At 41.0% G+C, this 72,089-nt stretch overlaps 2 protein-coding genes across 3 annotated transcripts in view; one reads left to right on the top strand and one right to left on the bottom strand.

The window, feature by feature from the left end:
* Positions 1-24,370, bottom strand: part of git1 (G protein-coupled receptor kinase interacting ArfGAP 1) — a 44,228-nt gene extending 19,858 nt beyond the window's left edge. Inside the window, exons 1-11 of one of the 2 annotated variants that reach the window (XM_063017387.1) lie at positions 24,157-24,370; positions 16,399-16,532; positions 14,410-14,522; positions 12,945-13,050; positions 12,680-12,766; positions 12,038-12,168; positions 9,323-9,417; positions 9,161-9,203; positions 7,563-7,589; positions 7,086-7,134; positions 1,528-1,600 (exon numbers count right to left, since the gene is read on the bottom strand). In XM_063017387.1, the coding sequence (XP_062873457.1) occupies positions 1,528-1,600; positions 7,086-7,134; positions 7,563-7,589; positions 9,161-9,203; positions 9,323-9,417; positions 12,038-12,168; positions 12,680-12,766; positions 12,945-13,050; positions 14,410-14,522; positions 16,399-16,532; positions 24,157-24,208 (910 nt within the window). In that variant the 5' untranslated portion in view covers positions 24,209-24,370. The remainder of the gene's footprint in view (positions 1-1,527; positions 1,601-7,085; positions 7,135-7,562; positions 7,590-9,160; positions 9,204-9,322; positions 9,418-12,037; positions 12,169-12,679; positions 12,767-12,944; positions 13,051-14,409; positions 14,523-16,398; positions 16,533-24,156) is intronic. The other variant, XM_063017388.1, reaches the window with a different exon arrangement.
* Positions 24,371-27,543: 3,173 nt separating this feature from the next.
* ankrd13b (ankyrin repeat domain 13B) lies at positions 27,544-66,781 on the top strand. The gene is made up of 15 exons (XM_063016735.1): positions 27,544-27,868; positions 48,171-48,306; positions 50,334-50,458; positions 54,603-54,648; positions 57,275-57,418; positions 57,558-57,771; positions 57,945-58,011; positions 58,721-58,802; positions 59,305-59,369; positions 60,570-60,706; positions 60,832-60,989; positions 62,770-62,946; positions 63,180-63,343; positions 65,425-65,501; positions 66,586-66,781. The coding sequence occupies exons 1-15, from the start codon at positions 27,761-27,763 to the stop codon at positions 66,779-66,781; spliced, it is 1,896 nt and encodes a 631-aa protein (XP_062872805.1). The 5' UTR covers positions 27,544-27,760.
* Positions 66,782-72,089: the final 5,308 nt, after the last annotated feature.

The raw sequence follows: 72,089 nt of genomic DNA, 5'->3' as shown, positions 1-72,089 counted from the left end.
CTCTGCAGCTGGGCTGACCAGCCAGTGCCCTTCTATAGCATGTGTTTCTACAGCATGAAGTTGTCTGGGGAAAAACTGACTGTCTGACTGGGAAGAGACTCACTGCCTGGCATTAATGATGGATATTCATTTATTTTAAAATCTATTGTAAATATGTACTAACATTTTAAAAACATTTCTATTGTTAATATAAACATTTTTTGTCCAATTTTGTATAATTACTAATGTGCCTGAGCAGTTACAAAAGCATTTCACTGCCAGTTGTACTGTGTACCATGTGACATACTTTGATTTGATTTGAAATACCAACTAAGGATGAAATTACATTATATTTATTGTTTATTTAACGTCATGTTTTACACACATTGGTTACATTCATGACATGACAGGTCACTGGTTACACAATATTCCTCAGTTCCTCTCAGAGGAAACCCACATGGAAGAACATGCAAACTCCCCACAGAAAGGACCCGGACCGCCCCACCTGGGGATCAAACCCAGGACCATCAGTCTGTGAGGTGAGTGCTACCTACCAAGCCGCCCCAGGATGAAATGATATACATGAAAATAAAGAATTGATGTGATCATTCCACCAAGAAAAAAGTTATAAAAATATAATATACATATAAATATAATATACAAAATATAATATACATTTATTCCTGGCAGACCAGAGCCCACAAGACGAGACATGAAAGAAAGAGTCCAGAGATGTCTATAACCAGCCCATGACCAAACCAGATATTTAAAAAAAAAAACATAGACACATACTTGGCAACTTTTGTTCTGGTGTGTGATCTACATCTTAAAAAATTGGGCGCATTCACATGAGAAGCGGCAAAACCGCTTTTGTGCTGGCTGTGCCGTTGTTTCCTATGTAGTGTGGCGGTGCTGCTTAGCTTGCCGTTGGGCTTGTGATTTTTGTGCTTGCAGTTAGTCTGATTGAACTTTGACCCAGTTTGCCGCTGACCTGTTTAAAGCTCCTCTAATGAGATGAACTGTTTGATATGACATGGTAAAAGTGACTCAGTCAGTACGAACAATGCTTAACATGAACAATACTTAACATGACATTGTATTAAAACAACGACCAAAGAACTCAAATAGTGGAGAGAACTTATGAGCAGTAATAATTAAGAGAGGTTTAATATGTTAAACCACGTTAAGCTTTTTTTAGACATTATAGACTCCCTTGAAAAAGCTGATTCTCACAATTTCTCAGCACCCTGAGCTATAACAAGTTTAAAAGTGAAACAGTGAGGAAAATCCAGCTAAACACAGATACATGTGGATGCTTTCAGAGTAAATCTGATGGTTATGCCACACAAATACAGATTCATCTTATATTCATATTCGCACGTTGCTGACGTTTTACCGCACCACTCAAGTCAAGCGCTAAACAAAGCGGCAATTTGTGCCGAGGCTCGGGATGAGCAAAGTACAAAACACTTCTTATGTAAATGCCCCCCTTAGGGTTCTGTGTACATTTTCAATACAGAAAAAAGCAGCAAAAAAAAAAGCACATACCTGCATCATTCTCCCTTCTGTCTACTTCATCATACACATCCATGGCCAGCTCTTCGAACAAGCGGTTATTTAGCTGTGTGTGACAAAAACAATACATCAATACACGGCATTGAAATTCAAAAGACTGAGAGTAAAGTACTGAGACAAAGTTAAGTAAAAGCACAAAGGTTAGCAGAAACAGGAGACGGGTGTGCAGACAGGAGCACACACAGCAGGCATTTGGAAGAAGCACTGCAAACCAACAAACAGATACTAGACCTAAGAAACTAATTCATTGTGTTTACACTGAATCCCTGATCCTGTATGATCAAAATCAGTTCTAATTAAAGGTACACTCCAACACTTTCCAAATTTCTATATTTACCTAATATAATTTTATTTATTTATTTATTAGGATTTTAATGTCATGTTTTACACTTTGGTTACATTTATGACAGAACAGGTAGTTCCTCGTTACACAAGATTTATCAGTTCAAGTCTAATGTCAAACACAGTCATGGACAATTTTGTATCTCCAATTCACCTCACTTGCACGTCTTTGGAATGGAGCTTCCCACAAAGAAAACCAATAATTCTTTTTATGAATAAGAAGCTGCTGGATCATGAGTGACAGCGCTTACAGTCAAGCAATAAAAAATTGTCATAAATTGTCAGGCTGATAAATTGTCAGGCATTAAAAGAGTCATTGGCAGGCCGCTCAGGTGGAGCAGCAGTAAAAACACACGCTGACACCAGAGCTGGGATCTCAAATACATCGTATCGAGTCTCAGCTTGGCCTGCCGGCTGGGCTGAGCACCCACATGAACAACGATTGGCCTGTTGTTCATATAGGGGCGGGGCATTAGCCAGATAGGGACTCTCTCATAACTGATGCAACTACGACCTCTGCTGGCTGGTTGATGGCGCCTGCACAGAGGCAGGGAAAACAGTGTGGATCAGGGTGTGTCTCTCCGTACACAGAGCTGATCCGCAGCTGATCTCGTCTAGTGTAGGTGAAAAGATGCATACGGCTGCTGCCCACGTGTCGGTGGGGGGCGTGGGTTAGCTTCGTTCTCCTCAAATCAGAGCGGGGGCCGGCATTAGTGGAGATGAAGTATGACGCAATCGAGCAATTGGACGCACTAAGTCGGGAGAAAAAAGGAGAAAAAATGCATAAACAAAATATATATATATATATATATATATATATATATATATATATATATATATACAGTGTATCACAAAAGTGAGTACACCCCTCACATTTCTGCAGATATTTAAGTATATCTTTTCATGGGACAACACTGACAAAATGACACTTTGACACAATGAAAAGTAGTCTGTGTGCAGCTTATATAACAGTGTAAATTTATTCTTCCCTCAAAATAACTCAATATACAGCCATTAATGTCTAAACCACCGGCAACAAAAGTGAGTACACCCCTTAGTGAAAGTTCCTGAAGTGTCAATATTTTGTGTGGCCACCATTATTTCCCAGAACTGCCTTAACTCTCCTGGGCATGGAGTTTACCAGAGCTTCACAGGTTGCCACTGGAATGCTTTTCCACTCCTCCATGATGACATCACGGAGCTGGCAGATATTCAAGACTTTGCGCTCCTCCACCTTCCGCTTGAGGATGCCCCAAAGATGTTCTATTGGGTTTAGGTCTGGAGACATGCTTGGCCAGTCCATCACCTTTACCCTCAGCCTCTTCAATAAAGCAGTGGTCGTCTTAGAGGTGTGTTTGGGGTCATTATCATGCTGGAACACTGCCCTGCGACCCAGTTTCCGGAGGCAGGGGATCATGCTCTGCTTCAGTATTTTACAGTACATATTGGAGTTCATGTGTCCCTCAATGAAATGTAACTCCCCAACACCTGCTGCACTCATGCAGCCCCAGACCATGGCATTCCCACCACCATGTTTGACTGTAGGCATGACACACTTATCTTTGTACTCCTCACCTGATTGCCGCCACACATGCTTGAGACCATCTGAACCAAACAAATTAATCTTGGTCTCATCAGACCATAGGACATGGTTCCAGTAATCCATGTCCTTTGTTGACATGTCTTCAGCAAACTGTTTGCGGGCTTTCTTGTGTAGAGACTTCAGAAGAGGCTTCCTTCTGGGGTGACAGCCATGCAGACCAATTTGATGTAGTGTGCGGCGTATGGTCTGAGCACTGACAGGCTGACCCCCCACCTTTTCAATCTCTGCAGCAATGCTGACAGCACTCCTGCGCCTATCTTCCAAAGACAGCAGTTGGATGTGACGCTGAGCACGTGCACTCAGCTTCTTTGGACGACCAACGCGAGGTCTGTTCTGAGTGGACCCTGCTCTTTTAAAACGCTGGATGATCTTGGCCACTGTGCTGCAGCTCAGTTTCAGGGTGTTGGCAATCTTCTTGTAGCCTTGGCCATCTTCATGTAGCGCAACAATTCGTCTTTTAAGATCCTCAGAGAGTTCTTTGCCATGAGGTGCCATGTTGGAACTTTCAGTGACCAGTATGAGAGAGTGTGAGAGCTGTACTACTAAATTGAACACACCTGCTCCCTATGCACACCTGAGACCTAGTAACACTAACAAATCACATGACATTTTGGAGGAAAAATGACAAGCAGTGCTCAATTTGGACATTTAGGGGTGTAGTCTCTTAGGGGTGTACTCACTTTTGTTGCCGGTGGTTTAGACATTAATGGCTGTATATTGAGTTATTTTGAGGGAAGAATAAATTTACACTGTTATTTAAGCTGCACACAGACTACTTTTCACTGTGTCAAAGTGTCATTTTGTCAGTGTTGTCCCATGAAAAGATATACTTAAATATCTGCAGAAATGTGAGGGGTGTACTCACTTTTGTGATACACAGTGTATCACAAAAGTGAGTACACCCCTCACATTTCTGCAGATATTTAAGTATATCTTTTCATGGGACAACACTGACAAAATGACACTTTGACACAATGAAAAGTAGTCTGTGTGCAGCTTATATAACAGTGTAAATTTATTCTTCCCTCAAAATAACTCAATATACAGCCATTAATGTCTAAACCACCGGCAACAAAAGTGAGTACACCCCTTAGTGAAAGTTCCTGAAGTGTCAATATTTTGTGTGGCCACCATATTTCCCAGAACTGCCTTAACTCTCCTGGGCATGGAGTTTACCAGAGCTTCACAGGTTGCCACTGGAATGCTTTTCCACTCCTCCATGACGACATCACGGAGCTGGCGGACATTCGAGACTTTGCACTCCTCCACCTTCCGCTTGAGGATGCCCCAAAGATGTTCTATTGGGTTTAGGTCTGGAGACATGCTTGGCCAGTCCATCACCTTTACCCTTCAGCCTCTTCAATAAAGCAGTGGTCGTCTTAGAGGTGTGTTTGGGGTCATTATCATGCTGGAACACTGCCCTGCGACCCAGTTTCCGGAGGGAGGGGATCATGCTCTGCTCAGTATTTCACAGTACATATTGGAGTTCATGTGTCCCTCAATGAAATGTAACTCCCCAACACCTGCTGCACTCATGCAGCCCCAGACCATGGCATTCCCACCACCATGCTTGACTGTAGGCATGACACACTTATCTTTGTACTCCTCACCTGATTGCCGCCACACATGCTTGAGACCATCTGAACCAAACAAATTAATCTTGGTCTCATCAGACCATAGGACATGGTTCCAGTAATCCATGTCCTTTGTTGACATGTCTTCAGCAAACTGTTTGCGGGCTTTCTTGTGTAGAGACTTCAGAAGAGGCTTCCTTCTGGGGTGACAGCCATGCAGACCAATTTGATGTAGTGTGCGGCGTATGGTCTGAGCACTGACAGGCTGACCCCCCACCTTTTCAATCTCTGCAGCAATGCTGACAGCACTCCTGCGCCTATCTTTCAAAGACAGCAGTTGGATGTGACGCTGAGCACGTGCACTCAGCTTCTTTGGACGACCAACGCGAGGTCTGTTCTGAGTGGACCCTGCTCTTTTAAAACACTGGATGATCTTGGCCACTGTGCTGCAGCTCAGTTTCAGGGTGTTGGCAATCTTCTTGTAGCCTTGGCCATCTTCATGTAGCGCAACAATTCGTCTTTTAAGATCCTCAGAGAGTTCTTTGCCATGAGGTGCCATGTTGGAACTTTCAGTGACCAGTATGAGAGAGTGTGAGAGCTGTACTACTAAATTGAACACACCTGCTCCCTATGCACACCTGAGACCTAGTAACACTAACAAATCACATGACATTTTGGAGGGAAAATGAGAAGCAGTGCTCAATTTGGACATTTAGGGGTGTAGTCTCTTAGGGGTGTACTCACTTTTGTTGCCGGTGGTTTAGACATTAATGGCTGTATATTGAGTTATTTTGAGGGAAGAATAAATTTACACTGTTATATAAGCTGCACACAGACTACTTTTCATTGTGTCAAAGTGTCATTTTGTCAGTGTTGTCCCATGAAAAGATATACTTAAATATCTGCAGAAATGTGAGGGGTGTACTCACTTTTGTGATACACTGTATATAAAAAAGAGACCCTGGCCAAAAATGGCAGCTTAAAGGTCACTTATTATTACATAGACCAGGAGAAAGCTGAATCTGAAGAGCTCATTTCTTGCACACTAGTCACTAAGTCTATGCCAATGTAGAGCTTGCCTGACCATGTACAGTGTCACCCATGTTTCAGCAGCTTCTAATTCATGGCATACCTGTTTTCTTGGTGGTTAATGGGTTCAATCTGACAATCTAAATACAGATGCTGTCAAACTGGCCTTATTTACACGAGCACAAAAAATACAAACTATAGTATTAATTACCAACCACAATATGATGAAGTTGTTTCACAATTTATACATTTATTCTTTTTCATGTTGTTTTTTGAATTCTGGTCAGGTTTCCCTGTAATCACTGGGTGCTCACACCCCCCAGAACATAGCCACTCATGTCTGTAAGAAAACACCGAACCTTCCAATAACACAGTTAAACCCTGTATCCCAGCAGTAGTGGGATGCTTATGCAATGTACTACTGTACCATCGGAGTGAACGCTGTTCAACAATTAATAATCAGATTTACTGTATGTCCAGCAATAAAACAAGCTAGCACACCAGTGCTGACTTCTCAGTTCTGCTACCGACAGACTGGGCACCCACACGAACAATGACTGGCTCATTCGTAGGGAGGGTGCCGGAGGGGATTCCTCATAACTGATGCAATCACGACCTCTGCTGGCTGATTGATGGCACATGCACAGAGATGTGAGATAATGTAATCAGGGTGTGTGTCTCCATACACAAAACTCATCCACATATGAACTGGCCTTGTGCAGGTAAAAAGTGCAGTCGGCTACTGCACACGTCGGAGGGGGCGTATGTTAGTCATGACTCTCCACAGTCAGGAGTGGAGGTCAACATAAGTAGGGAGGAAGCGAAATGCAATCAGGTAATTGTAAGTTTTTAAGACAAATTTGTAAAAGCACAGGTTACAAACTTATTAATAATAAGCTGCACTATTGCCTTTAATAGACACCCATTTATTAGATGCTAGAGACACGTGACACGACTCTCTGAGCAGCACTCTAAACACTCACCGCTTGGAGCTTCTTCTTGGCAGCCTTCGCTAGTTCAGACAGGTCCAGGCTACACAGAGACAAAGACACAGACACAGGAGTAAAAGGACACCAGAAGCATACAGACAGGGAAAGATGAGGAGAGAGTGGGTAGGAAAAAAACATAAGGGTGAATGGATGGAGCATGGCATCAGTCAAGGGAGGTGTGAGGGTCAGGAGGAAAATGAAACAGACGAAACATCAGCACCAGTCCTGGGGTTGGCTCAGGTTTCTCTCAAACACAGCAAAGCATGACTGCTGACGGAACCGGATGAATTCATATCAGGTTGTCTGAAGGAAAACTGAAGGTTCAAGGGTATTCAGATTCAGTTTTTCCAGACTTGGTGCTCCGTTGGTCTGCCTCATTTTTTCCAGACCCAGGGATGAAGGAAAGATAAAAAAAAGAAGGAAAGCAAAAAAAACTAGTTATGGAGAGGGAATGAGAATAAGGAGAGGTACCTCTGCGTCGGGCACTTAGGGCGAGCTCTGCCTCCAGAAAGCGCAGCAGGATGGAGAGAACAGAGAACGAGTAAGACAGGCAGTTAAAAAAGGGTCAGGGCACATAGACAAACAGAGGGAGAGCAGGAGAGCCAAGTGAGAAAGAAGGAGAGAAAGAGGGAGAGAGAGAGAGAGAGAGCAGGAGAGAGAAGGGTTGACCCCATATCAACACTCCTGCAGTACAGGTCAGTTGTCTGTCAGATGGCTTTCATTTGGCAATAGAGTCTATTTATTGTAAACTGAATGATGGCATGGCGCGACCTACTGGCCAGCGGACTTAAAAACATTCGCTGGCACAGAAGCTCGGTGTCATGCGAATGCTGGGAGATACAGTGGTAACCTTGTTACTCAACGTCCCCTAAACTCGAAATCTTTGAAACGTACACACGAAAACTAACACAAATATAATATAAAAACACTGAAATACAATTAAAAACAGTTAAAATAATGGGGTCGGATGGGGTCTCTCTCTCATGACTGGTGCAATTACGACCTCTGCTGGCTGATTGATGGCGCCTGCACAGAGATGAGAAAAGAGTGCCCTCAGGGTGTGTCTCTCCGTACACAACGCTGAGCTGCACTGCACTCGTCAAAAGTGTAGGTGATAAGATGCATACGGCATGCTGCCCACGTGTCGGAGGGGGCGAGGGTTAGCTTCGTTCTCCGCAATCAGAGCAGGGATCGGCATTGGTGGAGAGGAAGCATGACGCAATCGGGCAATTGGACGTGCTAAAAAGGGAGAAAAAGGGGAGAAAATGCATAAATAAAATATAATAAAAAAATAAAATAATAAAAAAGATCGGCCGACTGGGCACCATCTAGCGGGCACAATTGGCAGTGCCTGCAGCAGACAAAACTTGGCCACTGTGTCTGCTGAGTGGGAAAATGACTGGACTTGCTGGGTGGGGTCTTCAAATGCTGTGCAAGGACCCTGGTTAGCAGACCGAGGCGCTTGTGCAAAAAGTGGATGAGCCTCATGTGCGAATCCATTAAAGTACGGGTGTAAAAGTAGGGGTCTGCAAGGACTGCAAATGCGTCAGAGGGGGCATGAGCAGGCAGATATAACCTCCTTTAACGGCACAGCAGCGCAAAAGCGGTTTTGCCGCTTCTCATGTGAATGCGCCCTTACTGAACTCGCTAAGGAATATAGTATTCCAAGATCTCCACGATTAAGAAACATAAGGAGACAATAGATTTTCAATTGTATTTCAGTGTTTATATTATACTTGTGTTATTTTCAGTGTATAAGTGTCAAAAACAACCCCATTATTTTACATTAGCCTAAAATATATGCAGTTCCACGAGACCTTAGAACGCATTAACAGGTTTCCCATACTTCTCTATGGGAAAAAATACCTTAAAACTCAACGTCTTTTAAACTCGACACACTCCCAGAACCAATTGACGTTGAGTTTCCACGTCAAGGTACCACTGTAATTGAAATAAAAGACTCCATGCAAAGACAGATCAGCATCATACTATCAATGAAACCACTACATTCAAATAGAAACAAGTCTACTTCATTATCTGTCCTGCACATAGACACAGACTATGCGCACCTGTCTGCCATCTGAGGAATGATATAATGTCCGTTCTTGTGATCTGCAACACAAAGTAAGATAAAACATGAGAAGTACTTAGGATATGTGTTTATTAGGTAGTGGAAAAAAAGTGTGGTGTGAGGTCATCTTCCGGTCAGCTCTGGAGGACAGGGAGTTTACCTGGACGCCGGCCGCACAGGTAGAAGGCCAGTCGGTCTGTGAGCTCGTATTGACATTCCACCAGTCGCTCAGCTAGCTCTACCTGACCCGCTTGCCTGTATGTCAAACACATAATAAGGCAGATTAGACAAAAATATAAAATCAATATTTCAATTTTGCATCGCAAGATTTTGTTTTGCTGTTTGCTTTAAAAAATAAAATAGATAAGTCAATAAAAATTTGGACATATTAGTATATTTTCTTTTTCTCTAGGATCTAGTTGGATCCAATTACTCAGACAAAACTCCTCTACTGCAGCAGACCCCAATCCTGACCGAAAAGGGCCATACCTAACACACGTACCCTCCAAAACATTCTGTAGCCAATTGCTTCTTTCACACAGGGATCAGTAAGGGTGCATTCAAATAAGAAGCAGCAAAACCACAAACCTCTGCACAAATCACCACTTTGTTCAGAGCTCGGCTTAAGTGGTGCGGTAAAACGTCAAGTGCACCACGACATGAATCTGCCTTTGTGAAAAATAACCATCAAATCCACTCTAAAAGCATACATGTGTATCTATGTTTAGCTGTATTTTTCTCCTGTTTCACTTTTAAACTTGTTATAGCTCTGGGTGCTGAGAAATTGTAAGAACTGGCTTTCTTAGAGAGTCTAAAACGCTTATCGTGGTTTAATGTACTAAAACAACGACATATGAACACTAAACCTCTCTTAATTATTAATGGTCACAAGTTCTCTCCACTAATGGAATTCCTTGGTCGTTGTTTTAATACAGTAAGTCACGTTAAGTGTTGTTCATACTGCTCGAGTCGCTTTTACTACAGAATGTCAAACAGTTCATCTGATTGAAGGCACTTTGAAAAGATCAGCGGCAAAGTGGGTCAAAGTTCAATCAGGTGAACTTTGTGCGGCACACAAAAAAAACGCTAAGGGAAGCACAGCGGCAAACCAAACGGCACTGCCACACTCCATAGAAAACAATGGAACAGACGGTTGTGGTTTTGACGCTTCTCATGTGAATGCGCCCTAACATGCATTTCACCCACTAACTTCCATTATTCATCATCTCTGTGCAGGCGAGAAGGTCCTGGGTTTGATCCCCAGGTGGGGGAGGTCCGGGTCCTTTCTGTGTGGAGTTTGCATGTTCTCCCCCATGTGTGCGTGGGTTTACTCCGGATGCTCCGGTTACTTACACCTGTGACTGACACAATGCAGGCAACTGAGAGTTAGGGGCCTTGTTTAAGGGTCCAACAGTGGAATCTTAGTGGTGGTGTGTATTGAACCAACAACCTTCCAATGACTAGTCCAGTATTTTAAGCACTAAGCCACCACTGCTGCTTGAATCACTCTTCTCACTTGACTGTACAGGTATGAATTTTCACTAACATGTCTGGACAAGTTTTTACAGCTTAAATCCACTCCAGTGATGAAACAAATCAGGAACACATTTTTATTTGCAAGGTGAGTGATTTAATACTCACAAACAGTTTGTTTATGACCCAAACCACATGGGTATTTAGCTTTCTTTTTTTTTTTTTTTTTTTACCCCTTTTTCTCCCCTTTTAGCGCATCCAATTGTTCAATTAGCATCGTGCTTCCTCTCTGTCTATGCCGAACCCTGCCCTGACGGATGTGATTGAAGCTAACCCGTATCCCCTCCGAAACACGAGCAGCAGCCAGATGCATCTTTGCCACCCACACATTGACGAGTTTGGCGCCACCTAGCGTTGCATGCGGAGAGACACACCCTAAGGGCACCCTCTCCCATCTCTGTGTAAGCGCCTCCAATCAGCCGGCAGAGAACGCAATCGCATTCTGACAGAGAGAGACCCACATCCGGTTCTTTGTCCCACCCCCCACATGAGCAACCGGCCAATCGTTGCTCATATAGCCACTCAGCTTCGAACCGGTAAAGCAAGGCTGGATTCGATACCACGCTTCTCAGAATCCAGCCCTGGTTGCAGCGCGTTTCTTTTTACCGCTGCGCCACCTGAGCAGCGGGTATTTAGCTTTTAATTGCAACATACCCGGTAGGCATGAGCTAATTAGATACACGTAATATTTATGTTCATGTTTGATTGCAGCGCTATTGCCGTTCAGGTTGCTTTTCAAACTGAAAATTAGAACTCCTTGTAATGGTGAACCAATGGTGATATATGCAGTCAATGTAAAACCTTCTGTTCATGTTACTTAAAAATGCTTTTTTTTGGCTGAAAAGCTAATTCACCACATTTAAAATATACCACCAGAAGTTGGCATAGCCCAAAAAGTTTGATGCAAAACTTCAACTGTTTTCATTTTTTTGTTGGTGAACCAATGCTTGATTTTTTTTAAAGTGTATGATTATGACTAGGGCCCTACTAACCCTCCCGTATTCACAGAATTGGTTGGGAGTTTTTCAAAACTCAGTTACCTGAGTAGTGTTTTAGCTGCTTGAGACTTTGACATCTTAGACATTTTGACTAAGCGATTGCGAGCATAAATACCTACAAGACTGATTTTAATTCAAGGAATGAATAACATAGGAGCGAGAAATGAGAGAGCTATATTTTATTTCTCATTATGCGCCATAATTTTCTTACCACCGCTAACTATAGCATTCTTATTTACAGTCTGGAGCTGGATTACTTTCAAGCTACTTTGCAACAATGTCTTGGTTAAAATAATGCACAAAAAAATCAGCTAAGCCGTGAGACACCAATGGTGTATGCATACCTGGCGTAGTCCATGGGCGTTCGGCCGTTAATGTCCGGTGCTCCGGGGTCGGCTCCGTACACTACTAGAAGCTCGGCTTGAAGGACCTGGCCTGCTTTGGCAGCCACATGTAAAGGGGTGGTGCCTTTCTCCTACAGGCAAAGAGAGGAACACAGTGTGGATGTGAGATCAGAGCTTCAGCTACATGAGTCCTTATGAAGCACCACAGGCTAGTCACACTAACACTGCTACTAAGCTGACATTCATATATCTGTTTTTTAAGCATAAAAAATAATATTGCTGGACAATGTAGAATAGCAAAGTTCAACACTTAGCAGTCTTAAGGATATTGAGCTGCCTTGCTGCCTACTGCCTAACTGGGCAACTGCCTGAGTAGAAAGGATTCTAATCAAACTCATAAGGCAGATTATTTAGACGCACTACTTAGACAATAGTTTTTGCTTACTAAGTGGATCTGGTCCACATACCAGACTTGGCACAGTTTTTCATTGGATGTCCTTTCTGAAGCAATCTTTTCCGAGTAGGTGCACGGCCAATCAATAGTACAGCAGACGTTTAACCTCAAGCCCTTCATTCATTAACCTATATGCCAACAGTTTTCCAATATGTAAGAAATAATAAAGTCAGGATCTAAAAACTCACAGGGTGAAAGAAATTGGCCTGAGCTCCAAGAGACAGCAGTCGCAGACACGTCTCCAGACTTCCTGTTCGAACACTTGAATGCAGTTGCTTGGGGCGAGAGAGAGAGAGACAGAGAGAAATGAGTGAGCTTTCTCATCAGGGAGACATCATTTAATGCATCAGAGTCCCTCCTGCAGAGCCAGCGTGGTTCATCTCTCACTGTGCAGTAGAAAAGGATGACAGCCTCTCTTTCCTGGGGCTATGCTGACCTTTCAGTGTTGCTCACCTTGCTGAGATCCTTGCTGGTGACCCCATCATCATCACGGCACGGCAACTTGTGGACGAATGCGAGCATCTGATATTTGGCGCGAATGAACTCGGACTTGGTGGGACTGTGGGTAGAGACCAAAAACATTGATACCATGAAACAATGATATCATGTTTTACACACTTTGGTTACATTCATGACAGAACAAGTAATTACTGGTTACACATGATTAATCAGTCATGGACAATTTAGTATCTCCAATTCAGCTCACTTGCATGTCTTTGGACTGTGAGAGGAAACCGGAGCTCCCAAAGAAAACCCACACAGACACAGAAGAACATGCAAACTCCACACAAAAAGGACCTGGACCGCTCCGCCTGAAAATCAGACCCAGGACCTTTTTGCTGTGAGGCGACAGTGCTACCCACTGAGCCAGGGTGCCGCCTTATTGTGCTACACATCTATAGCATTGGCATTAGATGGCTAATGATCTTTGAATAATTCATTGACCTGAAAAGCTTACACAGATCATTAGATAAATGTCACACAGAAAGTATTCTGTCTGAAAATCATTGTAATAGTGAGCTATGCTAGTATGGAGGAGTTTGCATTGTTCAGCTTGTTAATATGACCTACTATCAAATCATATCACAAAAGGCAGGATTTGCCCGAACACATGGAGGAAAAAAACGACTGTGAAAGCATAGTTATTTTCCATGAGTTGAATATTAAAGTGAATATGGTGACAGCTTGAGGCTCTCATTTGATCATTGCTTTAATCTATCATTTATTATAATGCGTCATTTATTCTGCTTGCATTTAAACTGATTAAACAGACCGATTTTGTTCCACTGGTGCCAGCGTAAGCAGTACGGCCTGTTCTTTTTTAAGCCATCGCTGCTGATGTCTCAGACACATTTTCATGTCAGTGAGCTTTTATCACAGTATGTAATGAAATATAAATAACACAGTGAAATGTTAATGCAATAGGGAAATCTAGAATAAGTTAAAAAGGAAAGATAAATCAAAGGAAGGATCCAAAGGAAACTTAAGGGTTTGTATGGGAATGAAATTATTACAGGAACAGCAATAAAAGAACAAGGTTTTCAGGTGGATATAATATTGTCAGTCTCCATCATTCAACCAAGGTGAATGGCAAAATCTCCTGGCTGTTGTGGGTGATTTACTAAGATTAACTGACTAGTCCTGGAGATCACATATCGCAGCGGCAGCAGGACGAGATCCCGTCCGACCTTCCCTCCCTTAAACACGACCAGTCGTGTTTGTGTAGACACCCTGCTTGGTCGGTGGCTCTGCTAAGATTTTAAGTTTAAACACTCCGTGTAAATGCTTGAATGTGTGCGTTTCTGATTAATGTCCTGCTGCGTAATACAATTAGGGAGCATTCACATGAGAGGAGGCAAAACCGTGAGCCTCGGGGCAAATCGGCGCTTTGCATGGATGTTTGCTTTTCTAGACTTACTGGACTTTATCTTGTGGGTTAGGTTTTCTGCGACCACTTTGAACCTGTGCAGGGTCTAGTAACGAGTGCTCCCAAATGGAGTTGGCACCGTTGCTGGCCAGGGTTTGCACCATCTGAAACACAAACAAAAACACACGTGATAAATAATGCAGGGTTTATAGTATTTTGCTCGGAGTGATTTAGTTTTATAGGTACGCTTCAGGGTGAAGTAAAAAGTAAATTCAGGTTCTTCATTCTCTCTTTAAATATTTTTTTTTATAAATGCCTGAAAACAAGCTAGAACGTGGACTCATCTGACCACACCACACAATTCTACTTTTGGTCCATCTAGGATAACTGTGAGCCCAGAGAACTCTGTGGTGTTTCTGCAAAGAATTGATGTATGGCATTCTTTTTAAGTAAGAGAATTTCAGATTGCATTTCTTAAGTGACATGGGTTTTCTGAAGTACTCCCAAGTGCATGTGGCCATATGTATCGCAGTGGCATGAGGGATGCATATTTAACAGTTGTTTCCAGCCTTGCCCTAAATGGACTGAGATTACTCTGGATTCTATGAATCTTTTTACAATATTATGTACGGTTGATGGTGAAAGACTTGAATTGAATCTTGCACTGAGAAATGTGAACCGATGGACAATTATCTCATGAAGTTTAGCACAAAGTAGTGAGCCACGACCCATCTTCGCTTGCAAAGACTGAGCCTTTGATGGAGATTCCTTTTGTACGCAATTATGACACCCTGACCTGTTAACAACTCACTTGTTATTGAATATTCTAAAAATTATTTGCTCCTGTCCCAACATTTTAGAGTTTGTTTCATGCCTCAAATTCTAAACTTGTTTATATTTACAAAATACAAAAAGTTGATCAGCCAAAGCATCGTCCTTTGTCATTTTTTAATGCATTTTACCCCCTTTTTCTGCCTGCAGTCCACCAATCTATTCTTATTCTCCCATACTTCGGTGGATTTGAGCATTAGGTCGGCTTCATGTACAGAGAGCCACGCCCAGATCTCTGTGCTCTTCCACTTTCTGTACAGGCACCCTGGGCAACCAAGGTCCTTACACAGCATTGATAACCCCACCCCTTAGTCCGGTCTTTCCCACCCAGCAGACTGGAGGTCAATTTTGTCTGCTGCAGGCATCAGCCAATTATGCCTGCTAAGGGGTGCCCAGCCGACCGGTAGCAGAGCCGAGATTCGAACTCAGGAGCTCACAATCTCAACACTGGAGTGCTAGCTGCACCACCTGGATGCCTGTTTCTTTGTATTTTTGTCAGATAAAGAAGGTTTAGCGACAATTTTCAAATTTAAGTTTTTATTGCACTGACTGCAAAATGTCTTAACTTATAGGAAATTGGGTTGGTAAATGAATAGCTATAGAAACTTATTACAATTATTTTATTACAAAAGTTATTGTTATTTGCTTTGAATTTGTAAAATCGATCCTATCTGCATCTTAGGCCACCCCATAAGGCATTTCAACCCCAAGGTTTGGAACCACTGGTATACCATAGGAACAGAAAACTGCTTCCATTAGCATAGTTTTTTTGTACAAAAGGGTTTGTACAAAAATAAAAAATAAAATGACTAGATCTTTAACGTTAACCAGTTAGCTGTTAGCTTAACTAAGTTCAGTGTGTGAACACCTGGCTCTTAACACTCACCGCTTCTGATTTTCAGCCTCAGCCTTCAGCTTGATTTGCAGGCTCAAAATACAATTCTTAAGAAAATATTGTTGTTGTATTGCTCTTATGTATTCACTCTGATTTAGCCTTTAAGGAAGCATCTCAATATTAAATGGTCTAAGGACTAAAACTAACAGATTGTTTTAGGCTACAGCTTTTTGCTATACATTTAACAAAGATAAATGATTATTTACATGAAACTCTATTAAACTAATTAATATATTTTTGAACTGTAGAACCCTGAATTGTTATTGCATGGAATGGTGAGCTGTCTGCAGCTTCCCACCCTGATATTTTTATACCTGCAGTAGGGACGGGGGCCAGCCACTGTGCCGCAGATGTTTGACGATGGAGATGTGGCGCCCAAGGCTACGATGCACAGAGCAGCACTCATCACAGATCAGCACCCCTCGGTTTATACTGCTCCATCCAGGATCTGCCGACACATAGAGAAGCACATTGACGATACTCTGAAAGAACACTCCATCACTAAAAAAACAGCTCATACAGCAACAGTTCTTTTTACTGGCCAAAGAAAAGCAAAGTAAGACAGTACAGAATGACAAATTCAATTTTAACAGCTGATGCTTAATTCCAATTCAGCGCAGGTACAGTCAGTACATAGAAAAAGTGACGATTTGAAACACATCACGGCCCAACTTTAGTTGGGACACCTTACTTAGGGACAGTGGTAGCCTAGTGGGTAGAGCTTTGGGCTATTAATCAGAAGATTGATGGTTCAAATCCAGGCTCTGCTATGCAGCCACGGTTGGGCCCTTGAGCATTACGCAAGCCTTGGGCTAGCGTGTTTTACTGCGGTGCCACCCGAGCGCCCAGGCCACAAATGTATTGACAGGCCATAAAATATGTTTTACTATTTCATTTTCCCATTTTCTGGCCCTCCTTCCAGATATTTTTCAGATCTTGACTTCGTACTCAAACACTGAACAGAGTGTATAGTGCTGTGTAGTCACAATCTAGTCCCCATACTAACTCCTGTCCACCACCAAAAGCACCAACAACGAGCACACGTACAGGAACTGGACACTAACACAATGGAATAAAGTTGACTGCTCAGATACATCCTGTTTCCTTCAAAATCATGTGGAAATCCAGGCACATGAGCATCAGTTACCCACAGAAGAGATGGAACCAGGATGTGCAAATGATGAAGTACCCACTGGTAATGTGGTAAAGTAATAAACTAGATACCACACAACTCATTCAGATGTCTTGTGGAGGCCGTGCCTCTGTGGGTCGGTGCAATTTTGACAGCCTATTATTATTGTTGTTGTAGTTGGACTGTGGAGAGTTCTATTAAAAGAAATAAGGAAATACTTGAATGAAAATAGAAAGAAACAACAAAATACAGTGGTACCTTGTAACTCAACATCCCCTAAACTCAAAACCTTTGAAACAACACCCTTCGTCGCGAAATTTGTACCCTTAAACTCAACGTTTCCCTAAACTCAACGTGTTCAATTTGTTTTTGTTTTTTTTGTTTTAATTTCAAATTAACAATGAACAGTCGCTTTGTTCAGCGTTCGGCTTGAGCGGTGCGGTAATACGTCATCAAAGTGTGAATATGAGACGAATCTGCATTTGCGTGGAATAACTGTCTTATTCACTCTGAAAGCTCCACATGTATCTGTGTTTATCTGGATTTTCCTTCTGTTTCACTTTTAAACTTGTGTTACAGCTCTGGGTTCTAAGAAATTGTAAGAATCAGCTTTTTATTTTAGTGTTTTTATATTTGTGTTATTTTCAGTGTATAAGTGTCAAAACAACCCCATTATTTCATATAAGCCTAAAATATATGCAAGTCCACGGGACCATGGAACACAATAACAGGTTTTCCAAACATCCTTACAGGAAAAAATACCTTAAAACTCAACGCCTTTTAAACTCACCGCCACTCCCAGAACCAAGTGACGTTGAGTTTGAAGTTAAGTTTTTTTTTTTATTTTGGTTCTGTCCAAATGTACAAATCCTACCATCGTGGCAGGGTTTCCGCAACTTTCAAAAATGTTTTTGTTCTAAAGAGTATAATAATAAAACACATCTATATTGTAGGTGTATCTAGTCAAATGGTCAATGAGAAAAACTATAAGTACAACCGACAATCAGAAGACTATAGGTACAACTGACAAGCGGAAGATTATAGAAAGAACAGACAATCAGAAGGTTATAGGTACAACTGACAATCGGAAGACAATAAGTACAACCGACAATCGATAGACTATAGGTACAACTAGGGCTCAGAAGTGTCTTTTTGTTATTACCTTATGGGATGAAAAAATATCGAGATATATATCGTATATCGCCATTCAGCTAAAATATATCGAGATATTACTTTTGATCCATATCGCCCAGCCCTAGGTACAACCGACAATCAGAAGATTACAGGTACATCCAACAATCGGTAGATTATAGGCACAACCGACAATCAGAAGATTACAGGTACATCCAACAATCGGTAGATTATAGGCACAACCGACAATCAGAAGATTATAGGTACAACTGACAATTAGGAAGATTAAAGGTACATCCAACAATCGGTAGATTATAGGCACAACCGACAATCAGAAGATTATAGGTACAACTGACAATTAGGAAGATTACAGGTACAACCAGCAATCTAAAGATTATAGGTACAACTGACAATCGGAGAATTACAGGGACAACCGACAATCGGACATGTACAACCTTCTGTATGACGCTATACAAAGCTTTAATACACATAGTTTAATTATTCTCCCATCTTAACCACTCATCACCGGTACCCCTACTACCTAACAATGTTTTATATTCATGCTTACACCTTCCTACACAGGCACAGTGCAGATAAAGTGATTGAAACCATAATGCTGGACATCGTCCTCGCTCATTAAACACTGACAGTGCATTACAGCCTGCTCTCCGTCCATCCTTTAGTGTCCACACCACAGTACAATCACCCACTCAACACTGTTGCACTCAGCACCACTTTACAACACACTATTATCTGCATTCCTCTGGTATGTCATACATGAAGATTATACACAGCTCCACAAGAAGAGCTGCAGAATTGCAGGCGGTATTACAGTCGAACAAAAGCCCACCCACCACCATCTAAATTAGATCTACAGTAGGCAAACTAAGACAAAGCAAACAGTGTTGAAACCTGAATGCAGATAACTGCACCTTGCTGGGACTGTAGGGGCCAAAAGTAATAAATCACCGGCCAATATCACGCTGGCAAGCGCTGGGAGAACAGAAAAAGAGCATGAAAACCAACACACTGAAACATAAATACATTCCAGAAAGGATAGCAGCTGTTTAGAAAAAAAACAACTGTTAAAAGAGTGCCCCCTTACCCATGAAACAGGTGGGAGGTACAGAAACAAGGCCAAGGCTAACCCCCTAATAACAATCTTAACATAGCTGGCCAACTGACTAACCTCGAGTAAGATGTTCCATTAGAGATGATGATAGTTTAATGGGATACCAGTCATGTTCTGCAACTCTGCTTTACTAATCTAATAATTCTGTGCAGTATTGACATCCGTTAGCCCTATTAGGATTTAATTAGTTAATTTTGGGACGTCTACAATTTCCTTCTTAGTGAACTCATACGTTTACAAAATGATAAAATAACAACGGGAAAGGGAGTTTCTGTGGGTTGTTTTTTCTACTAACCTAGACGTTTACACACAGCCTTATGACCATGTTCCATATGCAACACGCCACCCAAGAGGTTAAAGAACACTGTAACTTCCTGTCCTGTCATGACTGTAAACAAAGTGTAAAACATGACATTAAAATGGCCATTGTCCATTCCATTAGAGACACACAGCCAATCGCGTGTCTGTGTAGACACCTGGCCGACTGCTAGCAGAGCTAAAATGCGAATTATTTTCTAATGAAATCTGTAATTTTATACTTTTAAAATACAGGTCTACAAAATGTGCAGTCCCATTTATTTGCAATGTTTACATGCAATATCAGCATCAACATTACGAGCATTCATGGCATAAAATACACCAGGGTGTGTCTTAGAAAATACAAACCCATTTCCGGAACAGAAGAACTAAACATTTACAAAACTGACAAAAGTTAAAATTACAAATGTAAAAATCTGATGCCAGCAACAAAAAGTTAGGACTTGTTAACCACTTTGTTACATCATCCTTCTATTAATTACACTTTTAATCATTATGGAACTGGGAATACTAATTGTTGATATAAGACCTTAGCTGATCAACAGTCCATGGTCATAGTTGTCTAAATGCACTATAGATTTTCAATAGGAGGCAGATCTGGACTGCAGGCAGATTGATTGATTGATTAGTTTCAGCGTCGTACCGACACACTGGGGTCATTTATATGGCGGTACTCAAGTTGCTTCTTCACTTTGTGTCATTTAAAACGAATTACAGAAGATGTTTTATAGATGAATTATAGAAGATGTTAAAAAAAGATTTAAGCACATTTCGTGTCTCGTTTTCATTGAAAAACCTCAGTCTTTCTGAGTTTAGTGTTTTGCAGTCTATCAGTATGTGTTTAATTGTTAGTCTCTCTTTACATCGATGGCAGGTTGGAGCATCTTCCCTAGTGAGGAGATGGACTGCAGGCAGACTAGTCATTCACATGTCTACGAAGTCATGCTGTTGTAGTGTGAGCATAATGAGGCCTAACATTGTCTTGTTAAAATAACCATTAATTTAAAACCACAGTATATGCCTTAGAGTTAATGGTACCTTCACAAATAAGCAAATCACCCATTTCGTGGGCACTGGTGCACCCCTATATAAAGACAGGTGTTGGCTTTTGCACCTTTCACTGATAACAGTCTGGATGGTCCTTTTTCTTTTGGTATAGAAAATTCAACACCTCTTTTTGTCTTCATGTCCATCTGAGATGAACAATATAATGTACAATATATAGTGAAAGACCTAAATTATTTGAAATTTATTCTCTCAATGTCCGCTCAAATCAAATTTTTCCGTATTGGATCAGTGCATCCCAAATCGTGAGAGGTAATCGTGTATCAAATAATAAAATTCACAACAGTAACCTAACTATGTAAAACCTATTACGAAAATACCCAGACATTGTACAACATTGTAAAACGTTCTATATGAAGTCCAGCATTTATAAATGTCAGACAACAAACATATTTGCAAAAAGCTTTTTAGTTAAAAATTATACAACAGTTAGTTCCGACCTTACAATCTGATTGGTCTTGAACCGTGCTGATATTTGTGATAACAGCACGGCCTTTTCACACCACAACTGTATTACTCCGCTGACGCGTTGCCAGTAACGACAAGCTTCATGCACACAAACGCGCACGCAGGCGACACAGACTTTATTCCCGATCGCATTTTAAATCCGTTATCTGATATACAATCTAGCGCACTGTGTAGGGAACATAAAGCAATTGTCTAATTCACTATCTAGTGCACTATGTAGGGAACATAAATCTGTGATCTGATACACAATCTAGTGCACCATATAGGGAACATTAATGTGTTTGTAACGCGAACAGTTAGCTTACCCATATCCTTTGGTGTGTGCGAGAGGTTTTTTATTTCTTTTTTTTTCCCTTCGGAGGTTCTGGCCTTCTTCTTCTTGTTCTTATCTCCCTGAAATGAGTTTTTGCAACTTGGGATGTCTGCTTTGTAGTGTTAAACTATAAGCCTTTTTTAGCCTACTGTGTTAAGGCAGGGTAGGGAATTTTTACCGTTGCATAGCAGCAACTCATTCGTTGTGGAACTACTTTTTGGCGGAAGGTATTGTCAATATTAAAGCATATTTAATATGAAATTCAGGGCTTCTTTGATTTATTTTCTTTCTTTATTTTGTAAAAACTGTTGTATAAAAGCAATAGAACACTCGAGGTCGTGTGTTATCGTGAATAACATCACGGCTGTGATGATCTACGGCGACCAAAATGTTATTCGCGATAACACACTCCCTCTCGTGTTCTATTGCTTAAGTATGTGCTGACAATAATGATGCAAGTAAGACATTAAATTGATTATATTTATACAGTCATTGATAGTAAACAGGATGTTTGTTCATAAATTGAAATGTTAGATTGTGGAAGCTGATGATTAATTGCAGTCCCCTCATGTCATTACAATTAGCTCAAAATAACTAGTATTGGGCCACTATGTAAAATATGATCTACACCCTATCAGTGATACAAATTTGTTTGTTTATTACGATTCTAACATCCTTTTTTCACTCTTTAGAATAGAATAGAATAGAATATTTATTGTCACTATATACAGGTACGATGAAATTTCGAATGGCATCTCTCCGATAGAGTAGCAGCAGCAGAGAAAAGACAGTAGTAGTAATCTTTGGTTCCATTCATGACAGAAATGGTAGTTACTCATTACACAAGATTCATTAGTTCACGAGGTTATATCAAACACAGTCATGGACAATTTTGTATCTCCAATTCACCTCACTTGCATGTCTTTGGACTGTGGGTGGAAACCGGAGCTCCCAGAGGAAACCCACGCAGACACGGGAGAACATGCAAACTCCACCTGGGGATCGAACCCAGGACCTTCTTGCTGTGAGGCAACAGTGCAACCCACTTAGCCACTGTGCCACCCCCACATTTAAAGTATAAAATGTCAGTGAATAAACCACAAAACACATAAATAGAATCCACTACCAATTTCAGTTTTAAACCCAATATTTATACTCAGCATTAGATCAGTACATGCTCTTACAGATTAGGGCAGTGAAAACTAATAACTGGAAAGTCAGTGGTTCAAGTCCTACCACTGTTTTTCCCCTAAACAAGGCCCTTACACCTACATTGCTTAAATTACAGTCGGTTGCAATAGTAAGTTGTTTCTGCTAAATTCCAAAAGTGGCAATATAAGTTAAATTAAGGGGTGGGTTTTACTACTTATAAACTCTTTAGGACACTCAAGAATGTTATTGCGACTAGGGCAAAATGTTGAGTACAGCAAGACAAAACTACAGTCAACTAAAGCATTTCATAATGTTACATTTGCTGCACTGTGATGATACAATGATTAAAAAATTGAGTTGCAGATCAAAGTAGTAGTATTAAAGACAGTTATACTTAACATTTAATTAGTCCTGTCCTAAAATATGCAGTAATAATAACAACACTACTGTTTGTTTTCAGTGTTGATAAAATGATTAGCATGCTGTTTGGGACGCGGTGTCAGTTTAGTTGGGACAAACGTTAGCCAGGCACTACTAGTTAACACTACAGCTAGCATTACCCAATATTAACTAGCTGTTTACACGGTTTATTAATAAATACAATATTGGCATATTTTATTGGCATACAGCAAGAGTTTGTCTAGTAACTCATAATAACACATAAAAAAACAAACCAACTATAACTATATAAAAACTAACATACAGTAGTCAGTCAATTCATGGGCAAATACGCAACAGTAGTAAGTAACTAATGTGTACAATTTACTACTACGTTGTTATTTTTTAGTAGTTACCCATTATTATTTTAAATAATTAAGATAGGTGTTATAGAGCCCTGATTAACAGTTCGTTATGACAGGTTTTCAGTCAAACAGATGAATGGCTAACGCTCAAGGCAAGGCTACCTAGATTTAATTGCTAACAACAAGCAAAAGCTAAATACGGGCTGCGTCCCAAACCACATGTTATTTACTAAACAGTGTTTAAAATAACTACACCATTACTACTACTTTACAATACTGTGTAGTAATTAAACTGCGGTTTGGGACGCACCCAATAGTTCGATAGATAACTAGTACCAATACCATAGCGTAGCTAACAGGGTTCGGTTTGCTAACCTGTCTAACGTTATGGGTTTTTTTTTTTTGGGGGTTTTTTTTCGTAATAAAGGTGATAATTTACAAAAGAAGGTAGTTCATATCAAATTATTGGTCTGTCTGCATTATGTTAACCAGTCGTAGCCACCTTGCTGCATTTACGCCGTTTTTCCAGTTTTATTAGCCCGTTAGCTTTGAAGGCCCTGCAGCTCTACAGCACTAGCCTAGCTACACAAATCTCAACAAGCATAAATCGGAACGTACCTGGCGCACTGCAGTCGGCACACACCTCGCTCCTTTGGACCTTCCTAGACATTGTACTAAACAGGAACACCGATTCCAGCTACGAATTACAATCCAAAATCGTCGAGGTTTATCGTTCCAGTTAGAGACTGCAGCTGCGATGCCGCTCCGAATGTCCGGAAGCCGGCGGACAGCTTCCCGATGCTCCAGCTCCTCTTCCCTCTTTTCCTTCTCCAGCCCGGTTTTACCCCCCGTCCTTTGCTGCTCCAGCAGCTTGTCAAAACAACACCAACACCCCCTCTTACCCCTCTCACCGAGCCTCACCTACACTGCTAGGCTTCCTTTTATTTTCTCCTGTTTAACTGTGTTATCCGAGCCCCATATCTCGATCATTCTCCAGCAAGGCGTTTTATTACCATGCAGCAGTAGCAGCAGTAGCAGCAGGCTGAGTGGATGGAGGTTATGGTTCAACCAGGCTGCACACTGTCTCAGTTTGTCTGTGACTGACTGAAGCCCACTCACACACACTATCTCTCATCCCACGGGTCACAGTGTATGTGGGAGGCAGCACACCCAGCTACTGCATAAATGTGTCACCATGAATATTTAAACCCAGCAGCTACACAATAAACGTTTGCCAACATCAAATGAAAGTCATATTTAGCTTTATCTGGCAAGTGCACAGAAAATATATGTTCAGAGTCAGAAATGTATGTTGGTTTTGGTCCTTGTTGATTTAACTGTTAACAAAGTTGCTGCAATTTTGTCATCTGCACATTAATTGCATTTACAGCATTTAGCAGACGCTTTTATCCAAAGCGACTTACAGTCTAAGCAACTGAGGGTTAAGGGCCTTGCTCAAGGGCCCAACAGTTGCAACCTGACAGTGGTGAGGTTTGAACCAGCGACCTTCTGCTTACTAAGCAGGTTGGACTTCTGCTAATCTCACGGCTGGACTACTGCAACTCCCTCCTGGCAGGTGCTCCGATGTCCACTATTAAACCCTTGAAGCTCATTCAAAATGCAGCTGCCCATCTGGTTTTTAACCAACCTAAACACTGCCACATCACCCCACTGCTGCGTTCTCTTCACTGGCTGCACACATTCAGTTTAAAACACTGATGCTCGCCTACAAAGCCAAAAATGGACCAGCTCCAAGCTACCTTCGAGGTCTAATCAAACCCCGCTCTGTACCACGCAACCTCCGAGCCACTAGACTTGATCCTCCACCCAGGACTAGAGGAAGACAAGCATCAAGGCTCTTCTCTGTACTGGCACCCAAATGGTGGAACGAACTTCCTCTGTCTGTCCGAACATCTGAGTCTCTTGCTATCTTTAAAAAAACAGGTTTGAGCAGATTTGTGTTCTTGGACTGTTGTTTACTTAATCTAGAGTAATTAAATGTTTACTATGGAAGCACTTCTTTAAGTCGCTCTGGATAAGAGCGTCTGCTAAATGTCTAAAATGTAAATGTACTAGTCCAGCACCTTAACCACTAGGCTACAACTGCCCAAATTTGTACAAATTTCCTGTATTCTTCTCTTTTTATCTCCAGAGGATTTAGTTTGATTAAGATCTGGTGACTGGCAAGGTTCATGTTCATCATGCTGGAAATAGCGATTGTAAGATAATGACAAAATTGCAGATATAAATAGATGCACATGGCCAGCAACAACATACATATAGGAGCATTCGAAGATTGATAAAAAGGATCTAATATGTGCCAAAAAAATCTTTCCCACACCATTCCACCACCACCACTAGCCTAAACAGTTGACACCATCAATGTGGGTTTATAAATTAATGCTCCATATGAATATTTTTGACCCTAACAGCTATGTCATATAGCAGAAATCAGGGTTCATTAGCCCTGTCTTCTTGTTTTAAATCTTCAACTGTCCAACTGTTTAGGCCACTGTTTATAATCTAAATCATAAAATATCCTCAAGCAACCATCTTTATATAACTGAAAACATGCAGAACGTGGACTTGCTTCTAACTTGCTATAAGTGTTTGAGAAGGTTAATAAGTGAATAGCTCAGTGCATTTCTGTGATGGATTGGTACACTGTTTGGGTTGTGTTTCAGCCTTTGTGGACTATGATTGGCATAAACTGACTGTTCATAACACTCTCAATTTTTTTTGCACTAGTGTTGCTCTGAATAATAATACTGCTATTGACAATATATAAATACCACACTTTGTATGGTGTTCTGATAACTACTGTATTTTCTACAGCAAAGAAAGCAGCACATATTGACATTTACTTTAAATTTAACTGGTAAAATGAATAACAAATGTTAAGGTTTTGTGCAATGTGTTTAAAAATCAGACTGAAACGATGCAACACAATTACTGGATAATTCTTAAAAAACAATGCAGAACAGCATAAAGTGTACTTTCAAATGACATTTATAATAAAATAGCAGTTATAACAACGTCATGACCACAAAGTTTGTTTGCTGGGATGCTCCTACAACCCAAAATCAGAAAAAGCTGGGACAGCATGGAAAATGCAAATGCATTTACTTTTATTTAATTGCAGACAGAATGAACCTGAGATATTTCATGTTTTGTCTGGTCAACTTCATTTATTTTATTAATAAACATCCATTCCTGCATTTTAGGCCTGCAACACATTCCAAAAAAAAATTGGGACAGTAAAGCATTTACCACTTTGTAATGTTGCTATTCCTTTTCACCACACTTAAAAGACGTTTTGGTACCGAGGATACCAAGCGATTTAGTGTTTCAGGTTTTTTGTCCCATTCTTCCTTCAAACACGTCTTAAGATGTGCAACAGTACGGGGTCGTCGTTGTCGCATTTTTCATTAAAAAAAATCTCTACACATTGTCTATTGGGGACAGGTCAGGACTGCAGGCAGGCCAGTCCAGTACCTGTACCTGTACCCTATTATTCCACAGCCATGTATTTGTGATGTGCGCTGTGCGCAGCATGTGGTTTTGCATGAAAAATTGTCTTGTTGAAGGCAGCACATGTTGCTCTAAGATTTCAATGTACTTTTCTGCATTAATGCTGCCATCACAGAAGTGTAAATGACCTTTTCCGAGGGCACTGACACAGCATCATGTGCATTTTTATTTTATTTGCATTTTCCATACTGTCCCAACTTTTTCTGATTTGGTTGTAGATCTTTTCAGTACCTTAAAACATTTGTATCTAGTTATTATACTTTTTAAAGACTTTTTTTATTATTATTTTAAAGAAGGGGTGGGACGGTTGTGGATGTGCACTGTGCTGTGGGTGCGCAGTGATCAGCAGCATCAGCATCAGCATCAGCAGCACCAGTCTATAACGCGTGATCACCGAAAGGGGAGCAGCTGAGTGCTTTCCTCCTAGGCGGTGATTTTTACACCAAAGTGACAGACTGAGAGAGAGAAACGAGAGATCGGCAGCAACCGAGACGGAGATCGCGAAGATCTGGAAACACCTAGATCGTTTTAGCTTTTGGACTTTTACTATGAGGAGGGAATACTGGCTGTACCAGGGGAAAGAGATTCCCTCATCAGGAACTGATGCGGTCAGTCAGTACGCAGCCTTTACAGAATTGACTAAATAGATTTTGGGCGTTTAAAGAAAGGAGAAGCGGAGTGTAAACTGAGGATGATTTCGACTAGGAAAACTCAAGAGAAGAGCCGTTACCGCCTTCATTATCTGGTTTGGCACAATAAACCCCGGCAGTTGGAGAAAGAGCTGTCGGCAAGCGAGCAGGTGAGTTATACACTGAAACGGTAATAAGATATTCCAGTACAACAGCAACACAGTGTTAAAAATGATTAAATATGATTCTTTTACTCGACTTCATTAATGTAATTTCATGTTAAAAAGTGTTAATGCGTGCAATGGTAACATATATGTAAAGAAAAAGCACCACTATGAAGCATCCCACCTATTTATTCAGTTCATCCAGTTCATCCAGTTCAAGGTGTTGGTATGGTATGATCTACTCATCTGGGTAATTATCAGCTTTTAATACATAAAACTCTCTTTAACAAACATCCATTGCTTTTAACTGCTGTAACCATGTAGAATAACACGTATCATATACATTAGGGCTACAATAGTGGCTTCATGTAGCCATCTGGTGTAAATGAGAGGGTGTGTTTAACATTTACAGAGTCACAATGGCTGCTTGAGTGATGCTCCTACATTTAAACTGGTTTCATCTTCTTCCAGAGCCTTTCCCAGTCAGTGGGAACATAATTATTGGCCGAAAGTATGGGGACTCCCCACCTAGTTGCATTGCTAACAGATGTGTGAAATGAATGTTATAAAATAACGATATGCTTTCTTCATGGCAAGAGTAATAGGACATGGTTTTTAAACTGGGTGTCCAACAAGCTCATGTCCAGGAACCAAACACTCACTCAATAACCTATTTATTGAAACTGATTGAGTAAATCTTATACAGTTGCTATTGGAATTACACCACCATATAAGGACTTATGATGCTTAACTTTCTACAATTTTCTGTAAAGCCTTTACTTAAGTTTTAAAATTAAGTCTTTAACAGTTGAATGATTTCAGAAGTAGTATTTTGGAGTAGCAGAAGATTCAGTTAATGCTGCCATGTCACAGTAATTCAACCCTCACATAGGCCTAATACTGCTGATCTCACAACTTACTGCTAGTCTGTATGAACTAATGCTGCATTACTAAGTTATTGTGTCCCTTAATTTGCTTCAGCTTTAATGTGTTATATAAGCACGACCTAGAGATGTGTGGGTGAAGATTCCACAAGAAAGGTGTCAGAAGCTTGTTAGCACTGCTTTTTAGAGGTTATCAAGGCAAAACATTTACAGAGTCACAATGGCTGCTTGAGTAATGCTCCTACATTTAAACTGGTTTCATCTTCTTCCAGAGCCTTCTTCCATAATTAGTGACCAAATATATGGGGACTCCCCACATAGTTGTTTCGGCCGAACACATTGCTAACATATGTATAAAATAAACTGTATGCTTCATTTGTGGCAAACGTTTCACATATTAGGACATGGATTTTAAACTGGGTGTCCAACAAGCTCCTGCCCAGTAACCATACACTTACTCAATAACTTATTCATTGAAACTGATTGAGTAAATCATATACAGTTGCTTTTGGAAATATAAGGATTTATAAAACTAAACCTTTTTACAAATTTCTGCAAAGCTTTAACTTGAAATTAAGTCTTTATTGGTTGAATGATACAACAAATGTATGAAATCAATGATTCCAGAAGTAGCATTTTAGAGTAGCAGAAGATTCATTTAATGATGCCATGTCACAGATGCCATAACACTGCTGATATTAAAACCTACTGCTAGTCTGTATGAACTAATGCTGCATTACTAAGTTATTGTGCCCCTTAATTTGCTTCAGCTATAATCTGTTATATAAACGTGACCTAGAGATGTGTTCAATGAGCTGGAAGTATTCACACAAGCAGAATGGGTGAAGATTCCACAAGAAAGGTGTCAGAGCTTGTTAGCACTGCTTTTTGGAGGTTATCAAGGCAAAATGATTTAAATAGTAGTGCAAGAGAACTATAGTGCAGTGAAAAAGTATTTGCCCCTTCCCAGCTTATTCTATTTTTGCATAATTGTCACCCTTATACACCAACCAGGCATAACACCTTGACCACTTTCCTGATATTGTGTAGGTCCCCCTTTGCTGCCAAAACAGCCCTGCATCTGCGATGCACTGTATATTCGGACACTTTTCTATCAGAACCAGCATTAACTTCTTTAGCAATCTGAGCTACAGTAGCTCATCTGTTGGAGCGGAACACATGGGCCAGCCTTCGCTCCCCACATGCATCAATGAGCCTTGGTTGCCCATGACGCTGGCGCTGGTTTAACACTGTTCCTTCCTTGGACCACTTTTGATAGATACTGACCACTAAAGACCGGGAACACTCCACAAGAGCTGCAGTTTTGGAGATGCTCTGACCCAGTCGTATAGCCGTCACAATTTGGCCCTTGTCAAACTCGCTTAAATCCTCACGCTTGTCCATTATTCCTGCTTATAACACATCAACTTTGAGGATAAAATGTTCACTTGATGCCTAATATATCCCAGCCACTAACAGGTGCCGTGATGAAGAGATAATCAGTGTTATTCACTTCACCTGTCAGTGGTCACAATGTTATGCCTGGTCGGTGTATGTTTCAGATCATCAAGCTACTTTTAATAGTAGGCAAAAATAACACAAGTAAACACAAAATGCTTTTTTTTTTTTTTTATGATGATTTCATTTATTTAAAAAAAAGGCTGTTTAGCCCTACCTGGCCCTATGTAAATAACAATATAATAATAATAATAATAATAATCATAATCATAATCATAATCATAATCATAATTGCCCCCATACATTCTAAATCAACCAGTTAACTAAATTCAATCGACAACTGGGTTTAATTTCACTATCCACAGCCAGGTGTGATTACTGCCAGACCTATTAAACCTAAACATCACTTATTCTGGCAATGCAGGCTAGAAGGTCTCAAAAAGCAGCACTTGATGACACCTTCTAAAGACATTCAAATGCAGATGTGAAACAAATTCCTTCATTTTTATCAGTCTGGAAAGGGTTCCAAAGCAATTGCCAAGCCTCCAGGACTCCAGTGAGCCACAATGTGAACCATTATCCACAACTGGAGAAAACCTGGCACCTTCTCAAGAGTGACAGCCTATCAAAATTTCACAAAGAATACATTGAGTCATCCAGGAGGTCACAGACCCAGCTCAGTAGTCCTCTGCTGGCAGATTGATGGTGCCTGCACAGAGACGAGGGACAATGGGATCAGGGTGTGACTCTCTGTACATAAAGCTGGTCCACATTTACACTCACCTTATGCAGGTGAAAAAATGCAGTCAGCTACTTCACACATGTCGGAGGGGGTGCGTGTTAGTTACAGCACTCCTCAGTAAGGAGTGGAGGTTAGCATCAGTAGAGGGGAAGTGTAGTGTAATTGGGTAATTGGACATGACTATATTAGGAGGAAAATTGGAGAAAAATGAAAAAAAAAATTGCATGCATGCAATTTGAATTCTATACACATGACCACATTACGGGGTTTAAGGTGAAGGGGTTCAATATTTCCAATTGCAGCTGTATATGTAGTGATATAGCAGTTTTTTTATTAAAAAAAGTGCTAAGAATAGTTGTTTTGTTTGTTTCTGCTGTTTGTTAAATCCTTGAAAACCCAGTCTCACAGGACCAGCCATTATCTCTAATGAGATTACTGTCTGGGAAAAGTTTCATCCATAACAAATGCACATTTTTCTAAATTTAGTAAGGAACCTTAATATTTTGGTTTGTTTCTGCACTGATGTTTTAGTGGGTAATGGCACAGTGTTCATATTTGTACCATGACTGTAGCTGCCAGTTCCTTTTGCATATATACACTGACCGGGCATAACTTTATGACCACTGACAGGTGAAGTGAATAACACTGATTATCTCTTCATCACGGCACCTGTTAGTGGGTGGGATATATTAGGCAGCAAGTGAACATTTTATCCTCAAAGTTGATGTGTTAGAAGCAGGAAAAATGGGCAAGTGTAAGGATTTGAGCGAGTTTGACAAGACTGGGTCAGAGCATCTCCAAAACTGCAGCTCTTGTGGGGTGTTCCCAGTGTGCAGTGGTCCATATCTATCAAAAGTGGTCCAAGGAAGGAACAGTGGTAAACTGGTGACAGGGTCATGGGCGGCCAAGGCTTATTGATGCACATGGGGAGCGAAGGCTGGCCTGCGTGGTTCGATCCAACAGACGAGCTACTGTAGCTCAAACTGCTGAAGAAGTTAATGCTGGTTGTGATAGAAAAGTGTCAGAATACACAGTGCATCACAGTTGCAGGGTTGTTTTGGCAGCAAAAGGGGGACCAGCACAATATTAGGAAGGTGGTCATAATGTTATGCCTGATCTGTGTATTTATTTCAGACTGTGTTGTCTCAACAGAAACACACATCACTGATATTCACTTCTATGTTATCTGATGATTTTCAGTCACAAATGATGATCATATTCAGGTGGTAGACTGTGTTAAGTGAAAACGGTTTTCTGAAGTACTTCCAAGCCCATGTGGCTATGTTATCACAGTAGAATGACAGTTTCTCATGCAATATCATCTGATGGTTTGAAGGTCATTCACATTGACAGTGGTTTCTGTCCTTGCCCTACACAGAGAGTACTGGAGCAGGGCAATAGCTTGACTCTCTGTGTTAAAATCCACTGCTGACTGGTGGAAATAAGCGACCATTAACTGCACAAGTGTTAGAGGAGGCAAGTGGAGGTGCCCAAGTGGTGCAGCAGGATATTCCTCTAGCACACCACCGCCGAGATTCTGAACTCGTCAGTTCAAAACTCGGCTTTGCCACCGGTCGGCTGGGCGCCATCTAGCGGGCATAATTGGCAGTGCCTGCAGCAGACAAAAAATGGCCACCATGGGATGACCAGACTATGTGGGTGGGGTCTTCAAACGCTGTGCAAGAACTGATTAGCAGATAGAGGCGCCTGTATAGAGGCGCTAAGGACCGTGCACGAGTCGGAGGAGGCGTGGGCAGCAATATACCCTCCTCAAACGCAATCAGGGATCCCCAGCAGCAGAAGACAGATTTACTACGCTAAATCGGGAGAAAAAATGGGAGAAATCACATAAATAAAATAGAAAAAAGAGGAGGCAATGTCTATGCTGTCTAGCCACTGCTAATTTCACACTACAATTCCTCTGCCACACGGATGATTTCCCAAGCTGGCTGAGGAACTGTAGCTGGGAATTAGTAGTGACTAGACTGGCAGAAAAAGGAGAGAAATGCAGAAAGAAAGAAAACAAGTGTGCTGCAGAACCACGACCAACCATTCTTTTTATACTTCTGAGCAAAGTACAGTTTTAAAACAGTTCCCCTTTGTGACTGTTGTATAGTAATTCATCACAAAATCTGTCTCTTTTGCTGCAGTGTACCTAAATTTGCTAACTTGGCATCTGAATTTTAACAAAACTGTGAATGGAAAATGATATATACAATAAAATGGCTCAGAATTTAATGGATAGGCTCCAGACCCACTGTGACCCTAATCAGAATAATGAGACTGGCTTCAATTTTTTCCTCATGCCTTTGGAGGTAGAAGCAATTTCCTTTAATGCCAGTTTGTGGACTTGCAGCAGGTATGAATTACCAGTTTTATAAATGATGGATGGATTGGCACCTTGTCCAGGGTCTATTACTGCCTTGCACCCAATGTTTTCAGGACAGACTTTAGACCCAGGTCAGCATTGATCAAGATGAAGCATTTACTGAAGATATTCACAATAAATGAATTTCAAAATCTAATTACTCTTTATCCAATCAATATGGTGCTTTACTGAGGAAGGTGCATTTCTATTTCGAGCATTTCAGTATGTGAATTTGATCCAATACCGAATGAAGCTATCGGATCAATACATGTTTTTTGTGGTGTGAATCCCAACCCAACCATAATGCCTCACTGTATATATTAAGCTTTATCATCCTGGTCCCCCAGTAAATCAACAGCTAACCGTGCAGATTAACACCACTCCTGCTTTATCTGATTTACCAGCTGCTGACGGACATAATCGGATGCAGAGCACAGGATCTTGGATCAGAGTGGCGATGAGCCTGGATCAGCATGTATCTGTATGCTAAAGTGCTGAGAAGGACGCCAATGCTATCATGATCAAGTGGGGAAAGTCGAGGCACGAGGCCATGCAGTCAGACAGAGACAAAGTGCTGCACCAGCATGTTGGATGAAACGATCTGTATTGGGTATCAGAACAGACGGAGCAGAAAAATTCCAGACAGCATGAAAGAGGCAGGAGGTCATTAATAGAAGGGCGAGGAAATTCAAAGTAGAAGAAGTAAAAGAAGAACTGAGGAACTCAACTAGTAGCTCTCTTTGATTGGTCATAAAAGCTGTGAATATAACTGGAGAAGACAGTGGAGACGAAAAAAACAACACTGAGTGGAAACAGAAAAGAGCTAATCTGCAGGGAGAATTATGTAATGTAGCATCTATGACTAAGCTACCTCTGTTAACAACCAGCTCTTTAATACAATGTGTCAAAAATAAAGAACTGGCTATACCACATTATATACCACATGCTGGGAATGTGAAGTCATCAGCCGTTTGAATATAAGCACTGCTTATCATCCATTTTAACATGTTTTTACCAGCATGGCTGCTTTTCTTCATATCTGTCCATTTGCACTTAATTCAATTTTCCATTTTTCTTCCAGCCTCCATCCCTTTAGGCCATTTCCTTCATTCCATCACCATGAAACCTAACACTAATTGCAAAATGTTGTTACTAGGGATGAGGATGATACTTGTGCGGGAGTAGCTTGAGATGTAGTTACCTTTTGTGAAGGCTTTTAACAGATGGGTTGAAGAAAGGGGGGGGGGGGGGGGGTCAAGAGAGCTTAAAGATTGAACAGATGTACAACTGACATCAAAAGTTTGCTTACTTTTTTAGGGGACATATACACTGATCAGCCATAACATTAAAACCACCTCCTTGTTTCTACACTCACTGTCCATTTTATCAGCTCCACTTACCATATAGGAGCACTTTGTAGATCTACAATTACTGACTGTAGTCCATCTGTTTCTCTACATACTTTTAGCCAGCTTTCACCCTGTTCTTCAATGGTCAGGACCCCCACAAGACCACCACAGAGCAGGTATTATTTAGGTGGTGGATCATTCTCAGCACTGCAGTGACAATGACATGGTGGTGGTGTGTTAGTGTGTGTTGTGCTGGTATGAGTGGATCAGACACAGCAGCGCTGATGGAGTTTTTAATTACCGTGTTCACTCACTGTCCACTTTATTAGACACTCCTACGTAGTTGGTCCACCTTGTAGATGTAAAGTCAGAGACAATCACTCATTTATTGCTGCTGTTTGAGTTGTTCATCTTCTAGACCTTCATCAGTGGTCACAGGACGCTGCCTACTGGGCGCTCTTGGCTGGATATTTTTGGTTGGTGGACTAGTCCAGCAGTGACAGTGAGGTGTTTAAAAACTCCATCAGCATTTCTGTGTCTGATCCACTCATACCAGCAGAACACACACTAACACACCACCACCATGTCAGTGTCACTGCAGTAATGAGTGACCATTAAAGAACAGCATGAAAGGGGGCTAACAAAGCATGCAGAGAAACATATGGACTACAGTCAGTAATTGTAGAACTACAAAGTGCTTTTATATGGTGAGTGAAGCCGATAAAATGGACGTGTGTAGAAACAAGGAGGTGGTTTTAATGTTATGGCTGATCAGTGTATGTAAATATGACTACAAAATGTAGATCTTTGTCCTACTTACTGAGGTCAGGTGTTTCAACCACATCCATTGCTTAGACGAGCTTTAAAAAAACTCCTTTAGATACCTGAACTCAACCCCACTGAATACTTTAGGGGTGATTTGAAACAATTATGAGCCAGGCCTTCTCATCCAATAGTTAGACACACAAAATGATCAGGGATTCACATACTTCTGGCCATACGTGGTTTGTTATGGCACAGCTCTTCACAACTCTTCTAATTTTTTGTAAATAAATTATTGAAACTAATACCTCTTTTACAAATACACTTAAGGCTACATATACAGCAACATCTGAGCTCTGGGAAACGAGTATTAATGATGTCATCTGAATGCTGGGAAAATGAGAATGGCTGGACGCACAGGATGTAGTTTACAAGCTGCCCATAATGACTAATAAACAATGCTGCTTGTCCTCCTTGCTAATTGTAGATTTCTGTACAGGGTGTAATTGCATGTACAAACCAAATATCAAAATGTTGAATCAAGCTGGGATATGTGAAGAAAGAATTTCATTGTACTGTACACCTGTATATGTATATATGACAAATTAAGGCATTCGATTCGATTCTATTCTATTAACAAAGTTTTGTCATTGGAACTAAGGACACCAATTGGCGTAGTTCAAATTCTTTTAATTTTTGCTTGATAGAACACTTAAGCTGTTCAACAGCAATATATTGTGCTTCATAATTTGCCATTATTTTGTAATGGGAGTCAGGTTAGGACTACAGGCAGGCTAGTCTAGAACCTGCATTCCCGTACTACACTACCATGCTGTTTTAATAGTGCAGAATGTGGCTTGACATTGTCTTGCTGAAACAACAAGTGACGTCGCCATTGACTAGATCACATTGTATGTCTCTCAGCGTTAATGAAGTATTCCCAGAGTAACTAACACACTCCCATATCAAGACAGACATTGGCTTTTAAACTTAGTTGGTAACAATCAGGATGGTCCTTTACCTCTCTGGCCCGGAAAACACTAAATACACTATTTCCAAAAACAATTTAAAAGGCGGACTCATCAGACCACAACACACATTTTAACTTTGCAATGGTCCATCCCAGTTGAGCTGAAGTCTATAGAACTCAGCAGCATTTTGGATGTTGTTTATATATTACACTTCTGCTTTGCATTGTAGAGTGTTAATTGCATTTGTATATTTGTTATCTGTGTTTACTGTCAGGGGTTTTCCAAAGATTGTTGAGTATTTGGTTATACAGTATTCATTACAAAAGCATGTTGGTTTTAAATATGGAGCCATCCAAGGTGTATGACCATACAGTATCCCTTTACTCACAGAGATTTCTCTGAATCTTTTAATAATGTATTAAAGAGAGACGGTAAAACTCTGAAATATTTTGCAATCATGCAGTGAGAACCAGTTCTTAACCTGGTGACCTCGACATATCCTTGCTTACAAATGACTAAGCTTTTTGTTAATGTTACTTTTATACATAATCATAACAGCATTATCTGTGGGAAATTTCAAAAATAGGTGTTTTTGGGGCACTCAGGTGGGGCAGCGGTAAAACACGCTAGCACACCAGAGCTGAGATTTGAACATGTTGGTTCGAAACTAAGCTCTGCCATCCGGCTGGGCTGGGCAGCTATATGCATACAGGGTGGGAAGCCGGATAGGGACCTCATAACTGATGCAATTACGACCTCTGCTGGCTGGTTGATGGCGTCTGCACAGAGTCGAGAAATAATGCGTTGATCAGGGTGTGGCTCTCCGTACACAAAGCTGATCTGCATATGAACTCGCCTTGTGCAGGTGAAAAGATGCAGTTGGCTACTGCACACGTGGGGGCGTGTGACAGTCTCGCCCTCCTCAATCAGAAGTGGAGATCAGCATCAGCAGAGGGGAAGCGTAATGCAATCAGGGTAATTGGATACGACTAGATTGGAAGGAAAATTTGGAAAAAGATGAAGGCTGTTCTTTATACTCCAATAACATTCCACCAAGGAAGGCTGACTACGCAAAATATTTTAGTTGAATCCCTCCGCCAAAAATTCTAGTTTAAAACCTAGACTCGAGGTCTCCTTGCAGTTCCAGTTCTAATCACACACTGATGAAAGCACCTCGTGAGTTCTCAAAGTTTTTCAATTTTCTGGTTTGGAACACTAAACTACATAAAAGCTGTGTCACACGGGTCAAGTGATTAAAATTTGTTGCATTTAATCAATCCAGGTTCTGCACTGTTTGTCGCTCCACCATATGGGCCTCTTTTTATGCTTGGTCCCTTGGGCCAAGAAGGGTTACCAAATTTAGCACAGTTACTTAGGTACAGAACAGGTCACTTGGAAAGAACTGCAGTCTTACATGTAGGATGATAGATTACAAATGTACTGCACCACAGGGTCCTGTGCAATGGAAAAGAGACACACATTCTTTACCTTATTTATGTATTTATTATATTAGGATTTCAACGTCATGTTTTACACACTTTGATTACATTCATGACAGGACAGGTAGTTACTGGTTACTCAAGATTCATCAGTTCAAGTTTTAATGTAAAACACAGTCATGGACAATTTTGGATCTCCAATTCACCTCACTCCCATGTCTTCCCTCACTGTGGGAGGACACCGGAGCTCCCGGAGGAAACCCACGCAGACCTGCAAACTCCACACAGAACGGACCCGGACTGCTCCACCTGTGAATCGAACCCAGGACTTTCTTGCTGTGAGGTGACAGTGCTACCCACCGAGCCACCGTGCCGCCCTCCTTTATAATTTAGAGCATCTAAAATCCCTGGACTTTTAGCATCATGGACCATGTTTGCATGAACTTTAGTTATCATTTATTTATTCATTGTCTGTTTTATCACCGCTTTATCCTACTCAGGGTCACAGTGGGTTCAATTCACTGGGCGACAGGTAGGAAACATCCCAGACAGGTCGCCAGTCCATCACAGGGCAAACACACACACACACACACACACACACACACTTTGGATTGTGGGAGGAAACCAAAGCACCCAGAGGAAACCCACACAGACATAGGGAGAACATGTTAACCCACACAGTAAGAACCAAGACCACTCCACCTTCTCCAGGTCAAACATGGGGAACTTCGGAACTGTTTTTTGTGTGACCAAATGCCTAAAACACATCTTAAAATGAATTTATGTTTATTCATAGGTCAAAAATATACATAAAGCATACCTAATGTTTAGTTACAATATATGGCCAAAAGTTTCCTACCTTTTTATAGCTTTACTTTTCTAAAAGGGCTTTCTGGGATAGTCTGTTTACAAGCATTTTTTAGGTCAGACATTAATGTTGCACAAAAAATTCCTAGCTCGAAATCAAGGGTCCAGTATATATCAATGTTCTATGTGTTCAATGGGGTTGAATATTGTGAGCTGCCTTGCTGCCTACTGGCTACCTAGGCAGCTGCCTAAGTAGAGAAGATTCTAATAAGACATAGACTTAAAAGGCAGATTATTTAGACGCACTACTAGAGATTATGTCCCCGCAGTTACCACAGTTGGCCTACCAAGCTAACAAAGTTATACTCAGGCCATTCAAACCAAAGGCGACACAACCCACCGTCTACCGAAAATGGTTATACAGTCACTGACAAGCCAGAATTTGCTTTACATAAAAAAAAAAAAGGTATATTTCCGAAAGGTATAGTTTCGAAATAAGGCACCTTAGTAGGCAGCACTTTAAGGTATCTAAGAATTCGAACAGCCTTTTCGGGAGTGTGCATATGATGACGTAAAATGCGTCTATGTAGAGAGCTCACTTGGATTTATATGTGGCTACAACACCTAAATCTTATAATTAGAGGGGGTGTTTACTTACTTTTGCCATATTGTGTACCATCAATAAATTAATCAACTAATTGAAACTAATTAAATTTAAAAAATTCAGTTTTTAAAGCTGAGTAGATGAACTGGCAGCATCTATCCTCTTTTCTCAAATTCATATGCTTGCCTATTATATAACTAAATTTTTCACCACACATTGCATCTTGTTTTACCCACTACACACACACACACACACACACACTAAGTGTACATCTGTCTGCATCCCACATGCCTGGTTTGGGCTCACAATAAAAGATTGATGCTAGTTTGAGTAGCTGCCAGAAAACATTAGTCAAGCCAGAGAGAACCCAGGAGCAGATGCTCCACCAGAGACGACTGTCAATAATGCAGCCCCTAGCTGGCTGAGCAGGAAAGAAGGGGGAGGAAAGTGATGGATGGAGGGCTGTAAATGTGAGGGAAGACCCTGGATGATATAATATCTAGAACCTGGGGGAGCAAGAACCAATTTACATATTAGCGATCATGTGTGATACTGTGTTTATAGAGCTGTGGGCACTGATTAATGTGATCTAAATCAGCTGATAAAACGTTTATTTTATGTCCATAATTACATTTTTAGAACAACAGGGTAAGCTAATCATGGAATGAGCTAAGAGACATGGATCTGGAGGATTTGGCTTTGATTCTTGCCTTTTTGTGAGATGTTTTCACTTTGTCATTGTAATCTAATTTATTTGACCTAAACGTGAAAAGCTTATTATAAATTGTTTCTAAGTGCTAGTGTCAGACTGCTGCCTCATTGGCTGTTTTTCTAACTTGCACCCAATATTTCTGGATAGATCAAACTCATAGCAGCCCTGCTCAGGATGACCCAGAAGATCCCTGTAGTGCCAAGCATCTATTACAGGGCATCACTCATAAATTTACTTGATTATTTTTACATTATTTTAGTACACCTCTCAAAACCATGCAGCAGATTTTCTTTTAAATAAATCTGCTGCATGGTTTCGAGAGGTGTACTAAAATACATCATTTTTCCACACATTTCTGCACCTGGTACTTGTCTACAAAATGCAACCTGCTTGAATATGTAGCACCTGAATATACAGTGCAAGTTTATTTGAAAGGTTGGGGGAGGAGATAATGGTGTGGGGCAGTTTATGATGGTTTGACCTGAACTTCCAGTGAACTGAGTGCTTCAATTTTTGTGTCAGCAGTTTGTAAAATGTAATTTCCTGTTTCAATAAGACAATTCCCTACGCACAGAGCGATAGTTTGGCTTGTTTGGTATTAGCAGTGGAACAACTTGACTGGTTTGCTCTGAGACATAACTGAGTCCATTCAACACATTTGAAATAAATTGGAACACTGTGAGCTCGTTTATTCTTCAATATTGGCACCAAACAACAGTATTGAATGGATGTGAAATCCTTGCAGTCATGCACCAAATGCTAGTTAAAGCTGTAGATGAATTAAAGCTATTTTATTAACAAAAGGGAACCAGGTTGTTCTGTTCTGTTGTTGGGATTTCACAAACCTTTTGCTTTATAGTGTACCTGAATGGGAAAAAATGAAAATTGAGATACATTTTTGTATTACTAACATACAGCTGGGCATCTGAACAGACATGATTGGGTATGTCCGAGGTGGAGGGGATGGCTTATGCCCTGAGATGGATCAGTGCACTGTCTAGGGTATTCCTGCCTTGCGCCCAAAATTAATAACATAATTGTTGAATGTTCCATCCTTTACATTTCTCAAAAGTGTTTTAGGTGTTTAAATGCATAGATGTATTTATATTATTATTTTTAATACATTTGCTTTACTATTTTATTAGCAAATATTTAACAGAACATACACACAGAGTGATACACAATATATAGAGTAAAAAGTGTCATGATGTGATGTTTTTCCTAGAACGCCCACAGTATCGCCCACTCCTGTTGTCTATTGAGCAGCATAAAAGGGATTTTTATGTGGAATATGAAACAGTAGTTCATGTGTGTGTATAGAAGGTGGGAGAGAAGAAATGTGTGTTGGCTTGCCTGGGTGGAAAAATGCAGGGTCACTCAGAGAGCAGTAAAAAGACTTTTATACTGCTCATTCCTTCTCATATCTTTCACTCCATACCCTTCATTATGTAGTTTTTTATGTATATATGTAATACATTAAGAAAAAAACAACAAGTTGTCTTAGTAAGATGGTTTAAATGATTCTGGATTATTTTACTGTACTGAAAATATAATTTTTTAGCGATCTTTAGTGTGTCCAATTTTTACCCAGTTGCACTGCGCTTTCTCTCTACTCGTGCTGACCCCCGTCCCAATTGAGGAGGGCGAACTGACACACGCCCCCTCCGAAACGTGTGCAGTAGCCGACTGCATCTTTTTTTTACCTGCACGAGGCGAGTTCATATGTGGATCAACCTTGTGTATGGAGAGACACACCCTGATCATTTATGCCTCGTCTCTGTGCAGACGCCATCAATCAGCCAGCAGAGGTCATAATTGCATCAGTTATGAGGTCCCTGTCCGACTATTCCCTCTGTGTATGAACAAGCCAGTCGTTGTTCAGAAAACTGCACAGCCCAGCCGAATGATTATAAAAATTATAAATTGGAATTTAATGAATCGCCGAATACATTCCCGTTTACGTTAAATAATATGTTTAATTTTTCTAATCAGCAAAATATTTCGTCATTCTTTAAGCTCTATGGATAAAAGTATTGTCATCCTAGTTAGTACCTAAAAAGTTTAGTAAAGTCTAGTTTAACTGGTAAATATACACGAGGGCTCTTCAAATAATTTCTGCACCTTTAGTCACTTTCTAATGCATTTGTTCCAGCGTTGTACCAACTTTTTAATGCCATCAGCAAAAAATGTTTTTGGTTGAGTGTGTAGCCACTGATGCACCGCTGCTTTCACATCATCATTACATAAAAATCTTCTTCCCCTGAAAGCTTCTTTGAGCATCCAAAAAGGTGGAAATCAAATTGCACTAAATCCAGACTATAAGCTCTCTCTCAGTCTCTTAGACACGACTCCTCCCATCCTCACCGTTTCCAATGAAAATATAAAAGTGCGGAAACTTTTTAAAGATCCCTCATATATAATAAAATCTTTTCACAATATTTTATGGTAGATGGTAAAAGACCTATTTTTTTGCAATCTTGCATTAAACAGTGTAACTTTGAAGGTTATGCCCTGTCCTAACTGCATGTGCAATAACATATACAGTATATACTGTATATATATACACTACAATATACACCGATCAGCCATAACATTAAAACCACCTTCTTGTTTCTACACTCACTGTTCATTTTATCAGCTCCACTTACCACATAGAAGCACTTTGTAGTTCTACAATTACTGACTGTAGTCCATCTGTTTCTCTACATACCTTTTTAATCTGCTTTCACTCTGTTCTTAAATGGTCAGGACCCCCACAGAGCAGATATTATTTAGGTGGTGAATCATTCTCAGCACTGCAGTGACAATAACATGGTGGTGGTGTGTTAGTGTGTGTTGTGCTGGTATCAGACACAGCAGATTGAGTGGATCAGACACAGCAGCGCTGCTGGAGTTTTTAAATACTGTGTCCACTCACTGTCCATTCTATTAGACACTCCTACCTAGTTGGTCCACCTTGTATATGTAAAGTCGGAGACGATTGCTCATCTATTGCTGCTGTTTGAGTTGGTCATCTTCTAGACCTTCATCAGTGGTCACAGGATGCTGCCCACGGGGCGCTGTTGGCTGGATATTTTTGGTTGGTAGACTATTCTCAGTCCAGCAGTGACAGGGAGGTGTTTAAAAACTCATACCAGCACAACACACACTAACACACCACCACCATGTCAGTGTCACTGCAGTGCTGAGAATGATCCACCACCCAAATAATACCTACTCTGTGGTGGTCCTGGGAGAGTCCTGACCATTGAAGAACAGCATGAAAGGGGGCTAACAAAGGATGCAGAGAAACATGTAAAACATGTAAAACATGTAAAACTACAAAGTGCTTCTATATGGTAAGTGGAGCCGATAAAAATGGACAGTGAGTGTAGAAACTAGGAGGTGGTTTTAATGTAATAACACAATATGAAGGGCCTTGCTTTGGGGTCTAGCAGTGGCAACTTGGCACTGGTGAGGCTTAAACCGGCAACCTTCTGGTCAATAATCCACTACCTTAAATGCTAAGCTATTACAGCTGCCCAGTTGCCAAACTTTTACATGAACTGTAATGGAAATAAACCACAAAACCCAGATGCAACTTGTTTGTGTTAATGCCGGCAGGAAACATCCTAAATTACTTAATATAGACCTAATTACTGTTGTACTTATTACAGTGCACAGAAGTAGAGGGTAAAAAACATTTGGGACTTGGTTTACTCCACTCGACGGTGACATTAAAACAAACAATGATGTAATGGTACATCATGACACAAGTACATGTCCGGCATACAATTAAAAATATATATAATCTTTACTTTTGGAAAGTGGATTAAAAACATTAGAATGGCCGAAATACAAAACCAGAATTTAAAAATGGATCCATATTTGTGTGGTCTTTCCTTTACTTAGTCCTTACATCCTATCATCCAGTTGTTTGACACCCCTGCCTCAGCTCTTTGTGTTACCATAGCAATGCACCTCGTCTCCCTTTCCGTTCTCCCTCCTCCATTGTGATGGAGCTGCTGTTTTTCTTGCTCCTCTGGAAGCGTCTCACGCTCCAGTTATGAATGCGCTGCCGGTGTTAACGAGGGAGCTGGCTAATTGCATAGCAGGGAGTCGGGCTTAGGGAGCACGGGTGCGCCACATGGGAGCCGGTTTCCTATGCAAAACAACCTTCCATCTGAGCGCACACATAAACCAACTGTATATTCTGTTAAATATACCCCCCCCCCCCCCCCCCCGCCCCCCACACACACACAAAAACCAAGTGCATAGTGCAACACATGTCATTGTGCGTACAGAAAGAAAGATCTGAGACAGAACCCACACTGTATTAAGTGTAAATACAGTACGTGGGCTGCCGGCGCTACTTTCCTAGCAGACAGCGAGCCCTCAGGCACTAATATGTTTCCATTATAATGTGCCGTCTGAGGCGTGTGAGCAAACCATCATTATGTCACACAGTTACAGAAGGCTGCTGGAAACAAACCATTCTAAAGGCGCCGCACTCATCTAGACGTCCTTATTGTCACACCAGCCCTACCGATCAGCCATAACATTAAAACCACCTCCTTGTTTCCACAAGCACTGTCCATTTTATCAGCTCCACTTACCATATAGAAGCACTTTGTAGTTCTACAATTACTGACTGCAGTCCATCTGTTTCTCTGCATGCTTTGTTAGCCCCCTTTCATGCTGTTCTTCAATGGTCAGGACCCCCACAGGACCACTACAGAGTAGGTATTATTTGGGTGGTGGATCATTCTCAGCACTGCAGTGACACTGACTTGGTGGTGGTGTGTTAGTGTGTGTTGTGCTGGTATGGCGCTGATGGAGTTTTGAAACACCTCACTGTCACTGCTGGACTGAGAATAGTCCACCAACCAAAAATATCCAGCCAACAGTGCCCTGTGGGCAGCGTCCTGTGACCACTGATAAGGGTCTGGAAGATGACCAACTCAAACAGCAGCAATAGATGAGCGATCATCTCTGACTTCACATCTACAAGGTGGACCAACCAGATAGGAGTGTCTAACAGAGTGGACAGTGAGTGGACACGGTATTTAAAAACTCCAGCAGCGCTGCTGTGTCTTATCCACTCATACCAGCACAACACACACTAACACACCACCACCATGTCAGTGTCACTACAGTGCTGAGAATGATCCACCACCCAAATAATACCTGCTCTGTGGTGGTCCAGTGGGGGTCCTGACCATTGAAGAACAGGGTGAAAGCAGGCTGAAAAGGTATGTAGAGAAACAGATGGACTACAGTCAGTAATTGTAGAACTACAAAGTGCTCCTATATGATAAGTGAAGCTGATAAAATGCACAGTGAGTGTAGAAACAAGGAGATGGTTGGATAAAACCATGCACTACACCAGCGCATCAAATGCGCATCAAGAAGAATAAATACACCGCATGAACAAGTAGCAGCATTAGTGCCGATAGGGTCTGATTTATATTCTCTACATGATGTATAGCAGATACTCATTCCCACCTCTGCTAACAGTCAAATGTGGTAATGCAGCCCAATGCAAATGTCAAGCACAGGGGACACCAATTTTTGTTTTTCAGTTATTTGTTTATTTTACTCAGCCTATTTCTAGTTTAGCATCATGATGCCGCAAGCAGGTAGTGTGGGCGCCACACAGCTCCAGAGTTCTGGAGATCTTGGTTCAAACTCCACCTACAATCAAAGTCTTGTGGGTTTCCCACTACCTGCACACTTAACCATAACAGCAAATATGCCAGCTAGTGTAAGAGTTTTTTCTTATGCATAAGTTATTGTCATTTTTTTCACAATTAAACTATCCTAAGTCCCTAATTTTCCTTCAAATCTAGTCATATCCAATTACCCTAATTACATTATGCTTTCTCTGTACCGATACTACTAACACACGCCCCCTCCAACACGTATGCAGTACCGACTGCATCTTTTCATCTGCACGAGGCGAGTTCATAAGCCCTGGTCAGCGCATTATCCCTTGTAACTGTGCAGGCGCCATCAATCAGCCAGCAGAGGACGTAGCTGCATCAGTTATGAGGAACTTTGGTTCAGCTCATCCCACCCTGTGTGAACAACAGTCGATTGTTGTTCATGTAGCTGCCCAGCCCAAACGATGTGGTTGAAATCTCAGCTCTGGTGTGCTAGCGAGTTTTACCACTTTAACGTCTTTACTGCAAAGTACAGATGACCAAATCTGATTCGTCTGCTCGACCTGTAGTCACTTTTCTTTCTGTAGCACGCTTGTTAACTATTGTAACAATGCGCAGTCACCCAAGCGAGGTAGTGCAGAGATGGCAGATATATTGGACATCCCATTCTAAACCATGAATGGGCAACTTTACACAGTCTCCACTCCCCTGGAAGGCTTTCCATTTAGGCTTTACCATTTGTAAGATCTGATGCTAATGCTGAATGAGAAGGCCTGACCTGAAATTGTTCAATGGGGTTAAGGTCAGAAGTCTGGCCACTGGAGTTCCTCCAAACTAGATTTGTCAAGCCTTCTGTTTCCTGACCTCACTTTGTACAAAGGGGTGCAGTCATGCTAAAAACAGGAAAGAGCCTTCCTTAAACTGTTGCTACGAAGTTACAAGCATACAATTTATTTTACAGAATTGATTTAATAGACCTGTTAGCAATGGGCGTAGATGCTACACCTGAACTTAATTATTAGAAGAGTTGTCCACATATTTTTATGCCCATATAGCAGTCATGTTAATTCAAAGCGACTTTTAATAGAGACCAAAGGCAATCCAGATAATTAAAGGTTAAGGGCAAACTGTGACAATCTGAAAGAGATGGAGCTTAAACCAAAGACCTTCCAATAACTACTCCCATACCTTGGTTTAGATTTTTGCTTAAAGGTCATTTCAGAAGGTGAGCAAACTGTATTATTGACTCAAACAGTGGGACAATATGAGCATAAATATCACATCCACATTGCTGGTATTTGTCCAGATTAAGAAAACTACTGGCACCCAGGTGGCATGGCAGGATATTCCGCTAGCACACCAGGGCTCGACTGGATGCTCCCTAACAGGCACAATTGGCAGTCTCTGCAGCAGACAGAATCCAGCCATGTTTATATTGTATATATTGCACCTATTTAATCTTCTACAGTAGGATTGAATTAGTGTGAGAAATTTTGGGGTCACTGTGCATTGGTCTGTGTGTTCTAGTGTGAAGTGCCACTAAATGGCCGGATTTAAGTTTTTCCACTTCGAAGTTCATTGGATTCACAGCTTCTGTCTTTACTTTCAGCCCAAATTAAAATCTACGTTCTGTATGTGCTTAGAATGCTGTTGAATAAAATGTTAAATCATTTGTAATTATTTCATTATCACTTGTCAGATTTCTCGGCATCACAACATCTCAGCATCACACCATCTTACCTCACGGTACAGCTGTTTCTCAGAGAACAGAACAGAATAGAACACATGTACAGTACAATGAAATTCTTTTTCTGGGTGTCCCAGCTTGTTTAAAAGCTGGGGTCAGGGCACAGGGTCAGCCACTGCAAGGCGCCCCTGGAGCCAAGAGGGTTGAAGATCATGCTCAAGGTCCCAACTGTGGCTACATGGCAGAGCCAATATTCTAAGCTACAACCTTTCAACTGATAGCCTAAAGCTCTACTCACTAGGCTACCACTGACCATCAAGTTGGGAAAAGTAAACGTGCTATACTGTAGGAGTAAAGTAAAGCATTAAAACATGCTAGCCCACCAGTTCTGAGATCTCGAGTTTGAATCTCAGCTCTACTATCAGATAGCTGGGCGCCTACCAGACACACGACTGGCTGTATGTACTGTATGTAAAGGGCGGGACAATGGCTGAACAGGGTTTTCTTATAACTGCTGCAATTGTAGTCTCTGTTGGCTGATCGATGGCGCCGGCACATTAGGTCCGAGTCGCGTGACTCTCGTGCATGTGAAAAGAGGCGGTCGGTACTACTCACATTTTAAAGGGCGCGTGTGACGATTTTGTCCCTCCTTGGTCAGGAGTGGAAGTTTTGCAGCAGTAGGGGGTTATGAGAAATGTGATTGGGTAACTGGACAGGACTAGATTGGGAAGAATATTGGGGAAAATTGCATAAACAGAAAATACAAGAAGAAAAGAAGGTAGGGGGAAATAAATAGGTTGACCGAAGTGTAGGGTAGCAATGCTAACAAACCATTGGCAGAATATATTTAATTTCTCTCCCTGTCTTTATGCCTTTTTCTTAGGTGGACACGGAGGTGCTGGACCCACGTGGTCGCTCTCCTCTACATCTGGCCGTAACCCTCGGCCATTTGGAGTGTGCTCGGGTGCTGTTGCATTATGGAGCTGACATTAGTAAAGAGAACAGCAACGGATGGACAGGTATGACTACAACACTGCATGTTTAGAGCAGTCTGTTATTTTGTTATTTTAATAGTGTATTATAATCTGTATTCCCCTCTTATGACAATTTATTTTCTACAAGTGCGGCACCCGACTACCTGCACACTTAACCATAACAGCAAATATGCCGTCTAGTGTAACAGAAGAGTTTTTTCTTTTGTTTGTCATTATCATTTGTTTCACACTTAAACAATTTTTAGTCTACAGACTACAAGAAATCAATCTTTTTTTAAACATCCTCACTACAAATTCAGATGACCAAATCGGATTTGTCTGCTCAACCTGTAGTCACCGTTGCTTCTATAGCCCATTTGTTAACTATAAAAACAATGCATGGTCACCCAAGCAAGGTAGTGCAGAGATGGCAGATGTGAGTATATCTAAAACAACAGTTCACATGATAACGCTGTATTGACTGTAATGTCATGAGACGATTTCACACCTAGGGTCTAATACTTTTATGATGTAATCCATGTTTAAATATTTCTTCTCTCCCTTTCTATACACTCATTTTTGAAACATATGTAATAAGTAGCAATACCAATCTGATACCGTCATTTCTCCTCTCAAACAACTAAGCAGTAATAATACATGTCTCAATGCACCATGGTTAAACTAGCTATCTAAATAACAATGCTCAGACTGTGAAACAAATATTCTAAAGGAATAAATACAGAACCTACAACATCACACTTATGCAAAACTGCTGTTTTTATTTTCACTTTTACACACAGAACATTCAGCAACATTTTTGGTTTCACTTACGTTCGAGCTGTTGTACGTGACACATCTGGCTTTACGGCGTGTCGTCCAAAGTGTCTACAATTGGAAGATGTAGATGTCAATCGAACGCGATGGACCAATTAGAATTGAAGCAGAGTTTGTCACGTTTTTAGATTATTAAAAACCAAAGCGCGCTTATTAAAAAACCCTTCTGGATTTTGAAGAGGACATCTGTGGCTAATCGGGGAAACAGTGTAGGTTAGGGTTAGGGAGATATGTGAGATATCTATAAGTCGGGACAAGATAGGTTTTCTTTATCTCAGGTGAGCGATTTATCATTTAGAAAGCGGTTTTTATTGTGTTTAAACAGTGTTTTTAGATGTGGCAGTAGTAGATGATTTTTTAAAATGCTAAAAGTTCAAGTAGATTAGTGTGTTTTAATTTCTGAATGGCTGTTGCAGATGAGTTGTAGATCAGTGGCACATGGTAATGATGTCATCAAGATGCACCTTGTTACAGCAGTTGCTGTGTGAGCTCCGGCTCCGTTGGAGCGTACCCTCGTGTGTTATTTGCTTTACACACAAACAGTGGCCTTATTTACATTGTGTTATTTATATTAAGTGTTACTTACATTAAGCAACAGTATCAGATCAGATTGCACATTTTTTTCCTTCCGATATCTGATCCAGTGATTTGGGCCAATATCGGACTGATACTGATACAGAGTATCGGATTGGTGCCAGCCCTAGTTATAAGTAACGTGTCTCAGTTAAAGTCAATGTATACGTTTTCACAATGAGGCACTGTGTCATCCATGGGAGAGTTGCAAAGGGCAACCCACTGCTGAAACATGAACTCATCTTGTATTTGCCAAAAACATTTATATGACCCCCAAAACCTTTGGGATAATAATCTGTGTACTGACATGTCACAGGTGAAACGTTTTTGAAGCGTTGGCCCTTTTACGTCTGGCATAAAGCTAAACACTGGAGTCAATCAGCAGTTCATTCTCAAAAACCCGTAATGTAGCTAAATTAAAACAATTCTGCAAAGAACATTACGCTAAGATCTGCCTACATAACAATGTAAAACACTTTGGTTTTGACTAAATCTTCATCTTTAATAAGTGAAATCAGCCTGTAAAAGCTGCATTTGGTGTTTACTCATGTTATCTTTACATTTAAGTGAAGGGCAAATAATATTTCCCAGCAATGTAACTATGCACAAGTGCAAATATTTACAGAACTGTTTCTCTCTTTGTTTCACCTCTTTTTCTGGAACAGTTATACAGGAGGCCATTAGTTTACGAGATCCTGAGCTGGTACGGTTGGTTCTGTGTCACCGGGACTACCAGCGCACCATTAAGAGACTGGCAGAGATCCCCCGTCTACTGGAGAGACTGCAGCAGGTCAGCATTTAGCAACACACAGCAGATTGTGTAGCTTTGACTGAAAACTAATAACCGACTGATCACAAATAGACTCTTGTGCATCTTAACAACAAGAGAAATGTAATACAGTTTGGTCTTTAATTCAATTTAAATATGAGATGGAAATAGAAGCATTTTTTCTACCTTCTGATGACACAATGCAGACACCATGTACTAGTCTCAGCCCTCACATATGAGATCCTTTTAAGCCTGGTTAATGCTTCTCCCAAAAGCAATGAATGAAAGCCTGGGGTGTTAATGGTTTATCAGAACAGCAGGAGGTTTAACGTCTGTCATCACTCGGGTGATCCGAGCTTAATTCCTAGCATGCTACAACAGAGACGAGCATGTTCAGATGTTCATTGTGAGATGTGCAAGACTTCATCAATTCTGATTCCAGCAGAAACAGCTCCACAACTGTGCCAAGAAAGAGAAAAGTGCAACTGGCGATAAATAAATAATGAGATGGTGTTTAAATATATGGATTAGGAAAATAAAATTATGATGTCTTGCTTGTCAGGCAATAAAAGAGTTTAGTATATATTATTAGATAAAGAGAATAGATAGATAGATAGATAGATAGATAGATAGATAGATAGATAGATAGATAGAGAGAGAGAAAGAGAGAGAGCGAGAGAGATAGGCTGCTGCTCTCTATGGAGCTTAGTGATTTATTGATTAATGCACAGTGGTACTGCAACTTTTAAGACCCAGTATTGCCAGTATGTAAACCATACATGCCACACATACATTTTTAGCTTGGTAGCACTAGTAGTGCAATTATTGTAGTGCAACTACTGTATAAGATCTGCAGCTTCGTCTTTCTTTCAAGCATCTGTTTCCTTCAGATTGTCATTATGTTTAATTTTATGGGGTATTAATTACTTCGGGTCTTGGCAAATAAGTCCTGAAGGACCTGAGACTGTGCCCACACAGCATATGTATATTCAACACTTACAACACACTAATTTTATTGAAAATATAATATTAAAACCTTGCTCTTGATTTTAAACCATTTGATTTTGTAAATACAGTTCCAGTTTAAAAGTACCACCTTAAGGTGCTTGGCATGCTTTACAGTGGTACTTGTACACCAGTTAGCGAACCATTGGCTACTAATTGTGAGCCTGTCCAGCTGATAGTATTTAACCAAACTGTCTAGCTAAATTTTAAGTTGCTTTGGATAAAATAAACACATATACATTTAACTTAGCAAAGCAAATTGATTTTAATAGGAGTGCCACTAAATGCTGTGTCACAAACCACATACTACATGTACCGGTGGTGGTGTATTGATTTGAAATCCTGGTCGGTATAATATTTTGTGGTTTGGGCATGGATTTTACTCCAATTACACACAGTACAAGTCTGCACTTTGCCATGCTAAAGCTCTTGGCTTGGCTGGTAAAAGTGGCATATGCAGGCTCATGTGCTGCTTAAGCGTATATGATTTGGTAAGCCACAGAAAACGATAAGACTGACATTTAACTTTGTAAACAGAAGTAACAATAAACATTACTGAGCTAATACTGGGCAAAGGGCAGTGGTAGTTTAGTGGATACTTGACTAGTAATCAGTAGGTCATTGGTTCAAGCTCTACCACTGCCAGGTAGTCACTGTTGGACCCTTAAGCAAAGCTCTTAACTGTCTATACTGTTCACAATTGTTAGTTGCTTTGAAAAGCAGGTGGCTGGTTCAAGCTCCACCAATGTCAAGTTGCTACTGTTGGGCTCCTGAGCTGCTACTTAACCCTCAGTTGCTTGCCCTGTAATTGGTCACAAATGTAAGTCGCTTTGGATAAAAGCATCAGCTAAATTCAGTAATTGTAAATGTAAGTCTAACTCCACAAGTTACAATTCTATTTGAGGGCAGCTAATACTGATGCTAGAATTTTTCTGTTCTGTTTTGTTTCTTTGTAATTGCTCAGTCTTTTACAGCACAATACTTTAGCTTTCTGTGTGCAAAAAGGAACAAAAAAGAACCCAGTCCGGCCGTGTAGGATGCTTAATGCTAAAATTATTTACAAAATCACTTCTTTGTGTTAGCTTGCACAGTTTGTTTGTTTATTAGGATTTTAACGTCATGTTTTACACTTTTGGTTACATTCATGACCTCACTTGCATGTCTTTTGACTGTGGGAGGAAACCAGAGCTCCCTGGGGAAACCCACACAGACACGGGGAGAACATGCAAACTCCACACAGAAAGGACCCGGACCGCCTAACCTGGGGATCGAACCCAGGACCTTCTTGCTGTGAGGCGACAGTGCTACCCACCAAGCCACCATGCCGCCTACATAATCTTTGAGTTTCGTAGTCTGTACAGCTTGTGGAATATGTTGCTATAAAGTTTATAAAGCCCCTGTTTGTCATTTATAGTCACGTGGGATATACAAGTGTGGTTATACAGTGGTACCTTGAAACTCAACGTCAATTGGTTCTGGGAGTGGCGTTGAGTTTAAAAGGTGTTGAGTTTAGGTATATTTTTTCCCATAAGGAAACCTGTTCCATGGTCCCGTGGAACTGCATGTATTTTAGGCTAATGTACACTGAAAATAGCACAAATATAATATAAAAACACTGAATTAAAAAACTGATTCTTACAATTTCTCAGAACCCTGAGCTGTAACACAAGTTTAAAAGTGAAACAGTGAGAAAAATCCAGCAAACACAGATACATGTGGACACTTTCAGAGTGAATCTGACGGTTATTCCACACAAATGCAGATTTGTCTCATCTGTGCACTTTTTTTTCTCCCCCCTTTTTCTCCCACTTTAGCACATCCAATTTCTGCCCGTCAATCATCCTCTCACTAATGCTGGTCCCTGCTCCTGATTGGGAAGGACGAGGCTGCTCCACGCCCCCTCCGACACATGCACAGCAATCGAACATCTTATCACCTACACTTGACGAGTGCAGTGCAGTACAGCGCTGTGTACGGAGAGCCACACCCTCTACCGCACTCCTTTCCCATCTCCGTGCAGGCGCCACCAACCAGCCAGCAGAGGTCGTAATCGCACTAGTCTGCAAGAGAGTCCCCATCCGGCTTAATCCCGCCCCCTATCTGAACAACAGGCCAATCGTTGTTCATGTGGCTGATCAGCCTCAGCCGCCTGGTAGAGCCGGGATTCGATGCGATGTATTCGAGATCTCAGCTCAGGTGAACAGCGTGTGTTTTTACCGCTGCCCCACCTGAGCGGCCTCATCTGAGCACTTTGATGATGTTTTACTGCACCACTCAAGCTGAATGCTGAGCAAAATTGTTTACATTTTCTGTCTTTCAAAGAAATACCAACACAATAACCTCCTGAGACCCGAGCTTTGATTTTTTCAATGCATTTTTTCTATTCCTTTTGTTTTTAACCTTATTAGTTGGGCGGTACGGTGGCTCAGTGGGTAGCACTGTCGCACACTGTCACAGCAAGAAAGTCCTGGGTTCGATCCCCAGAAGGGGTGGTCCGGGTCCTTTCTCTGTGGAGTTTGCATGTTGTCGTGTGGGTTTCCCCTGGGTGCTCTGGTTTCCTCCCACAGTCCAAAGACATGCAAGTGAGGTGAATTGGAGTTACTGAATTGTCCATGACTGTGTTTGATATAACCTGAATCTTGTGTAATGAGTAACTACCGTTTCTGTCATGAATGTAACCAAAGTGTAAAACATAATGTTAAAATCTTAATAACGAAACAAACAAACTTTATTCGTTTTCTAGTACTTTTGCTACCACTAGATGGCAGACAAAAGTGTCCACTAATGGGGACAATCGGTCTAAGTTTAGCAGGTCAAGGAATAAGGCATAACAAAGCCAGAATGTAATGTCCTCATATGTGACACCACAACACACGAGTAAACCACAGCCACCAACTTGGTTCCTGTCCCACATGCTAATCTGTCATAAAGTTCTTTTGCTAGTGCAAATATCCTGTCTTGTGTAGTCGGTCCCTGAGCACTTCCTGATTTTTATGAGTCATCTTTGTCCACAAGAAATACTTGAACCCTTCCATCCTGCCTAATGCTCTGCTTATCTCACCAAACAGATCCTATATAAACCCTATAAACCATCTGTCTCCTTTCTACTTTTTATTGTTCCCCAAACCCACCCCACTTCCTCTTTCTCCCTCTCTCTCAGGCTCAAGACTTTTATGTGGAAATGAAATGGGAGTTCACAAGCTGGGGTATGTACACAGTGTTTTTGCATTTTATTAATTATTGATACTTAGAGCATGCATGTGGTATCATATAAACGTCTGGATGTTTAGACTGAGCTGGTCGACATTCTGAGCACAGCTGTGGCATTAACAATATGGGTATGTGGTGGTACAAGGTTATCAGGTTTTATCAATCACTGCCCAACAGTCATGTGGTCCAAAACTGACACCCATTTCTGGTTACACTACTATAAAAACCTAGTGTGCTTGGGAATGCTGGATTTTTACATTTGGAACATCCTTCTAACAACCAACAACACAAAGCCATCAACACAAAGCCATCAAAAGCAATCACCTGTTAACATAGTAAGTAAAACACACTGGTCAGAGTATTAATAAAGCCCTGCTGACACAGGGAGAACATACAAAACACCTCACAAACAGTCACCACAAGCAAGAATACAACTCAGGTCGCCAGGATCTATGCTGCTGTGCAGCACTGGCTCTACTAGCTGTGCCATCAAGTTTCTATATTTCATTATTTTTCATTTCATGTCATTTTATTATCATGTTTTACCACCACTTTATCCTGGTCAGAGGTGCAGTGGGTCCAGTTTCCCCTGAATAACTGGACACAGTGCATTAACACACCCCGGACAGGATGGCAATCTATAGACAGAGGGCATCCACACAAACGTCTTCTCCCGCTGCTACTATGATAACAATCTCTGGGACGGGTCAGGGCACCTGCCCGAGTATGTTGGGCGGGAAGGGGAGGGGGGTTGGCACATAGAGCATAGCGTGAAGCTCTGTATGCAATAAGGCTGTGTGTGGGAACCCAAAACTGGTAGGTGATAAAAAAGCGGCTGGCAACTGGGTGCATGTCAGAGAGGGTGTGCGATGGTCTATAGCGCTCCTTGGCCAGAACAGAGGTAGTGCAAGCAGATGTGGAGTTAAATTCAGGAGGAAAAAGGGGGAAGTACGGGTACATTGGGGCAGGAAAACAATAGTCCAAGACCAATCAGAAGCATATACCAGAGAGAGTTTCTTGTATCAGTGAGCGTTGGTGGAGGCTCAGCAGGAGTTGGAGAGATCACTTCTGGGCTCAGTGCCATCTGCATCTTTTTGCCACACTTCTCCCCCATCTCTCTATTTTTTATTTTGTTTTGTTCCAAGTCCAAGAAGTCCAATAAAATTGAGGTAATCAGTGTTTACTGACTTGCTTGTGTGCTGACATTGTTTTTTGGGTTCAATAACTAAATACTTACATTCTTGTTAATGGAATAACTTGAGGCTAAGAGTGAAGGTTAGGCTTCACCATTGGAATCACCAACAGGATGGACACCACCATCCTCAATACACAGACTCAAAGCAACATGGCTCTTTTGGAGCTGGGTTTGATCCTCACCTCAAGCCACTGTCTGTAGGGACTTTTGCATGGTCTTCCAATGGGTTCTCTGGTTTTCGTCCCCCTCCTTATACATGTATTGACTGCTCTAAGTGTACCTAGATTTCACAGAATTAGTGTGTGTTGTCTTGTCCATAGTGTATTCCTGCTTTGCCCCTAGTGTTCTGAGATGGTGTCAAAAAAAAAACTGGTTTAAAACTCAGTTGAGGACAGACCTGGTTGGTCACTGTATGTGTCTGAGGAAGAAAAGGCAAGATAAGGAGTCACCGCAATACTGGGCGTGAAATGAACCTTTTCCTGTGTAATATGCAATTTGCTGTGAAATTCAAACATTTAATGTTTGTGTTTAGCGATTTAACGTTTTTCATTTACTAGTGCCTCACGTTTACTAGTTAATTTGAACTGTGAGGTGGTCCTAGTGTAACAGAGCATCTTTAGAGTTTGCTGAGTCCATAAAAAAAGAAATAAACTGTAAATAGACAAACTTTCAAAAGCAGCATAGTTTACAGGCTTGTTCTTTTGAGGTGCAGCACAGACAACACAGAGATGATCATGTGTGTAGAGAAGCACACTTTTCCATTGATTATGGAATCCACAAAGGGACAAAATGCTTTCAATTTGTTAACACATACATCAAACATTGTCAGCACACGACACCACAGAAAAATCTGTTACACTAGCAATCCTACAGCAACTTTGTTAGCAATCGGTTAGTCAAAATGTCCAAGATGTTGAATTCTAAAGCAACTAAAAACACTACACGGGTAATTTCCAAACAGTTCTGTGGGAGTGAATTTTCTTATTTGAGACCATCGCTGGATGTTCTAGGTTTATATTCAACTATAAAGGTCGGCTGTGCTGTGTATTGTAGTTTCCTTTTATTCTATCATTCAATTTATGAGTGTTATTTAATGACTGCTGTGAAATGTCACTTTTATGTAAAAATCTGTGAAATCTGTGAAATTAAGCACACTTTCCTGGTAAGTTAGTAGGACCCTAGTTATGCAGGATATAATACAAATAGGTCGAGGTTTAGATGGCATGGTTCAGAATAGTGCTTTGGCGCTTCCCAATGTACTGTACTTAGATGTCCTTGTTGACAATGGTTTTTATGCATGCTACTTCCAAGTCTTTTATTATATATTAATTATTAACAGTGGTCAGATCTGACTTTTTTAAAACTTAATGGGATTTAATCTTTATAATGCAAAACAGTTGCAAAATATGTGTTTGTGTTTACCTCAGTGCCTCTGGTGTCGCGGATCTGTCCGAGCGACACGTATCGTGTGTGGAAAAGTGGCCAGTGCCTGCGGGTGGACACCACACTAATGGGGTTTGAGCAGATGACCTGGCAGCGAGGCAACCGTAGCTTCATCTTTAAGGGACAAGGTTATTAAAGGCTGATTAAAACTTATTCTATTTTTTTATTTTTAATAGGTCAAAGTATTCTTGCTATATTTTTAAATTGATTCAATTGCCATAGATTGCTTACCTCTGTATCACGTCTTCCTTTCCTCCTGATGCTCAGACTCCAGCGCCATGGTGATGGAGGTGGACCACGACAGACAGCTGGTGTTCTGTGAGACGCTGCCATGCCTCCCGTCCTCGCCCTCTTCTCGTCCCGACAGTGCCACTCTCGGCCTCTTGGGGGTGCTGCAACCAAGCGATGAGCAGGTAGCTGCTCGCCTCTCGGCGCCAGTTGTCACCACCCAACTGGATACCAAGAACATCTCATTCGAACGGTAGGTTGGAAGAAGTCTTTCATTCATTCACTTGAGCAGGGTGTGGAGTCTATCCTGGAAACACCAGCCACAAAGAGGGTTTTTTATTATTATATTAGGATTTTAAGTTCATGTTTTACACTTCTGGTTACATTCATGACAGAACAGCTTGATAAACTTACCTCTGTCTGCAGGAACAAGACGGGTATTCTTGGCTGGTGCAGTGAGAAAACAGAGGTGGTGAATGGCTATGAAGCCAAGGTACTGCCTTTACACCTAAAGCACAACACATATGCACTTAAATATTTATCACCGATTAAGTATAACATTATGACCACCTTCCTAACTGACTGGATTGCGACTATGTAGCCCCATACACAACAAACTGCGATCCACTGTGTATTCTGACACCTTTCTATCAGAACCAGCATTAATTTCTTCAGCAATTTGAGTTACAGTAGCTCGTCTGTTGGATCGGACCACACGGGCCAGCCTTCGCTCCCCACGTGCAACAATAAGTCTTGGCCGCCCATGACCCTGTCGCCGGTTTACCACTGTTCCTTCCTTGGATCACTTTTGATAAATACTGACCACTGCAGACCGGGAACACCCCACCAGAGCTGCAGTTTTGGAGATGCTCTGACCCAGTCGTCTAGCCATCACAATTTGGCTCTTGTCAAACTCGCTCAAATTTAACTGCTTCTAACACATCAACTTTGAGGATAAAATGTTCACTTGCTGCCTAATATATCCCACCCACTAACAGGTGCCGAGATGAAGAGATAATAACTGGTATTCACTTTAAGTGTCAGTGGTCATAATGTTATGCCTTGTTGGTGTATACATATAGTGCAGTTTATATTTACAGCTTCAACAACAAGAATGTGTAGTCAGCTTTTACGAGGAAAAAATGTCAGATCAATAGCATCAAATGTATAATTTACATATTTTTGTGTTTATTGTGTTCTAGGTGTACTGCGCCTCCAACGTAGAGCTGATCACCCGAACGCGGACCGATCATCTCGGTGAACAGCACAAAGCCAAACCCAAAAGTACGAAAGACTTACATTGTGGTCAAAAATATGTAGACACCTGTTCTAAGTTCAAGTGCCCTAGCCAAACACACTGAGTTTCTGTAAACCAAGATCTTGCTTTGTGGACTAGGGCACGGTAGGCAGATCAAATCACATCAAATCAAAGTGTATTTGTCACCTACAGGTCATACATGGTATAACTAGCAGTAAAATGCTTTAAATTCAGTCCCCCAGTGGAGGGATCGATCCAACAGTGTAGAGTATTAAGTCTAACTTTGGAAGTATATAGCTGGAAGCATGTAATTGCCTTTATATAACTGATTTATTACATCTATTAGCAACTGTTGTTGCTGAAACACATGAGTTCAATAATTAGAATTATACTTGTGTTCATATAGTGTATTTGGCACAACTATACATTGGTTTTACCCAGTCTGTTTCTGTGGTCCTGAACGCTTTGGGATCGTAGGTGTGTTTTTCCTAAAAAAAAAAGTGTAGATTCTTTGTTCTTTTTGTTTAGGTAGTAAAACTCCACTCCAGTCTTTCCTGGGCGTTGCAGAGCAACACATGGGGCACACCAATGGGGTAAGTGTACTTTATTGTAAGCCATTACACTTGCCAACCACCACTGAGACCCGGGTCGAATCTCAACAGGTGTTATCTGCCAGCCGGGTGTCTACACATGATTGGACATGATTGGCTATGTCTGGGGAAGGGAATGTCCAAAGCACTGCAATGTATCAAGGCCCTGTCTGGTGTGTATTCCCGCCCTACGCCCAGTGTTTCTGAGAAAACCAGACCCTCTGTGGCCCTGACCAGAATAAACCAGTGGTAACAACAAACATGAAATAATAAAACATTATTAATCCTGCCCCACATCATCCAGCAAACATTCAGCCTCTGCACTTGCATGTCATGTGTTTTTATTATTCTGGGAATATCCAGTTTCTATGTTTGGAGTGTATTAATGACATTTTCTGTTTTGGCAGTCTGGGAATATTTTTCCCTCTGCATTTGGCTTGAGTATGAGCTGGTCTTCATGAGATTTCTTAACCTCTTGAGACCCTGCAGTCACATATGGGGACATTACATTGGCTTTGTTATGCCTTACACCTCATTCAGTTTAATTTAGACCTGTTGTCCAGATTAATAGACACTTTTGAGTACTAAACAAAAAAAAAAAAGCATTTGAAGACTAAATCCTGTATTCATGAAGAAAGTAATTTTGTTTTCCGAGCTTTTAATTTCAATAAAAATAAGGAGATTGCTTCATAATAAAAGTCACCAAATAATACTGGTATTGAATCAAATATACATGTAACTGAACAAATAAAATACAGTGGTACCTGGTTCTGGGAGTGGCATTGAGTTTAAAAGGCGTTGAGTTTTAAGGTATTTTTTCCCATAAGAATGTATGGGAAACCTGTTAATGTGTTCTGTGGTCCCGTGGAACTGCATATATTTTAGGCTAATGTAAAATAATGGGATTGTTTTATAGACTCTAGACTTACTGATACCCCCTAGGGGGCCTTAGCCACCTGGCTGAGAACCACTACTCTAGCCTACAGGTTTTCAGTCCGTGCCCATAACCCCAATCGCATCTGTAGGAACGCCAAACTCCTCACCCAAACCATTCCCCAGCAAGCTTTGAAAAATATAAGGAATGTCTTGATAGTGTGTGAATATTATACAACCCCACATTTACAGTAAATAAACCACCAGCTTATTAGGATTTGGGGGAGCCAGGTAGTAATATGTTCTACATTATGTGTGTGTGTGTTACAGCAAACAATGGTGACCCAGACGTCCTGCCCAGTGACAAACACCAGAGCCCTGTCTGCAGAGGAATACTTTAATCCAAGTCCCAGTCAGTACCAAAAAGATATTGGTCAGCCCTGCCAACTCACCACCAAAACACAAAGGTGCTTATGTAAAATCTAACTGCTAACACATCTAATAACTCAAACATGTGTGTCACTCTAACACTGACGTCTTTGGTGACGTGTAGTTTAAAACAAAGTTTTACCTTGTCGCCCTGTGTTTCCAGGTTCAAGGCTAAGCTCTGGTTGTGCGAGTCTCATCCTCTGTCTCTGGCTGAGCAGGTGGCTCCCATCATCGACCTCATGGCCATCTCCAACGCCCTGTTCGCTAAGCTCCGAGACTTCATCACTCTCCGTCTTCCTCCAGGATTTCCTATAAAAATAGGTAAAGCACGGACAGGGACCTCATAACTGATGCAATTACGACCTCTGCTGGCTGATTGATGGTGCCTGCACAGAGTGGAGGGATAATGTGTTGATCAGGGTGTGGCTGTCCATACACAAAGGCTGATCCACATATGAACTCGCCCGATCGTGCAGGTGAAAAGATCCGGTCGGCTACAGCACACGTCGGAAAGGGCGTGTGACAGTCTCGCTCTCCTCAATCGGGGCGGGGGTCAGCACAAGTGGAGAGGATGCATAACGCAATCGAGTGAAAATTAGACGCGCTAAAAAAATTGGGAGAAAAAGGAGTCTGTTTTACTACCGCTTTATACTGGTCAGGGTTGCGATGGTTCCGATTCATCAGGCGAAAGTTAGAAAACACCCCAGGCAGGTTGCCAGTCTATCACAGGGCAAACAATCACACACACATTCACAACTAAAATTATTTTTGTATCTCAAATTAACCTGACTGAATGTCTATGGACTGTGGGAGGAAACTGGAGCACCAGGAGGAAATCCTCACGGACACGGAGAACAAGCAAACTCCACATAGAATGGACCCAAAAAGGTTGCCAGTCCATCACATGGCAAACACACACATACACATTCACACTTACGAAATTAACCTGTGGGAGGAAACCGGAGCACCTGGAGGAAACCCACACAGACACAGGGAGAACGTGCAAACTCTACATAGAAAGGACGGCCAGGGAATCAAACCCAGGCCCTTCTTGTTGTGAGGCCACAGTGCTATAGCGCTCCATCTGACATGTATGCTTTTTGATTTATTGCCAATTTGGCAGTTTGGTCATGTTCTTATTAATTGCATATTTAATGCATTTCTGCATTATGGACAATCCATTACTGGAGAACACCCAGTCTTTCATATGGGATGGATTTTTCCACGGCCAGGGAGTATTTACCATCAGTAAATACAAGATCTACAGAAAGTAAATATAAGATTTACCTGTGACAAACATAAAACAATCTGTTTATACAAAGGAGCTTTTTTTTGTACCTCCATCACTTGTGCCAGCGGGCGGCACAGTGGCTAAGTGGGTAGCACTGTCACCTCACAGCAAGAAGGTCCTGAGTTTGCATGTTCTCCCCGTGTCTGCGTGGGTTTCCTTCGGGTGCTCCGGTTTCCTCCCACAGTCCAAAAACATGCAGTCAGGTTAATTGGAGACACTGAATTGCCCTATAGGTATCTAGCCACTAGGATGCATAAACCAGTGCATTGTGGTGCCGGTCCCAAGCCCGGATAAATAGGGAGGGTTGTGTCAGGAAGGGCATCCGGCTTAAAACTGTGCCAAATTAATAATGCAGATCACGATCCGCCGGCAACCCCTAAGGGGAGCAGCCGAGGAAATAGAGTTCACCTGTGCCAGCACCTTGACCAGACAGTTGGTCTATTGCAGTGGAAGGAAGGTGAATCCTGAACCCTGACTCAGACATATAAAATAAGCTGGGGTCAGCCATTGTACGGTGTCCCTGGAGCAGACAGGCCCCAACAGTGGCTGCAGAGCCTGGATTTGAACCGGCAATCTTCTGACTGGTAGCCCAAAGCTCTAACCACTAGGCTACCCGTCCCATAATAACAATAATAATATAGTCAATAAAGCACATTAAATCCACTCCCTCACTACTGCTATGCACTAGGCACTGCAGTGGATCAATGCTCTGTCCAGTGTGTTTTTCTTTATCCTGCACTCTGGACCCTTATCAAAAAAACAATGAATGAATGAATAAATGACTGCTGTGCACTTATTATCTCACCTCAGAAATCCCCATCTATCACATCCTGAATGCACGGATCACCTTTGGAAACCTAAATGTCTGTGACGAGGGAGGAATGGGTCGAATTGAGGGGGAAGCAGACAGACAGAAGGAAAGTCCCAGGACAGAGACACCATCTCCAGGCAGCGACTCATCCAGTGTGTCCAGCTCCAGTTCCACCAGTAAGAAGCAGCCTGTCTTCTACTAATACAGTTTAAATCAGAAGTTTACATGCACTTGTAAGCGACATGCTTGGGTATTTCACCTAGCAGATCTTCATTTTCCAGATGACTGAAATCCCAACAGACATGTTACCTACAAGTGTATGTTAACCATTTATACAGCTGCATCAATCCTGCTTTTTACTGGTAGCACTGATACAGTGTGTGCATGTGTGCATGTGTGTTTACCTCAGATTCATGCCGTGCTGGTGAAATTCCAGCATGTGTGTTTGAAGCTCCCAGAGGTTACAGTATACTGGGAGGGAATCAGAGAGAGCGCCTGCGTGAGGAAGAGGATGATCTGCTACAGTTTGCCATCCAGCAGAGTCTACTGGAAGCAGGATCAGAGTATGATCAGGTCAGACAAACACATAACACATAAACACATAACATGGCTGTGATAGGCTTCATCAAAAGTGCGTCAGAGAGCAGACAGTAGAAACATTTAGCTGGTGGACCAGGACCATTTTCAGTACTATATAAACATAGCAGGTGCAGGATTGTTGTTGGGATTTTTAAACATCTCAGTGTAAATGCTGAGAGTAGAATAAGGCTTCAACCAAACATATAAAGCCAGCGGCGTCCTGTGATAAGAATGTGTACGACGAGTACAAACAAGGTGTGTTTTCCAAAAAAGAGGCCAGTTCTAAAAATTTCAACAATACTAAATCTGATACTCACACCAGAACACACACTACCATATAATTACACATCAATAATTACTATAATAGTGTCATTTCAGTGCTGAAAGTGGTCCATTGGGGTCTCTTTAGATTGATAAGTGGGGTATAGGAAAGTGACAAAGTGGACAAAGTGTACAGAGCAACAGATGGGCTACATTCAGTAATTGTGTACCCATAACAGCCCCGGTTCTGGACTGCTTTGCTTGGGGGGGCAGTAAAACCTAATGAGGGGGCATGTTGATAGTCATGTTTTTGAAGCCAGAAATATATTCAAGGCTTGATTTGTGCATGAATGATGACAGCCAAGCTATTGATACTGGCTTAAAGTGATGTATGAGGTAAAGAAATAAAAATGCATGTTTTCGAACTTAAACTTAAAACCCAATGATTAAAAAATACATGTTGATTATGTAAATGGAGAAAAAAGATTATCTAATTGTATTTCATTTTAATACGCCCCCTTAATTAAATTGCCATTACTAATAGAACAACTCTATTTCTTGAAAGGCTTTAATACAAATTTAAGTCAAAGCTGACAAATGTACCTACACACAGACTGAGAATATTCAAACGTGGAAATAGGAATGAGTGAGAATATTTATATTATTGGGAAATTAAAATATAAAGAAAACAAAAGAATACTAATTCTGTTAAAAAAAAGTGTTTACCAGTATACCTGCCTCTCGCTCACACTAACAGAACATATACTGCCGAACTGAACTGTTTGGGGCAGTCTGCCGATTTTTATATGACTCAAAGAGCCAATCAGGAATAAGCAAGGAAATATCTTCACACTGTAAAACAAAATGCATTTTTGTGATTGGTTCAGAGATAATTTTAAAAATAGCCGTTGCTTGCATTGTGCTTGGGGGGGCAAAGACACAATTTGGGGGGGCAATGCCTGCCTCAGCCCCCCCCTAGCGCCGGCCCTGACCCATAACATTTATCTGTACGGTAGGTGAATCTCATGTAGTCATGAATGTACATACCAGACAGGTGTACTTAACAAAGTGCTCAGTAAGTATAGCTTACTGAATATTTGTTACTGTATCACTGTGCTGTTATGGTGCATAAATGTGCTTTTTACAGCTTCTTATAACGGTGTAGAAGGTGAAACACCTGCAGTGCTGAAGAATGAACCCAATTGCGAGAGACTTAAAAAAGGTAGAGCAATTCCGAGGCCAAAGTGGTCCTTTGGAGTCTCTTTTGATTGATAAGTGGGGTATAGGAAAGTGACAAAGAGCAACAGATGGGCTACATTCAGTAACTGTATACCCACAATGTTTATCTGTATGGTAGGTGTAGCTTATAAAAATCTATATGAATGTATTTACTGTGTCACTGTGCTGTTTTGGTGCATAAACGTGCTTTATACTGCTTCTTATAACAGTATTGATAATAATGGACTGTAAACATATAGATGTATGTACGTGTGTATATATGCATATGCATGCATGCATATACAGTATATATAGACTTGTACATAGTATTATGTTCAGTTATTGCACAACTCCTCCTTGTCATTTTACACATTTGTTTCCCTTTTCTACTTTAAGTTGCTTGTTTTTGTAATTCTAATTTAAATTTATATTTTAATTGTATTTTTTTATTTTAAATTTTCTACACGTTTTACATTCAACATTAGTTTTATTCTGGAGTAATATTTTTTGTCCAATTTTGTATATTTACTAATGTGGCCGAGCAGTCACAAAGCATTTTACTGCCAGTTGTCAGTTTGACTGTTTTTTTTCTACAGGTGACGATTTGGGAGGCTCTGACCAACAGTAAGCCAGGAACTCATCCTTTCTCATGTGATCCCAGCCGACTGGAAAGGTCTGCAGTCAGTATCTTTTCTTTTGTGTAGTTTCAGATCTTTGTTGTTTGTATTGTAACAACACAGATAAGCTGAGGGTCAAATCTGCTATAATTCCACACAGAACTCCAGAAATGGACCAGACAAAGTTAATGGCACCCTCAATTTAATATTTGGTAACACAAAATTAAAATCAATCGCTTCTTGTCACCATCAATGGGTTTTTACACATATCTACTGAAATTCTGGACCATTCTTCTTTTGCCAGCTGCTCCAGATCTCTCCGATTTTAAAACTGCTGTTTTGTATTCGTTTCACTAGTATATATAATTGGATTTAGATCTGGACTCATTGCTGACCACTTCGAAACTTTTAAAGCAAGCTTTGGGTCATTGTCCGGCTGGATGATTCATGACCCCTGAAGGAGACCCAGATTTCTGACACCGAGCCCTACAATGTGCTCCAAAATTCTTTAGTAGTCTCCAGATTCTACAGTATGATGCCGTGCAACAGTTAAGGCACCCAGTACCAGAAGCAGCAAAGCAACCCCCAATCAATAGTGAGCCTCCACCATATTTCACTATAGGAACCATGTTTTATGAAGGCCTCACCTGGAACGTCGATTGAGGCTTTCTTGACCAACATCACTGTTCTGCCATAAAAATACTCTTCTGACAGGGCACAAATTCCAACAGACTTACATAAGTATTGTAAGAAGCCTTTTTAGAAGAGTGACTTGTTATAGCTGAAAATATCACATAGAGGTCACAATATTTTTTTGGTCAGGAGTCGAAATACTTTCAGCCATAGTGTGTCTGGTCCTTGTCTGATAAAATGTCATTAAAGCTCAGTAGAAATGATGCTTTGCCAACGAGACTACTGTGCGGTTGTCTCATTTCTACTACCAGTACCATTGCTCCCTAGAGTATAGAGCAGTATGGGCCTGTCAAGTAGGAGTAGCAGCAAGATGATACCCTATCCTAACCTTTTCTTCCTCAGAGACAGCCAACTGTGTATGTAGAGTGCCCCACCAGGCTGGTGGCACAACTAAAACCTGAACCCGAGTACCCTAAAACAAATCTTAGTTTTTTTTTTATTAACCAGAACTTCCCAGCACATAAGCAGCCCTGAGTCCAGCCCTGACTGCACGCCCACCACCGAGACACCTCGCACCTACGACGAGCAGCTACGCCTCGCCATGGAGTTGTCGGCACGCGAACAGGAAGAGGCGGAGCTCCGGCAAAGACAAGAAGAGGAAGAGCTGCAGCGCATTATACAGCTCTCTCTGATGGAGAAGTGATGGGAATCAGGGATAGGAGGTCCAGTTTGTGCAGTAATGATCCAGCGTCTGTTCCACGTCACGTCCCATCTCTTCCATCAGCCTGAGGCTCAACCGTCACTAACTACACTCAGCATCATGGGAATCTGCCTCTGTTCACTTTAACAAGTTTACAACCACAAGTCACGCAATCATTTCAGTCAGTTCAGTGTATAAATAATTAGATCTGAGAGGTAAACAGAGCTTAAGCTTTAGCAGCGATGTTAGCATCTCTCATTAAGCATGATCAGAGCTTCACACAGATCAAGGCTCACGTCCCTCACTTTCTGAGCCAGAGAGGTTTACAAAACTCTTCATTTTTTACAGAATTGCATTGTATACACATTTGGTTTTCATTTTTGCACAAATCTAAATTGCACTCTTATTGAGATGAGCAGCGGTAATAGAATGTAAACGTTGAGAGACTCGGGCTGAGCTGGACCCTCGGCAGCTATTTTCAGTGCACAGTAGAAACAGCATGTCACGTTTGGGCGGTTCATACCCGCTCAGCTTCATTTTCTTAATTTTAATAAGCAAAACAGTAGAATTATACAGTCTGGATATGTAAAGCTGGCCAGTATGGAGCACTAATGTGATATAGTGAGGGGAAAACGTATTAAACCACTTTTTTTTCCCCCATCCAGCGCAGAACAAGTGTATGAGCTACACATACCATATTAATGCACTTTGTGGGTATACAATTACTGATTGTAGACCCTCTGTGCTATGTATACATTACTGCAATGGGAGGTGAGGGAAGGGGGTTGTACAGAGGCTACGGTCAGTAATTGTATAGCAACATAACATTTTTTACTAATTAATGTATAAGCTACACCCTCCTTGCATATTGTGGGTATATAATCACTGATTGTAGCTCATTGTACAGTTTATCATGAGATTTAGCCACCACCCAAATAACCTCAACCAATAGGGTTTCTATGGGGGTCTTTTTAATAACTACAACAGGAGGTGGGGGAAGGGGGTTGTACAGTAATTGTATGCCCACAAATTGCATCTACAGGATAGATGTAGTTTTTTGAAAATGTTAAACATGATAGTTAAATTTAGTAAAAAGGGAGGCGAGTGTAACATCTTTGTAGTTTTACATATAAACAAAAAGGTATGTATTTATAAGCATAAGATAAGTAATACATATACTGTGTATATATATATATATATATATATATATATATATATATATATTGCAGCATTGTGGTTTATTCCAACTGTCTTTAATTTCCCAGCATTACAAGGACCCCTCCATTGGACTCACAAATTTAAAATCTTAATAGGAATTTAGGTCATGAAATTGGATGTTGTTGCTTTTTCATTCAGTGCTTATATCCACTTCAGATTCACATAACATTTGTCACTGATTAATGTATAAGCTACACCCTCCTTATTGATGCATATTGTTGGTATATAATTACTGATTGTAGCCCCTCTGTGGTATGTACAGCTTGTCATAAGTTTCAGCCACCACCCAAATAACCTCAGCCAGTAGGGTTTCTATGGGGGTCTTTTTAATAACTATAACAGGAGGTGAGGAAAGAGGGTTGTACAGAGGCTACGTTAAGTAATTGTATACCCACAAAGTGTACGAGTGTAACATCTTTGTAGTTTTACATATAAACAAAAAGGTACATATTTATAAGCATAATATAAGAAATAATTTGGATTTTTTTGCAGCATTGTAGTTTAATATTCCAACTGTCTTCAATTTCCCAGCATTACAAGGACCCCTCCACTGGACTCACAAATTTATAATCTTGGGATTTAGGTCACAAAATTGGATGTTGTTGTTTTTTCGTACAGTGCTTATATTTACTTTAAATTTACATACATTTTTCACTAATTAATGTATAAGCTACACCCTCCTTATTGATGCATATTGTGGGTATATAATCACTGATTGTAGCTCATTGTACAGTTTATTATGAGATTTAGCCACCACCCAAATAACCTCAGCCAGTAGGGTTCCTATGGGGGTCTTTTTAATAACTACAACAGGAGGTGGGGGAAGGGGTTGTACAGAGGCTAAATTAAGTAATTGTATACCCACAAAGTGCATCTACAGAATAGATGTTAAACAAGATATTTAAACCTAGTAAAATGGGAAAGTGTAACATCTTTGTAGTTTACATATAAACAAAAAGGACATATTTATAAGCATAATATAAGAAATCATTTAATTAATTAATTACTATTATTTTTTTTGCAGCATTGTGGTTTAATATTCCAACTGTCTTTAATTTCCCAGCATTACAAGGACCCCTCCATTGGACTCCGGTGTAACTGTTGTTCCTGCTGCTTTCCGGTCATCCTATATGCCTGCTTTAACAATATTTATACAGTGACAGGCGCTCAGGTGGCGCAGCGGTAAAACACGCTAGCAAACCAGAGCTGACATTTTGAACTCGTCGGTTTGAATATCAGCTCTGCCATCCAGGCTGGGCGTCTACACGAACAATGATTGGCTGTTGTTGATGGTGCCTGCACAGAGACAAGGGATAATGAGGATCAGGGTGTGTCTCACCGTACACAAAGCTGATTCACATATGAACTTAGCTTGTGCAGGTAAAAAGATGCAGTCGGTACTGCACGTGTCTGAGGGGGCGTGTGTTAGTCTCGCTCTCCTCAACCAGGGGGGAGATCAACATCAATAGAGAGGATGTGTAATGCAATAGGAGATTGGATACGACTAGATTGGGAGTCGTAGCCACTATATATACAGTATATATATAATTGTTACATTGTCATAATCATTTTAGCTTCCAACCTTGTTTTGATTGGCTGATACAAAAAAAGAAAGTCTGTGTATCTGCACCTAAGAACAGAGGATTCAATCAGAAACAATGGAATCATTTGCTTTTTAGAAAAAAAAGTAAGAAATTATTAAATGTTTGTATCTGCAAAAATGGATTATAGTCCAGCTCTGTTAATAAGTGTGGGGGTAAAGTGTGAATTTTGAGGTTTCTGGCTATTTTTAGGTCTTAATCTAGGTTATTTAATCTAGGTGTCATCAATATTTCTTCAGATTCTCACTGCAATATTTCTAGTTTTTTCATAAACAGTACATGAGACTTGCCTATACTGTACATTATAATCTGTTATATGTACTGTATTATGGTGCTATGTTAGTCCTTCTATTCGATGCCTGTGTATTTGATCTAAAAACCCTACAATACGTCCTTCTCTGTTGGACGTAACTAATAATCCATCCTGCACCACTTTCTTTTATGGCGTCCATGCAGTGCTTCCAGATCAAATCTAAGCCCTGGTCATTTTTTTAACATTTAATCTGCTCACTGAAGTCCAATCAGGTGCACCGGTGCAGGATAAAGGGCTAGTTTCTCTGATCGGGATACAGCCTTACACTGAACAAATATATTACAAAAGGAGACTCTATTAAGTTTCTCTTTAGTTTGACAATCCGGGTCTGAGTGACTGGCACCAGTTCTGAACAATAATGACACAAGCTCACTTTTAAGCACAATTTTATGTCACACAACGGCGTCACGGTCAATGATTAAGGCACTTCAGTACTGACCAAAGGGCTGTCCAGCAGCATAGAGTAGAAGAACAGTGTACATTTAGGTTTGGATGTAGTGTTATGTAGATGATTAAGTAATTCTGAGGATTTAAATGTATAGGAATGCTTGATGTGTATGCCATAAATATTAAGACATATGTCAGTTTTTATTTGCACCTGATATGAATGTGGAGTTGCTCTGGTGTCTGTAATGTGATTAAACTGCCTACAATGACGCTGCTCAGATTTGTAACCTCAACAAAAAACTGAATAAAAAAGAGAATTTTAAATGGATGCAGGTAATACTGAGTCAGTTTGTTACACTCACTCACATTCTTAACTGCTTATCCAATTAGGGTTGCTGGGGTGGGGTGCTGGAGCTTATCCCAGCTTTTCAATGAGCGCAAGGCACACAGTAACACCCTGGACGGGGTGCCAGTCTATCACAGGGCAGACACACATACACACCCATTCACCTATAGGGCAATTCAGTGTCTCCAATTAACCTGACTGCATGTTTTTGGACTCCTGGAGGAAACCCACACAGACACGGGGAGAACATGCAAACTCTGCACAGAAAGGACCCAGACCGCCCCCCTGGGGATCGAACCCAGGACCCTCTTGCTGTGAGGTGAAGGTGCTACCCACTGAGCCACCGTGCCGCCCTCAATTTGTTACAGAAAATCAAAAATAATGAAAAAATCGGAACTTATTGCCCAGGTGAAATAACTTTCCATACACCTATAATTAACATCTCATGGTCAACTTGTACGAGGGATCTTCAAAAAGTTTCCTCACTTTTATATCTTCATTGGAAATGCTGAGGGTGGGAGGAGTAGTGATTGGTCGTGTCTGAAAGACTGAGAGAGAGCTTATAGTCCGGATCTGATTTCCACCTTTTTGGACCGCTCAAAGAAGCTTTAAGGGGAAGAAGATTTTCATGTGATGATGATGTGATAGCTGTGGTGCATCAGTGGCTACGTGCTCAACCAAAAACATTTTTGCTGATGGAATTAAAAAGTTGGTACAATGCAGGAACAAATGCATCACAAAGGAAAGTGACCATGTAGAAAAGTGATGTCATTTGTTTTTGAAACTCTTAATAAATAGTTAAATAAAGAGTTTAAAAAGTGAGGAAACTTTTTGAAGAACCCTTGTACAAAGAATTATCTTGTGCACTTGGCATGTATAAAAATACACTATGTTGAACTAGTAGAACGTTGTCAACTTCTTCTTTATCTGGCCTCTGGAAAAAAAGAAAAAAACAACCTCTCTTATTGGCCCCCTCTTTGCCAAGTCGGTGCTGATACTGAAGCTGCTCCTCACTGCTTGTAAGTCTCCATGCAGTTAGTTTAGTTAGGGGATACTGTAACACAGTCTCTTGCATACCTGTCTGAGTAAAACCACCTGCAAACATCAGTTGAGCCCTATGGTGGGGGGCAGGTATAATCAGTTCTTCCTCCAATCTAAGCTAACCTACACCAATCAGCCATAACATTAAAACCACCTTGTTTCTACACTTACTGTCCATTTTATCAGCTCCACTTACCACATAGAAGCACTTTGTAGTTCTACAATTACTGACTGTAGTCCATCTGTTTCTCTGCATGCTTTGTTAGCCCCCTTTCATTCTGTTCTTCAATGGTCAGGACCCCCACAGAGCGGGTATTATTTAGGTGGTGGGTCATTCTCAGCACTGACATGGTGGTGGTGTGTTAATGTGTGTTGTGCTGGTATGAGCGGATAAGACACAGCAGC

Source organism: Trichomycterus rosablanca, chromosome 20, assembly GCF_030014385.1.
Source record: "Trichomycterus rosablanca isolate fTriRos1 chromosome 20, fTriRos1.hap1, whole genome shotgun sequence".
NCBI lineage: Eukaryota > Metazoa > Chordata > Actinopteri > Siluriformes > Trichomycteridae > Trichomycterus > Trichomycterus rosablanca.
The sequence above is the reverse complement of the archived record's forward strand: the minus strand, read 5'-3'. Positions and strand labels throughout refer to the sequence as shown.

Coding starts and splice junctions, on each gene's coding strand:
- ankrd13b (XM_063016735.1), top strand. CDS start 27,761: ATGATTTCGACTAGGAAAACTCAAGAGAAGAGCCGTTACCGCCTTCAT. Junction 48,307..50,333: donor GAACAGCAACGGATGGACAG/GTATGACTACAA, acceptor TTTCTGGAACAG/TTATACAGGAGGCCATTAGT. Junction 59,370..60,569: donor ACATGGGGCACACCAATGGG/GTAAGTGTACTT, acceptor TGTGTGTTACAG/CAAACAATGGTGACCCAGAC.